General features: G+C 45.5%; 2 protein-coding genes across 2 annotated transcripts; both read right to left on the bottom strand.

The window, feature by feature from the left end:
- Positions 1-29,247: 29,247 nt before the first annotated feature.
- On the bottom strand, positions 29,248-36,421 carry LOC134488838 (vomeronasal type-2 receptor 26-like). The gene is made up of 5 exons (XM_063291172.1): positions 36,155-36,421; positions 34,865-35,182; positions 31,626-31,853; positions 31,207-31,363; positions 29,248-30,158 (listed from the first exon to the last, which is right to left on the bottom strand). The coding sequence occupies exons 1-5, from the start codon at positions 36,419-36,421 to the stop codon at positions 29,248-29,250; spliced, it is 1,881 nt and encodes a 626-aa protein (XP_063147242.1).
- A 2,990-nt stretch (positions 36,422-39,411) lies between these two features.
- LOC134488837 (vomeronasal type-2 receptor 26-like) lies at positions 39,412-51,629 on the bottom strand (the record flags this gene model as incomplete). Its single annotated transcript, XM_063291171.1, has 6 exons — positions 51,225-51,629; positions 47,586-47,787; positions 46,782-46,882; positions 45,613-45,840; positions 44,601-44,727; positions 39,412-40,289 (listed from the first exon to the last, which is right to left on the bottom strand). Coding segments are annotated over exons 1-6 (1,941 nt in total), but the record flags the coding sequence as incomplete, so codon positions are not given.
- Positions 51,630-71,411: the final 19,782 nt, after the last annotated feature.

Genomic DNA, 71,411 nt, shown 5'->3' with positions numbered 1-71,411 from the left:
ACACAGCAATCCATGATCTGTTCCACAGTCAGCACCCGGCCATGTCTTTGCTGCCATCATTGAGCTCTCTCATCTCATTTTAGCAGTAATACCGTCAATTTGACCCCAATGCACTCCATAAGGTGATGTCCATGTATAGAGTCCTTGTTTTGGTTGCTTCAAGACAGTGCTAGCTATGATGAAATCATTGGAGTGGCAGAAATTGACAAGTAGGTCTCCTGCTTCATTTTGGTCTCCTACGCCATACAATCTAACTATATTTTCCTCCTTAATATTTCCAATTTTGGCATTCCAGTCTCGAACCACAAGCAGCACATCTTGCTTGTATGTTTTGTTGATTTCAAATTGAACATGATCATAAAACTTGACCTCCTCCTCTTCTTCTGCATGAGTGGTTGGAGCATAAATTTGAAGGATCTTCTATTAAAATGTTGTCCATGAAGTCTAATCAATATTATTTGGTCATTGATTGTACTGTGGCCAAGTACCATAGTTGCTGTACCCTTTCTGACTGTAAACCCAACACCATTCCTTCTTTCTTTTTCATGTCCTGAGTAATAAACAGTGTGAACCAATGAATGAAAGTGTCCTATATCAGGCCATCTCAAGCCACTGATTCCTAAGTTGTCAATTTGTCATCATTTCATTTCACCTTTCACTGTGTTGAGCTTTCCCGTATTCTTACGTTCCATGTTCAAATTGTGATTCTATCTTTGCAGCTTCAGATTTTCTTTTCCTGTATGGCAAAATCAGCATTCTCTCTGAAAACCATTTTAAGAAGATAATAGGTTGCAACAGAAAGGAAAGGAGTCAAAGGAATGGAAAAGGGAGAGGACTGGAAAGTTGGAATTGAATTTATCTTTGGTTATTTGGAGCACCTAAAGGATATCTCTGTGAAGTTTTCCATGAAATCCTGAAAATTCACATCCACAGTAGATGTTGCCATCTGGTTTCCCTTCATATTAAAGGAAAAAAAAATGCTATGGAAGTTTTGCAAGGGAATGACATTATTTGCCATATAAATGCTGAAGTCCCAGCAGACTGTTATGAACAAGACTTTTCCTCTAACAGGCTCCTGAAAGGATTGAAACACCACATGTAAAAGGAATATTCCTGAAGGGAGCGACTCCCTCTCTGCCCCATACAGAAAGACATTCACTTGACTCCCATTGTGGTATGGACGCACCTCTATGGGCACTGCACAGGTTGTTGCAGGAAAGCTTTGTGATAGAGTGGGACAAATGCCATTCCTTATCAGCATGGAGGTCAAGGTCCTCATGAACCTCTGCCCCTGGTCAGTGTCTGGAGCCAGCAGACCAACCAAGGTCCACCTGAAATGGAGCAGCAGCTTGACCATCCCTGGGTACTGGACACCTTCCACAGGGAGCATCAGGTAGAAGAAAGGAGACTGAGTTTTATCAATCAGAGTCTGGGAAATAAAACTGTAACTAATCTGAAAAGGAATGAGAGAAGATGGTATATTTAAATCTAACGTAAAAAGTTTAATGTGTATCATTTCCGTAAGAAAACTGATTTATCGCTGAGGACCTGTGACTGAAAGTTGCATGGCTGAAAACTGTCTCTGCAGCAAAGACACACCTGAGGGATTTTGTAGGTGCCTGATATGGTTGAAATCTCGATGGAGATGCCAGTCTCAGCCCCTTCTAGGAATGGCCACTGTGTTTCGCTGCCTTCCACAGCTCTAGTTGGGAACATTGGCCTCCCCATCTGAAAGCAGGTCCAGCAGAGCATCTGAAGTCTTTCCTGCACTGAAATAATTTTCATAAATATTGTACCCAGGGTGATGTTGGGCCACAGATGGGCATTTCATTCAATATTTAGACGGATGGCTTCATCTCTCCTAAGAAGGGTAGAGGGTATCCCCAAAGACCTCACATATTTCAAAGGAATCTTTCTATGTTTATTGGATATTAAATATTGAATATGTTCCTGATGTTTCCAGGATGCTTGCAGTGGAAGTTAAATCTCAGGCTGACATTAAATATTCTGTCTGTCTTTCTTCCTAGTCTTTTTTTTTTAAATCATATGGCATAGCAGTTTGGTGTTCATGCTGCTTTTTCTTGCTGGGAAAACCTTGTGAGGTCCAGCAGCCAGACCTGTAGACTATTCAGCTGAGAAAAGCCACATTGCCCAGGGTGCACCATGCGGAGGCTGGTCTACATTGCACCGAGTTGGGCTGAGAGAGAGGGACTGGCCCAAGGGCACCCGGCCAGCTTTCAGGCCTAAGGCAGGACTGGAACTCACAGACTCCTGGTTTCTAGCCTGTTGCCTCAACCACTAGACCAAACTGGCTCTCCTTTGCTCCTAGTGAGCTTCTGCAACAGTTAATAATTGGAAGTTTGACCAGTCCTCTTTCCTCTCTCTCTCTCTTTTGCTATTTCTGTGGAAGCTATTACCTGCCATTCACATTTTTGGACCTAGAGTGTGCTCTTGAGTATGTCTACAAGGAGATCACAACATCTTGGGTCTGGAGAGTTGGATGCTTTCAGATCCATGTTTGTCGAATTTACAGTATAATAGCATGTTCTATTGACGTTAAGATAGAAAATTTTGGGGGGAAAGGGATAATAACTTGTACAAGAATATTAGTGATGTCAAACAAATGAGTGACAGGGTGGATTTTTTTTGGAAAATAGAATGGAGACCAGAGATGTAGATTTGAAAAGAGTGTTGGACAATTTTGCATTACTTGAGCTTAGAGACAAAGAATTCTGCTTAAGGCTAAGAAATATCCCAGAATCTTTTTCTGAAGATATAAGGAAAGTAGCGGTTCAGGCATTATCAAAACAATTAACCTGGGAGGAAGAGAAAATGGAGGAAGAACTGATAAGGTGTATCACTTGCTGAGATGGGTGGCTATAGAAATTGAATAAATGAATAAAAACTAAACAAATTCACATTATGCAACAAGGAGAAAGACCCCAAGAGCTGTTGTGAGGAAAAGAACGAAGGACCAAGTCCTGCAGAGCCATTTCAACTCAAGATTGAAAATTGACAGGTTAAACTGGAAAAAAGAAGAATTACGTTTTTTTTTAAATGAGAAAAGTGATTCTGAATTGGGGTTCGGTACTAATGACAAGCATGTCAGTGCCAAGTTGTATAAACTTTCATTGAAAATGAATATGGAAGGTGATTATGTTAAAGACTGGATTTTAAATGGGCAAAAACATTTGGATACAACATAATGCTTGATCAATGGGAGAATATGTGGAGTAAAGGACTGAGGTCTGAACGAGAATTCTTATAAGATGGCGTATCGTTGGTATTTAACACCTGAGAGGTTGTCAGAGATGTATAAGGGAGTGTCCAATAAATGTTGGAAATGTAATGAATGTGAAGCTGCTTTGTATCGTCTTTGATGGACACATAAGAGAGCTAAGAAGTATTGGGATCTGATAGGTACTTTCTTATTGGTTTGTTTGTTTGTTAACTTTTCTCCCACCTTTATTATTTTTTATAAATAACTCAAGGTGGCGAACACACCTAACACTCCTTCCTCCTCCTCTTTGACCCACAACAACAACCCTGTGAGGTGAGTTGGGCTGAGGGAGCACGACTGGGCCAAGGGCACCCAGCCGGCTTTCGTGCCTCAGGCGGGACTTGAACTCCCAGCCTCCTGGTTTCCAGCCCGTTGCCTTCCCCACCAGACCAACTTTCCTTCAGAGAGTTCCTGAAATCAATCTACCATTGAAACCAGAGGTTTTCCTTTCGGGTTGGATGGAGAAACAGATTGAAAGAAAACATGGGACTTGGTTCTTCTCTATGATAACAGCAGCAAGACTGTTCTCTGCCCCGAGGTGGAAGGACTGAAAACACGGACAGTGGGAGACTGGATGGTGAAGTCGGTGCAACTGGCCGAGAGGGCGAAACTGACTCCTTTGGCTGAAGAAAAGACCTTGTCGAGCTCCGTTTCTACTTGGAAAGCACTTTTGGACTTTCTGCTTGAAACCAAAAGAAATGAAACTTTAATTTTGGGATCTGTTGATTAGAATTACTTGTGAGTATAGAAATATTGTGTACTATCGTTAATTTTAGAGTGAGAGGTGAATGTATCTTATATTTATATCTGTGCCAAAGCAAGTGAGAAGCGATTCTTTTTCTTTTTCTTCTTGTCTGCACTCTGACTTCTGCTTTCTTTCTGATCTTTTCTTCTCAACTCTTTTTTTTTTTTTCTTTATATTTTATTTCTAAAAACATTTAATAATGTTTTATGAAAAAAGAAAAAAGAAAAGAAATGAGCCAGAACTTGAGTGGCTCCAGTGCAGTGTAGGAAAGTCGACTTACCGTAATGACTGAGACGAAGGGGTTGTGTGGAAGCTTAGTGGCTGAAAGAACATGGCGGTTGCAGAGACAAGGCCACCAATGAGAAGCTCTCCCGGCCTGCAGTGATTCTGGGGGTCCACCTCATCCCTCTCCAGAGTCGGGAGGCATTTGGCCTGGAGCCCCCCACAGACTCCCTGGGGCCACAGAAGCAGCCCGAGTAGCAACAGGAGTTGTGTTCCTGATGGAGCCTCCAGCCCTGTGTCTGCTCTGAACAAAGAGGAGGAAGAAGAGGTGGAAGAAACCAAAGCCCTCTTTGAAGACAGAGGCGTCAAGGGCCTTCCTAATCCAGACAGGGCCAGGAGGAGGCTTCACATCTGAAGGGAAGAGGAATCATCCCTCCCAGGGTCTCTCGTTCTCCACACCCATTTATGCACCCCAGACTTGCGGTGGCATCAGCCAACAAGGCCCTAGTGAGATACTGAGGTGGAGGCATGGAGTTGACCTGCTTGTGTCAAATCTTCTGAAGGTTTTCAGAAAAGTCTCTAGAGATTTAACACCAAGACAATATTTAAATCACTGTGAATTGATAATGGCAAGGAGGCAAGAGGTCAATGTGTGTGTGTTCTATTGAAGAAATTTTCAACACAGTAAAAACCATAAGAGAAAATAAAGACAATAAAGAAAAATAGTACATAGTGAAAATAGAAAATAGAAAAGGGCCAGGAAGGGAAGGGGAAAATTATAAAGAAGCAGCTTCCCATCTTCTTGAGAGCGATTATACATACTATACAAATATATTTTGCCTCCTCTCTCTAAGGTTACATCATAATTGCCTTCTTTCCATAAGCTGCCCTTTCTAATTTTCAAACCACAGGTAAAGGTAAAGGTAAAGGTTTCCCTCGACGTAAAGTCCAGTCGTGTCCGACTCTAGGGGGGGGTGCCCATCTCCATTTCTAAGCCTTTAAAGCCGGCGTTGTCCTCAGACACTTCCGGGTCATGTGGCCAGCATGATGACACAGAATGCCGTTACCTTCCCGCCGAAGCGGTACCTATTGATCTAATCACATTTGCATGTTTTCGAACTGCTAGGTGAGCAGGAGCTGGGACTAGCAACGAGAGCTCACCCTGTCGCACGGATTCGAACCGCCGACTTTCCAATCGGCAAGCTCAGCAGCGCAGCGGTTTAACCCGCAGCGCCACACGTCAAACCACAAGTTCATGTTAAATCACAAGTTCATTTTTCTCTTTTGTCAGCAAAAAGCCCATCAAGGGGTTTCCAGTCACTCTTCTGCCCATCGTCTAAGAATAATAGTTGCTTCACTGCCCCAGTCCTTTGGCTGCTTGTGGAAAAACTTCAAGCCCTTTGAAGGGGAAATCCTTCTGGCTAAATTAGCGTAACATTGACTATCTAACAACTGTAGCTAAGGAGACACTGCTGTAAAAGCAGTAAGCTTTGTTTGAGCAGCTGCTGCATAGAGAAAAAAAATATCAAAAGTTTTAGCTATTAAGCTGTATTTATTGACACATGACCTGTATCAAATCTGCTCTTTAAGCTTTAATTCATTATATGTATTTAATTATGATTGATCGTTAGCCTACCAAGAGATTGCATTAGCTTTTATGGCCTGTCATGGAAAGACTATATGGACTGATTGCTGGTGCCCTGCTAGATGGGCACAAAGGACAGCCAGATGCTGCTGTAGACCAGCATGGTGAAAGTGATCGGCTTGGCTACGTTGAAGGCCACGGGCAACTTTCCGGCCAGGAAACCCACCATGAAGCACATGGCAGACAGGACTGAGAACAGAGCATTCATTTCTGGACAATCTCTTCAGAATAGGAGTCCACCTTGGAGTCAGATACGATTGCAGAGGACTTTTGCAGAACACAGCTCAGAATCAAATGCAAACAGACTCTGAGACCCCAAAGGTTTTGGGAAACCACGTTCTGCATCACCTGTCTTTTTGCCAAAGCCTCCAGCTCAAAGCCACCCTTCTGCCAGGTTCCTTTTCAACCTTAGCCAAGGTGGCAGTGGTAGAGCGTTGGGCCAGGATCAGGGAGACAGTGGTTCAAGTCTCCCCTCAGCCGTGGTGAGTGTGGGCCATTTGCTTATTTTGAATCAGCCCATCCTTCCAGCAGGATTGTTGGGAAACTCTTGGAAGAGCCAACCCCAAGGATCGCATCTTGAGCTGGGAGAACTGATGAAGCAGTGTGGTCAAAACCAAAGAACCGGAAGAGAAAGGATGTTCTACACAACAGCACTGCAGCAATAAATAAAAGCCATCATTTTCTTTAGCTTTCCTTCACAATAATAGTTCTAATCCACCCAAAATGAAAAGTTCCTCTGCGTGGATTACCACCTTCCTAAAAGTATCAATGTAGAAAAAGAATAAACCACCTCAGATGAAGTACTGGCTCATATGCGAAAGGTGCCGTCTCAGTATTTTTACAGGAACAGAACTTCAATATTTTGAGTAGGTTTTCTTAATTTTCAGTGCACCTCTAGGATTCTTCCCACTGATGTTACATTTTAAAATTCTGAATGCAAGTTCTTATCATCCCCTGATTGTTCTTGAATGAGTATAAATGTCTTTGCAAATGGACCAGGAGTTGATTGATTTAAAATATTCTCCCTCTTGTTAAATCAAGTGCCCTTCAATACTGACTGGATGTTTGACCTATCATTCCATATTAATTATAACTTCACAGAATCACGAAGATACAAAGGGCCGTTTAAGCAACAGACACACACACGCTCGCATACACAATCAGCTGTCGACGTAAACTGAGCCACCAGATCATCTGTTTCTGGACACATCTAGATTTTTAAGTCCTCCGACAAACTTCTATAGCGGAGCCTAAATCGTCATTTCGATCAGTCTCTGGGATTTAGGATCTAATCCCTTTTTGGGGAGGGGGGTATTACTATATATTGTACAATATATTTTCATATATTGTATTTATATTTTATGCTTATTGTTTTAATTGACTACTTTTATTGTAGACTGCCCAGAGTCCCTCTGGTGGGAGGAGATGGGCAGTAACAAATCTGATAAATAAATACATTCAAGCACAGCATAAGATTATCATCATTTCTATGCAAGAAGTAGATTGGCAGTTTATCATATTAATCAAAGAACAAGATGGGAACAGGGGACCACAAAGGGCCTTCTGAGTCATTTCCCTTAAGCGTTCCTGACTTTTTCCCACGGATAAAAGTTGCTGGATACCTAGCAGAAGTTCATCTCAGGCTCTTTCCTAACATCAATGTGTTTTGGTATAGAAAAAGGTTGTGAGATGGATAATCTTAACTCAGACTTTCGCCTATGAACAGTGAACAGTGTTGCAGATTAGGATATGGAGATTATTTTATCTACAAGGAAGCATCATCCTTGCATTGACGCCACCAGTCAGGATCAGCTGGAGAGCTCTTTATGGGCAGAAGAGGGATGAGGTGCAGGGGAAGGACCATCCCATCTCCACATCTTCTCTCTCCTCAGTCTATCCTTGCTTGGAGGTTGACAAAAGTGGTGGATGTTTATTCTGCCCAGTGAAGGAAAAGGAAAGGTCCCTATTGGTCATTCTACCTGATGATTCCAAAGGAGCCACATCACCTGCAGGATCTACAAAGGGTCCCCAAAGATGAAAATGGGAAACACTACGCACAGACACTAGGCGATAAGGGATCAGGCAAATGCAAGAAGCACTTGGGCGCTTATACCTGGCACTCAGCAACCATAGTTTGGGGCATCTACCCCCATCCAACTCCAGATGAAACACCCCCACACAGATCATGCCCAGCCACCCCACCCTCATCCAGGCTACCAAGAAAGAAGACCAAACTCACTTGCCAAGATGGATGAAATACATACTCCCCCACCACCCACCAACTCCATCGTGGAAGGCAAGTGATTCCAGTCTTCCCCAGCCCCACTCCCACAAGCAACTCACCCAGAAGGTCATCCAGTTCCTTCTCTCTCAATCCTTTGAGGTCACTGATAAAAACAAACCAGGCTTGCTTCAAAATCTCACCAACAAGCAATCCTTGGCCACTCTGAGTCCACAGTCCAGAGAGTAAACCGAAAGAGAGAGCCAAGATGGCCACTGAGCCACATGACTGTTTGAATGGCTTCGTTAGCACTTGAGTTTTATTCTTTCAGGACCAGTAACCTATGCTGCTCCCCCTGCTGTTCAGGACCTGGAAGATCAAGCCTTTGGTTGCACCTCCATTCCACAGGTTCCACTCACTATGGCTTTCCAAAAGCATCCACAGAGTTAGATCATCTGCCACACCTGCCACACCATTGTTGCAGCCACCTGCGAGATGGAGGACACAGCTGGATCTGCAGCTCCCTGGCCACTTCTCCCACCACACTGTGGCTTCCGCTGACTGGAGCTGCACGCCTGAGGCAGGTGGTTGGTGAAAAGCTCATCGGCAGTGCTACTGATGCAACTGTGCTGCTAATGACTCTGCAATGAAGGAGAATCCCAGACAAGGACAATCCTGCAGCCAAACCCAACCACTGGCCTCTCACCATATCCAGCCACCCAGCAGATATCTCTTGGCACCAATTTTCAGACGCCTCCCACACTGTTGTTGGTCTCACACCACCCTGGACTTTGGACAAAGGCAGCACCAAGTCATCCATTTCCATCTGCTAAAGAACTAGTAGAGCTGAAAAAAGGGATGGTGCTTTTAATTTTCTTTAAAACTGAACATTAAAGTGTCAAATGCTGTTTTTTGGAATTAGTAACTAATATTTGGGGAACTCCCTCTCTTGGGGGAGAGGAGCAGTAATTAAATTTGAATAATAAATAGATAAAATAAAATAAAAATTAATAAGCTACCTATTCAACATCCATTTTACTTTTATTTTGATATCACATGTTCTTTTGTATTCAGATCTGGTCTTAGGAAAATAATGTAGCATTTGGGGGAAAAAATGAAGCCCAGCAGGCCAGCACCGGAGGCCAAGATGGAGAAGACCTGCACGGCCACAGTGGACTTCCCCTTGGTGCTCAGGTAGGTGGGCACAAAGGAGATCCAAACGCTGCAGAAGACCAACATGCTGAAGGTGATCAGCTTGGCTTCATTGAAGGCCCCAGGCAGGTTCCTGGCCAGGAAAGCCACTGTGAAGCAGAAGGCAGCCAGAAAGCCCATGTAGCCAAGGGCAGTGTAAAACATGACAATGGAGCCTTCATTGCACTTCAGGATGATCTCTCCAGACTGGGAATGCATATCAGAGTCAGGGAATGGGGGAAAAGTTCCCAACCAGATGCTACAAATGACAACTTGGACACCAGAGCAAGAAAGGATGATGGAGTTGGCCAAGCTCTTCCCCAGCCATCTCTGCACGTTATTCCCTGGTTTTGTGGCCAAGAAGGCTAACACCACGGTGACTGTTTTGGCCAAGACTGCAGAAATGGCAGCTGAGAAGATGATGCTGAAGGCTGTTTGTCGCAGAAGGCAGGTTGGTTTTGTTGGACTGCCAATGAACAGGAAGGAGGTTAAGAAGGCAAGCAGGAGGGAAGCAAGGAGGACATAGGAGATGTCCCGGTTGTTGGCTTTGATGATTGGTGTTTCCAGGAATTTAAGGAAGGTTCCCAAGACAAAGACTGTAGTTAAAGACAGGAAGAAGGCAATGGAAGCCAAGACGATCCCCACATTTTCCTTATAAGAAAGGTAATTAATGGTCTTTGGAATACAGTGAACACGATCGGTGTTTGGATGTTGATCTTCTGGACATTTGGTGCATTTTTCTGCATCTGAAAAGAGCAAGAGAAAAATCTCCCATTAAGCACGTCCTTTAGTCAAATGCATTGCTTGGGTGAACTTCATGAGGGTGTGAATGACTGTGGCTGGATCAAGTCAGCATGCTTCTTCATTTCCCTACAGCTCGGAGTTCTTAATTTTACACATTTTTTTTTCATGTTGCTATTTCATCAATGAACCTGGAGAGAAGGGAGGGAAGGAGGGAGGGAGGGAGGTCCACCATTCACCATTCCACTGTTGAAAATTAAGGTCCAGCCTTTTATCAGTGCTTCAGGGGACCAGTGAGACCCTGCCTACAATGGAATCAAATACAGGCATAGGACCACTTAGTACAGCTTGTGTCAGCAGAAGTGGAAAAGATATACATTTTCCATGGAATGTTAGCCGGAATTGACCTTCAGGTTGAGTTGAATATGGGTTGAGGACATCCTGTATTTTGTACAAACAGCAAGAGGGCCAACTTCCTTTGGGGACAAGAAGGAAGTTGGCTCACTCATGATTCCTCCTCCTCCTCCCCTCCTGCATTCGGTAGGTAATCCATCAGTTGAAAGGTCCCTTTACTTCATCTGGTCTAAACCCCTGTTCAGTAAGGGACTGAAAATCGGGAGTACTTTAAGCTGTCTAGTGAAAGTAGCAAGGAAGACTAGAACATGGAAGAGGCATAGCGAGATGTCTCTGGGCTCTGAAATGATCAAAGACAGTTCCCTGCTTCTTAGCTTCTCAGGAAATCTGAAGCCATGAATTTTGGCTGCCCATCGAAATGGTTCCATCCAGAGTTGGACAGTCGCAAGAAGACCTGATCCTCTTCTAAGATCCAATGAATGCCCTGGTACCCTGGAGATTATCACTGTTCAGAGAAAAGGGTTAAAAAGCAAAATGAAACATGAAGCAGGTTTGTGCAAGATCAAGAGCAATGCCCAGTCCTCACTAATCCAGTATCTTTTAAAATCCTATCCCAGTTTAAGCTCCAAGATTATTCCTTATATATTACTATGAAATAGATTATACAAATTATAATGATATGAATATTTAAAAAGCCAGGTTGAGAAATGCCTGTCATTGATAGCAAATGTTGTGGTATAGAGTCTTCCCCAAAGTCTGTCCCTTCCCTCTGCTGTCACCCACCTTCCTGGGTGGAGATGGTTCCTTCTGGACATGGAAGACAGTCATAGCAGCAGATGGGCCTCCCCTCCTGAGCCACCTTCCTGAATCCGGGAGGACAGATTTCCACACACCGGGAAGGAGGGAGGGTCTAAGGAGAGAGAGGAAAATATCCAGTAAATGAATCATGAATTTATGTCCAGGAATGGGTCAAAAGGGGAAGGGTTTTGGCATCACTTGTCATGAGTACTGATGGGAGCAGGAGGGGGCCCCTATCCAGGGAGAAAAATGCATGCATAGTTTAGAGGCTTTGAACTTTCCTTTGAAGGAACTCGGAGAAGACCCTCCCTGATTTTTCGGTTTGTCTGTGAGGGTGTCCCACGGCCTTTCAGTTTGGCACGATTTTCTGTCTAGTAGAGTAGGACAATAAACACTAGAGACTCAAGCTACCATCTCAGCATGGTTCTTCATTCTAAGATAGGACATCACTAGTTCAAGGCCCAACTTTTTTAAATTAAAAAAAAACTGGAGCTTATCAAATGATATGGCTGAATGTTACTTCCCTCTTGTTGTTGTTTATTCATTCAGTCGCTTCCGACTATTTGTGACTTCATGGACCAGCCCACGCCAGAGCTTCCTGTCGGTCGTCAACACCCCCAGCTCCCCCAGGGACGAGTCCATCACCTCTAGAATATCATCCATCCACCTTGCCCTTGGTCGGCCCCTCTTCCCTCTTAGCTCCTAATTTTCTATAGACCACAATTTTTAGTTTAGAATCTAAATTTTCATACTAAATTGCACAAGAGAAGGTTGGATAGATTCTTTGCTTTAGTGAAATGAATCACTTTGCCCCATGGCTTAAATCTACCTTCCTTTATAGTGGACTAATATATACTTTATTTGCTTATGAGATACATGGCCTCCCATCTTAATGTCCGTAACTCTGGACATCTTTGTACAGAAAGCCCTCAGTTAACAACAATAACTGTAACCAAATTGGTAAGTGATGTGGTTGTAAAGTGTGATGTCACAAGACCACAGTGTTTAGCGATGGCAGTTCTGACAGTCCACAGTTACCATCATTAACAAAGGGTCACAGGTCATTAAGTGAGGACCTCATGTCTGCCACGTCTGACTTCCTGTTGGGTTCTCTTTGACTTTGCTTCCGGGAAGCCAGCCGGAAAGGTCGTATATCAGGTTAATATGACTGCAACAATCAGATCCTCAAGGACCAGTCATAATTACCACACATTCGACACTGTTGCACATTTGAATGTCACTGAACTAGCAGTCATTAAATGAGGATCACCTGTAATGGTATGCGGGAATGACCTTGGAAGATGGGAGGAAGAGCTACAGATGGGAAAACCAGCATATAAAAGAGGTCTCAGCCTGCAGAAGAGGGAATGGCATGGGAAACATTTCAGAAGGGGCCCTCCCTAGTTTTCCGGAAAGTAAAAGGAAAGGAAGGGAGAAATACTTTCAGTCTTGCAAGACTCAGTTAATGGAACCTTACAATAAAGATGGAGCTAGTACTCCTGGGTGTGCTTTTTGCCTGGACTACCTCGCAGGGCTAACCATCTCACAGCAACAGGAAAAACAATTAAAACCAATATCTGGGCAGGGGGGAGGGAAGAACCACTCTGGTCACCTTGACTTGAGCAATTAAGGATATGCTCCATTTTAGATACCTGGAGATCTAACCAAAGAAATTCTTCCCTCTCTAAGTGAACCTTGGTGACCTACTCATTCCTTGGCCAAGGAGTGCAACCGTGTTGGCAAAAGGTTCAGGAAGAGTGAAATAAAGACTTTTTCCCACCTGGTTCAGCTTTTCCATTTCTGCAGTAGCATTCTGGTGGATCATAAATTTGAAATCCAGGGATTGTTCTCTTTTTAGACTCCCAAGTTTCACTCTACTAAGGGACTTATCAGTAGAAAACACCCAGCGTACAATGTCCAGGTCCGCTACCAGCTCTCCATGCTCATCCAAATACACCCCTTTGAGGGAATTATTGTGAAACTGAGGATTTTGAAAGAAGGAATGAAGCTGGAATGGAAGAGAATACAGGTATGCTTAGACAGGACTGGCAAAGTTCTATGGCAAGACTGCATCAGTTGTGCTCAGAGTGAACTGAAGGTTTCTCCCTGAACACCCAAAATAAAGGTTTCAGGAGAATTTCCCACGTTTTTCTGCAGAGAATCTATAAACATTTGAATTGTGACATCTATCAACTTACCATTATATTACCCAGAGCAACAACTAATACCCTAAAATGGGGCAGAGAGAAGCTTAGACAGGCTTTCAGGATCCTGTTCTTATACCCCTTTTCAATAAAGGAGCAGTCCTGGAACCCCTGCAGGGTCCAGGTCTTGCCTCTCCATCCTCGAGGGGCTGACACCAAGCGCTCCACGTTTCTCTCTCTCCCAACTCATGCTGAAAGAAAGTTCAAGCAGGGATATTTTTAACATGAAGAAATGAAAATATTTTATTTTAAAAACAAGTTAAAAGCAGAGTAAGTCATCAAAGTAGGAAAAGGTGTGAAGGGAATGCAAAACAGAGAGAGAGGGAAAGTTGGAATAAAATGCATATTTTTGGGCTAAGAATAAATTAATGTGTCGGAATAGCTGTTCAGCTCTTAGAACTGAAAAATTTACACCCAACGGCTGGAGAGATACCTGCCAGGCCTTCAAGTGTGGGGTTCCAGTGTTCTTGCCACCTTTGTTCCTTGTCCTCTTGGATCTGGATAAAGAGGCTGCATGTAAGGCTCGTGACACAGCCCAGACAGTGCTGTAAATGAAATAGTTCTCTAGAGCCAGGATCTGATCCGTCTCCTCCTGGGGAAGAGCCTCCCGTTCTTCCCTCTCTCTACACCGTCTCCAGCGTTTCACAGAAAAAGCGTCCTTGTTGTAGGAGCAGATAAAAGATTTCTGTGCAAATCTTTGCGTGGCAGAATAAGAATACCGAGAGAAATCAGGTTTTGCTGTTTGGTCTGTTTTTATCAGAAAGGAAAATATCTTATGGTAACCTATCACATGAAAGGCCATTTTCAGATAGAAGGTTAAGTCCCACAGGACTGCTGTTATCAGGACTTTTCCTCTAACGGGTTCCTTAATGTATAAAAGTACTACATGTATAATCTCTATCCCCGTAAAGAATGAATCACCCTCTGCACCAATAAGAAAGACATTCACTTGTCTCCAGTTTTGGTATGGGCCAGGATCTATCATCACTTTCTCTGTACGTGTGGAAAAAGTTTGTGATATAACTGGACAAATGCCATTCCTTATCAGCAGGGGAGGCAGCATCCTCATGAACCCTTGCCCGTGGTCAGTGACTCGAGCTACCAGACCAACCAAGGTCCACCTGAAATGGAGCAGCAGCTTGACTATTCCTGGGTACTGGACTCCTTCAGCAGGGAACATTGGGTAAAAGAACGGAAACTCAGATTTATCATTCAGAATCTGGGAAACAAAACCATAATTGATCTGAAAAGAAAGAAAGAAAGATGGCACTTTACTTGATACCGCTAGTGTTGCAATTTTAAGACAAGAATTCTGGCTCTAATGAAAGGATAGGGACACTCCTTGCAATGAAGTCTTCTCTACTCACTCAGTGTTCCACACATTGCTTCTCTCCCCATTTGCTTCTTGAGTAGAAAATATTCCTCTGCACAGCAAGGAGCAGGTCCCTGAATCTGGACTGAGGCCATGGTGGAGGGATTCCCTCCCAAAGGATACTCCGAATGATCATTCGTAAGGCCTATCATCTCCATCTTCAGCAAAGGATCGTTACCTTGTCATGGTGCTAGAGCTTGAGCACCTCAATGATGCCATGAGCTAAACCGTGAAGGGCCACCCAAGACAGGAAGGTCATGACAGAGAGGGCAGACTAAATGCGATCCCTGGGGAAGGTAATGGCAACCCACCCCAGTATTCTTGCTGTGAAAACTAAATGGATCAGTACAACCAGAGATATGTCGGTATACCATCGGAAGATGAGACCCCCAGGTCGGAAGATGGTCAAAATGCTACTGGGGAGGAAAAGAGGATGAGCTCAACTAGCCCCAGATGTGATGACGCAGCTAGCTCAAAGCCGAAAGGACGGCTAGCGGCCGACGGTGCTGGTGGTGAACAGCGAATCCGATGTTCTAAGGATCAACACACCATCGGAACCTGGAATGTAAGATCTATGAGCCAGGGCAAATTGGATGTGGTTATTGGTGAGATGTCAAGATTAAAGATAGACATTCTGGGCGTCAGTGAACTGAAATGGACTGGAATGGGCCACTTCACATCAAATGACCACCAGATCTACTACTGTGGACAAGAGGACCACAGAAGAAATGGAGTAGCCTTCATAATTAATAGTAAAGTGGCTAAAGCAGTGCTTGGATACAACCCAAAAAACGACAGAATGATCTCAATTTGAATTCAGGGCAAGCCATCTAACATCACAGTGATCCAAATAGACGCCCCAACCACAAATGCTGAAGAAGCTGAAGTAGAGCAGTTCTATGAGGATCTGCAGCACCTACTGGACAACACGCCTAAAAGAGATGTTATTTTCATCACGGGAGACTGGAATGCTAAGGTGGGCAGTCAAATGACACCTCGAATTACAGGTAAGTATGGCCTGGGAGAACAAAATGAAGCAGGACATAGGCTGATAGAATTTTGCCAAGACAATTCACTCTGCATAACAAACACTCCCTTCCAACAACCTAAGAGACGGCTTTATACATGGACTTCACCAGATGGACAACACCGAAATCAGATTGATTACATCCTTTGCAGCCAAAGGTGGCGGACATCTGTACAGTCGGTAAAAGCAAGGCCTGGAGCTGACTGTAGTTCAGATCACGAACTTCTTCTTGTACAATTTAGGATCAGACTAAAGAGATTAGGGAAGACCCACAGATCAGCTAGATATGAGCTCACTAATATTCCTAAGGAATATGCAGTGGAGGTGAAGAATTGATTTAAGGGACTGGACTTAGTAGATAGGGTCCCGGAAGAACTCTGGAGAGAAGTTGGCAGCATTGTTCAGGAGGCAGCAACAAAATACATCCCAAAGAAAGAGAAAACCAAGAAGGCAAAATGGCTGTCTGCTGAGACACTAGAAGTAGCCCAAGAAAGAAGGAAAGCAAAAGGCAACAGTGATAGGGGGAGATATGCCCAATTAAATGCAAAATTCCAGAGGTTAGCCAGAAGAGATAAGAAATTATTTTTAAACAAGCAATGCGCGGAAGTGGAAGAAGACAATAGAATAGGAAGGACCAGAGACCTCTTCCAGAAAATTAGAAACATCGGAGGTAAATTCCAGGCAAAAATGGGTATGATCAAAAACAAAGATGGCAAGGACCTAACAGAAGAAGAAGAGATCAAGAAAAGGTGGCAAGAATATACAGAAGACCTGTATAGGAAGGATAACAATATTGGGGATAGCTTTGATGGTGTGGTCAGTGAGCTAGAGCCAGACATCCTGAAGAGTGAGGTTGAGTGGGCCTTAAGAAGCATTGCTAATAACAAGGCAGCAGGAGACGACGGCATCCCAGCTGAACTGTTCAAAATCTTGCAAGATGATGCTATCAAGGTAATGCATGCTATATGCCAGCAAATTTGTACAAGCTGGGTTTAGAAAAGGCAGAGGAACTAGAGACCAAATTGCCAATATCCGCTGGATAACGGAAAAAGCCAGGGAGTTTCAGAAAAACATCTATTTCTGTTGTATTGACTATTCTAAAGCTTTTGACTGTGTGGACCATAACAAATTGTGGCAAGTTCTTAGCGGTATGGGGATACCAAATAATCTTGTCCGCCTCCTGAAGAATCTGTATAACGACCAAGTAGCAACAGTAAGAACAGATCACGGAACAACGGACAGGTTTAAGATTGGGAAAGGAGTATGGCAGGGCTGTATACTCTCATCCTACCTATTCAACTTGTATGCAGAACACATCGTGCGACAAGCTGGGCTTGAGGAATCCAAGGCTGGAGTTAAAATCTCTGGAAGAAACATTAACAGTCTCAGATATGCAGATGATACCACTTTGATGGCTGAAAGTGAAGAGGAACTGAGGAGCCTTATGATGAAGGTGAAAGAAGAAAATGCAAAAGCTGGCTTGCAACTAAACCTCAAAAAAACCAAGATTATGGCAACCAGCTTGATTGATAACTGGCAAATAGAGGGAGAAAACGTAGAGGCAGTGAAAGACTTTGTATTCCTAGGTGCAAAGATTACTGCAGATGCTGACTGCAGTCAGGAAATCAGAAGACACTTAATCCTTGGGAGAAGAGCAATGACAAATCTCGATAAAATAGTTAAGAGCAGAGACATCACACTGACAACAAAGGTCCGCATAGTTAAAGCAATGGTGTTCCCTGTAGTAACATATGGCTGCGAGAGCTGGACCATAAGGAAGGCTGAGCGAAGGAAGATCGATGCTTTTGAACATCGATGGAGGAAAATTCTGAAAGTGCCTTGGACTGCAAGAAGATCCAACCAGCCCATCCTCCAGGAAATAAAGCCAGACTGCTCACTTGAGGGAATGATATTAAAGGCAAAACTGAAATACTTTGGCCACATAATGAGAAGACAGGACACCCTGGAGAAGATGCTGATGCTAGGGAGAGTGGAGGGCAAAAGGAAGAGAGGCCGACCAAGGGCAAGATGGATGGATGATATTCTAGAGGTGACGGACTCGTCCCTGGGGGAGCTGGGGGTGTTGACGACCGACAGGAAGCTGTGGCGTGGGCTGGTCCATGAAGTCACGAAGAGTCGGAAGCGACTAAACGAATAAACAACAACAACAACATCATCTCCATGCTGCTTTTTATTTACAAGTGAAGAGCTTCAGTTGAAAGGTGCATGACTAAGAGCTGTCTTTGAGGCAAAGACACACCTGTGGGGTTTTGTAGGTGCCCAACATGTTTGAAATCTGGATGGAGATGCCAGTCTCAGCCCCTTCGAGAACGGCCACTGTGTTTCGCTGCCTTCCACAGCTGTAGTTGGGAACATTGGCCTCCCCGTCCGAAAGCAGGTCCAGCAGAGCATCTGAAGTCTTTCCTGCACTGAAATAGTTTTCATAGATATTGTAACCCAGCGTGATGTTGGGTAAGAGGTGGGAATCCTGGTTGATCTCCTGGATGGCTAAAAGGAAGGATAGGATTTTCCAGTATTCTGGTGTCATTTTCCTGCAAATGTAAATATATTTTCATTTAAATAAAACCAGTGAAATGATTGGTTCAATATAATCAATGGAAAACTATGTTATTAAACTTCTTTTACAAAATACTTCTAATCTACCCAAGCCAAAGTGGTGCTCTGAAAGTATTACAGCAATCCTAAAAATATTAAGTTAGTTTCTTTGTTCTTTTTATGCATTTTCTGGATTTGTATTTTTTTTCTTTACTTCTTTTACATTATTTTATGTTTGTTTGAAAATAGATTAATAAAAAAACAGGTAAAGAAAAGAAGGATTACATTTCAAAAGCATCTCCCTATTTGAGAAAAGAAGAGAACAGCTGAGCAGATTCTGAGCATTTCATCACTTCTTTGGGTGGAACCCTGGGATTCTTTCTATTTCCATTTCATTTTAAGCTACTAAGTGCATCATATGTCTATCGATTATTGGTGCTGGCTTTTTCTCAATGTTGTCAGTATGCTTGCAGTTGGACTAAGACTGCAGCGTGAGTTTAAATATTCTCTGTCTACTTATCTGCTCCAACATATTATGGTTGAAAGTTTCACCAGTTCTTCCACATTAAATATATAATCATTAAATCATAAAGTTATAAAGACCAATTTATGCCATCACACTTGCACACATAGACTCACAGACACTGAGCTGTTGTAAGTATTGAAAAACTGAGTAAGTTATCAATTTCTGGAAATGTTTAGATTTGAAGCCCATTGTCAAAAGTCTGGAATGGAAACTTAACCTGCATTTAAATCACATAAGATTGTCTTGAAGACCTGGCTATGTGCCCAGGCCTGGGTCCTGAGTGTGTGAGGGGCCCCGTTCCCCAGCTATATCGACACCAACAGATCATAGTATCTCCTGAATGCTATTTATATTTAATTTCTTTTTTGTATTAGTTTTTATGTAACAGTTGTTTTAACTGTTTTTGTGACTGTTTGCTGCCCAGAGTCTCTGGTTGGAGATGGGCAGCTATACAAATGGAATGAATGAATAGGGAAATAAATAACTGGCATTAATTCTGAATGGGAACCCTGGACATTTGGAATCTCAGTGACTAAAGATATTCTGATCTGAGATGCTTTCATATTGTCTGTGAATTTTGATCCAGTTGAAAAAAAAACAAAACATAGAGATTACCTCATCTTCAAAGTGGGGAAAAATACTGTCCAGCATTCTTACATTTCCCCCCCCCCTTGATGATGCCTTCTGGGTCAGGGAGGGGAGAAGGGAGGAACCATCCCCTATTTTCTATCCACCCTTTTGCTCTGCTAAGAGAATGTGCAGGAAACTGGATGTTTATTCTTCAAAGTCGGGAAAAACAGAGGATCCATAACTGATGGTTGTACGTGGGGATATTGAGGGAGGCTCATCAGCTACAGGGTGTGAAATGGATCCCAAGAGATGAAATGGGGCAGAAAGAGAGAAAAGTGGGGAGATCAAGGGGACAATGCCTGTAAGAACGGAGGACTGGACATTATGAAATCAGCCAGAAATAGTCTTTATCCACCCTCTAGCTCTGCTCAGAAAATGTCCAAGAAGGTGAAAGCTCATTCTTCAAAGTAAAAAGAAAAAAAAAGGAGATCCCTACTTGATGTAATTGTGAATCTGACAGGAGACTCATCAGCTGCCAGGTAGAAAATGGATCTCCAAGGTTGAGGTGAGAAAGAAAGAGAGAAAAACTAGCAGTTCCAGGGGACAATGCCTTCTAAGACCGTAGGGCTGGAAATTACGAAGTCAGTCAGAAATGGAGTGGTTGTAATGCAGTTCAGGAAGATGGACTTACCCATTTACTTGGGTTGCAGGAGTTGTGTTGAAGCTTAGTGGTTGAAAAAAAACCTTGGTTGCAGAGACGATGCCAGCAATGGAAAGCTCTCCTGGTCTGTAATGATTCTTTTGGTCTATCTCATCCCTCTTCAGAGTCAGGAGGCATTTGGCTTTGAGCCTCCCGCAGACTCCCTGGGGCAAGAAAAGCAGCAGAAGCAGCAACATGAATTATTTCCTGACAAAATGTCTCTTTTGAACAACAATCAAGAAGGAGAGGTGGGGAAAAAAGCAAATCCCTCTTCCAAGACAGAAGCTTTGGTGGTTTTCTTAATCCAGGCAAAGTCCACCCAAGGCTTCACTTTTGAAGGGGAGAGAAGTCAGCACAGCCCCTACGTGTCCTCAAAGCCTCCCCAGGCTCTCTCTTCCTCCAGATCCATTTATGCACCCGATACTCTCCAATGCCATGACATCAGCCAAGAGGGACTTAGTGTGATATTGTGATAAAAGCATGTTATTGACATGTTTTTGACAAATCTGAAAATTTACAAGAAGTCTCTAGTGATTTTGCAGCAATACGATAAATCACCGTGATTTTCCTAACTGTTGAGAGGAGAGACATTCCCTCTCTGAACTCTGAATAGATCAACCGAGAGGTTCACGAGGGGAGAAGTCACAGAAGGGAACCCAACTTTGAAGCTGAGCCTGTGAGTGAGACTGGAGAACTTGGCCCTAAACCTCCCTAAGGAAAAGGGTGTATGCAGTCCAGTCTCAAGACAGGCTTTTAGCAGGAGTGTGGACAGTTGCACATCAGTATGGATTTGGTGGGTCTTGATCTGTGATGGACTTCAGATATATTATTCAGATGTATTTATTTATTTGTATATGAATTTTTTATTCCTGCCCATCTCACTCAGGAGAGTGACTCTGGGTGGGTTACATAAAACAGAAGTAAAACATTAATTAAAATACAATACAACAGTAAAGCAGTAAAAAGACACAATAAAAAGAGTCTTCTTAATAAATAATGAATTCCCAAAAGATAGCTAATAAAAAGCTCTTGATTTAAATTCTGGGGAGTGAATTAAGGTGCCAGCCACCACCAAGTCTGGCTACCCCTCTTCATCCCCCCCCCCCCCATGTGAGATGGCAGAGCCAGTTATCTAGGATTGGATGCTATGACAGTGTTTGAGAGTTTGTTAATATTTCACTGAAGGAGGTTGTGGTGTGCCCCCTTCTGGATAAGCTATCCCTGGATCCTGCTGCCTTAGATAAACATCAGCTCATCTTCAAATGTCCATTTTGCGGGAAGACTGTTGATAGTGGTGGTGGATCAACTGTGCAGCATCCTGGAAGAAGCAGCTTACATGAATGGAGAGGGAGATGGAGTGCCTGTGGGTTAAGGGCCCTTCCGTATCTGGGACTTTGTCATCTTTGGTTCTGGATGGGGTTGCACTGCAGAGCTTTCCCAGATAGCTTTTGGGGCCTGATGCCAAGTATACTTTTGTGTTTTTTAAAAAAAATATATATTATGTTCTTATATTGTGATTGGGGATGGTTATTGTTGTGCGCTGCTGATAAATGCCATAAATAATTAAATAGTGCTGCATGTTTTTCTCCCATCACACACAGAGAGATATATAAATAGGAACTGTTCAGCTTTTGTGTAAGGAAATCCTCTATATATTAAAAAGCAGCCATAATATTTTCCCTGAAAAATAGTTACTTAATTACTTTATTAATAATTAATAACATAGAGGACAACATAGCATTCTGCAGAACTGTATAAGTCAATTGTCCAGAGATTGTGCTGACCTCTGAGACGAGTTCCTCAGGAGTGACTGAAGCCATCAACAACCTCTATTTCCAAGGACCATCCCTTGTTGTTTATTCCTTCAGTCGCTTACGACTCCTGGTGACTTCATGGACCAGCCCACGCCAGAGCTTCCTATCAGTCGTCAACACCCCCAGCTCCCCCTGGGACGAGTCTGTCACCTCTAGAATATCATCCATCCACCTTGCCCTTGGTCGGCCCCTCTTCCTTCTGCCTTCCACTCTCCCTAGCATCAACATCTTCTCCAGGCTGTCCTGTCTTCTCATTATGTGGCCAAAGTATTGCAGTTTTGCCTTTAATATCATTCTCTCAAGTGAGCAGTCAGGCTTTATTTCCCGGAGGATGGGCTGGTTTGATCTTCTTGCAGTCCAAGGCACTCAGAATTTTCCTCCAACACCACAGTTCAAAGCATCTATCTTCCTTCTCTCAGCCATATGATCCAGCCTTATGGTCAAGCTCTCACAGCCATATGTTACTACAGGGAACACCATTGCTTTAACTATGTGGACCTTTGTTGTCCGTGTGATGTCTCTGCTCTTAACTATTTCATTGAGATTTGTCATTGCTCTTCTACCAAGGATGAAACATCTTCTGATTTCCTGACTGCAGTTAGCATCTCCAGTAATCTTCACACCTAGAAACATAAATTCTTTCACAATACAAATTCTTTCACAAGTTCTTTCCATCCCTACAAGGGGTCTATTTAGAGGAACACCAAGATCAGTGGTAATGAAGGCAGGTGAGAAAAACAGCCGAATGAACAAGGGAATGCGTCTCCTGTCTAATTAATCACCAGGATGGTCAAGGCTGTCTCCCTTTGTTCCACCACTTCTAAACTATGGCTTATTCTTTAATGGAGCCTGACAAGCTGCAGTACAGTATGTGAACACCATAGCTTTGTGGAATGGAAAGTATTGAAAGAGGTGGTCAGCTGATGAGTCTTCAGTTGCAGGAGCTGTGGCTTAAAATGACACACCTCAGGGAAATAGTTTCAGTTTGCTGGGCCTCTTCAGTAAAAAAAAAACATACATAATGATAGGATAGAGAATTTCCTTTAAGCTCTTATTAAACGATCGTTTACATATTGCAGCATTGTTTTCTACAAGACATTGATTCAGAAAGAGTTGGAAATTAGGCTGTAGCACAATGAGATAATTTAGAGAAGAACCAAGAAATAGTCTATTCCCCTAAAAATAATAATGATCTAAAACACTGGGTGGGAATTATAACAAGAAAATGTCATGAGGATCAGTTTCCTATTTCACTTTTAAGTATCAGTTGGTCCTTAGTATTCAGTTCTGGTCTTAGAGATGAGGAAGGTATGGCGTAAAGATGACAACATGACTTTGAGAAAAAATTGTATCATGACTTATGTCTTCACAACAAGCTTCTCCTTTGTATTCAGGTCAGGGCATACCAACATAATGTAGCATTGGGGATGAAGATGCAGGCCAGCACGGGATGCCAAGATGGAGAAGATCTGCATGGCCACCACGTACTTCCGTTTGGTTCTCGGGTAAGGTAAATGTAAAGGTTTCCCTTGTCGTAAAGTCCAGTCATGTCTGACTCTAGGGGGCAGTGCTCATCTCCGTTTCTAAGCCTTTAGAGCCGGCGTTGTCTGCAGACACTTCCGGGTCATGTGGCCAGCATGACTCACGGAACGCCGTTACCTTCCCGCCGAAGCGGTACCAATTAATCTACTCACATTTGCATGTTTTCGAACTGCTTGGTTCTCGGGTAGGTGGGCACAAAGGACACCCAGATGCTGCAGAAGACCAGCATGCTGAAGGTGATCAGCTTGGCTTCGTTGAAGGCTCCAGGCAGGTTCCTAGCCAGGAAAGCCACCGTGAAGCAGATGGAAGCCAGGAAGCCCATGTAGGTGAGGGCAATATAAAACATGAGAGTGGAGCCTTGTAACGGTTGCCTCGTTTCCTAATAAGGCACAGACTCACTTAGATGGGGCTAAGGATTTCCGTTTATTGGGTACAGAGTGCATACATGCAAAAAGACCAGAATGCGGGCGTGGTTGCGGGGTACCCCATATATACCCACGTGGCGGACCTTGTCCCCCTCCACACCCCATTTTCCCACAAGCTGGATGTGGATCCTTGATGGGTGATCTGGAAGTGATACTTGTCTGTTGATGGGTGATTAGAGTGATCACCGCTGGTTTCCTCTGTCTCCTTTCCTTGTCCGGTTTTGTCGTCGTGTGAGCAGCTTAAAACCTCTGCTCGTAATTGCTCTGGCACCTACAAGTTATTCTGTTTCCAAGCCAGACCGTTTGTGAAAGATACATTGTGTTGGTTGGCTTGCAACCATGTATCCATTTTGAGGACTTGAGCGAACTGTTGTTGCAAGCTAGGTGAAATTGACATGCGTCTCCCTCCCTCTGCGGGTGGCTGCGCTGGGGTGTGCTGTGTCTCGGTTTGGCTGCACGTGACGGCTTGGCAACCCAGCTGTGTGTTGGTCCACACAGTACCTACAATGTTGGATGCCTGACTGGCATCCTGAGGTGGCCTGGAAAGAGCGTCGGCTAGGAAGTTCTTCCTCCCCGGTATGAATTTTAGCTTAAAGTCAAATCAGCTGAAAAACTGCACCCAGCGAACCTGTTTGGGGCTGAGGCATTTTGGAGTGCTGAGAGCCTCTAGATTTTTGTGGTCCATCCAGACCTCAAAGGGGCAGGTGGCCCCTTCTAGGAGGTGCCACCATGCCTCTAGGGCAGCTTTGACAGCAAACGCCTCCTTTTCCCACACGTGCCATCTCCGTTCCATTTCAGAGAACTTGCAGGAAAGGTATGCGCAGGGCTTCAGCTGATTTTCAGAATCCCGCTGAAGCAGGAGTGCCCCAATGGAAAAATCGGAAGCATCTACTTGCACCACAAAAGGCTTGGTGGGGTCGGGGTGTTGTAGTACTGGCTCTGCTGTAAAGAGGCTTTTGAGGTGCTCAAAAGCCTTTTGACAGTCAGCAGTCCAGTTCAGGAGCGCTCCCGGGTTCCGTGATTTTCGCGTGTCTCCCAAGCCCTTTGTTCGGAGTAGGTTGGTTAGAGGCAGCACAATTTCTGCCAGTCCCTGGATAAAACCCCTGTAAAAAATTGTAAATCCAAGGAAACTTTGTAGTTGCCTCCTCGTGCATGGGCGCTCCCATGCCAGGATGGCTTGGACCTTACTTGGCTCCATCTCGATGCCCCTCACCGAGATTCTGTAACCGAGATAGTCTATTTGCAATTTGTGAAACTCGCACTTAGAGAGCTTGGCAAATAGGTCTGCTTTGTGGAGTTTCTTGAGCACTTGCTTAAGCAAGAGTTCATGCTCCTCTTCCGTTTCTGAGTATATTAGCACATCGTCTAAGTAGACGAGGACCTCCTTGAACAAGTGGTCATGCAAGACCTCGTTAATCAGTTGCATAAATACCCCTGGTGCCCCAACCAGACCAAATGGTAACACCTTATATTGAGACGACCCCAGGGGGCAATTGAAAGCCGTTTTCCACTTGTCCCCCTCCCGTATTCGTATGCGGAAATGGGCCTCCCGCAAGTCCAGTTTGGAAAATATTTTGCCCTTAGAGAGGTGTGCTAGGATGTCCTTGATGAGGGGTAAGGGGTATTTGTTTGAAATGGACGTGGCATTCAAGCTGCGGTAGTCCATACAGAGCCTTAATGACCCATCCTTTTTCTCCCTGAAAAGGACTGAGGCTCCAACTGGTGAGTTAGCGGGCTCAATGAAGCCGTGTGCTATGTTCTTGTCCACAAATTCCCGCAATGCTGCCAGCTCCTTCTGGGTCATCACATAAACTTTGGGCTTTGGTAAGGGTGTATTGGGAACCAGTTCTATTGTGCAGTCCATCTTTCTGTGCGGGGGTAGTTTGTCTGCCTCTTTCTCCCCGAACACATCTGTGAACTCCGCGTACCTGTCTGGCAAGCCTGCAAGGGCCGCTGCTTCCAGATGCGTTGTTGTGGACGCTGCCCTCCCCACCGCAGCATGGGGGACCTGATCTCCTGTAGGCACTTGGTAGGAGCTGTCTGGGAAGGTGATTGTCCTGATCTCCCAATTGATGTGTGGGTTCCATCGCACCAACCACAGGATACCCAGGATTATTAAGGGTTGGCCCACCGGTGCCATGATAAATTGCAGACTTTCCCGGTGGCTGCCGAACTGCAGCACCACTTCGTCGGTGTATTGGGTGACTGGGCCCCCTCCCACCACTGATCCGTCCAATTGGGTAAATACTATATGGTGCTGAAGTGGATAGCAGTGGAGCTTTAAATCGGCCACCAGGTCTGGGTGCATTAGGCACCTGGAGCAGCCCGAGTCGATTAGGGCCCAAATTTTGATGGACTTCAGCTGTGACTTTAGTTCAACCTTGACATACAAGGTGGGGCAGTTTGCACGCACCCAGCTGTCGCTGCACCCTTCTTGCTCCTTCACCTGCCCTCTGGTGCTTTTTAGGGCAGGTGGTTGTCGTTTCCTGCCGGCTTGTCATCATCACTCTCTGACTCTTCAATGGGGTAGGGTAAAGCTTTCAGTCTGACTTCCCCAGTAGCCGCTGGCATATTTTTGGGCGGTGTTGGTGGTTTACCTGGTGGTTTCCTCAGTCTGCTGTCGTTTGTTTTGCTTTGTGCCCCTCCTTCCTGCAACGGAGGAACTGCCCCTTGGCGAACCACCACTCTCTCTCCTCCCTGTAGGATTGGGGTGCTTGTCTCACCGGTCCGGCCGTGGTTCGGGGTCCCCTTGTTGTCGTTGTTTGCAGGGCTGTCCGCTTCGCTTGCAGGAAAGTTTCTTGGGCATTTTCCGCCTGCCTGCTAGCTGTATCCACTCACTGAGAGTGTTTGGGTCATCCCTGCATAATGCCCACCTCAAGGCTTTCAAGTCCAGACCTTCCTTGAAATGCTCGATCAGGGTCGATTGTGACCAGTCCTCCACCTTTCCAGCCAGGGCATGGAATTCCATGGCATAGTCTGCCACAGAATGTTGCCCCTGGCTGATTCCCCTTAGGGCTCTTTTTGCTCTGTCCTTCTCAAGGGGATCTCTAAAATGTAGGTCGAGCGCCCATATGAACTCGTTGACGTGATCAAGTTCTGGAGCATCTGCTGGGCATAGCTCTACATACCAACAAGCTGCCCTTCCTCGTAGTTTGTTTGCTATGGCATTGATTTTGCCTTTTTCAGATTGGAAATATTGTCCATATTCCTCCATGTAATTTTTTGTGTTTGTGATGAAGAATGACAGCGTGGTTGGGTCTCCATCGAACTTGACCCCGAGGTCTTTGACTCCCGCTCCCGATGGGTTCCACCTCACCTCTGAGCATCTTGGCACCTCCCAGGCTGCTGGGGTTCTCCATTCTCTCCATAAGGATTCCCTCAGCCGGGTTCTGGGTGGCGTTGCTCCCGTCTCGTGCCTGCTCCAAACTCAACCCAGATGTTGCATTTCTGGGATGGGGGGGGAGACGACCTCCTGTTTGGCTTGGCATGAAGACCTCTGCCTGGTTCCTCATCCTCTTCTTGCCACCTCCGTCCCTGCCCCAGATGTCTCGTCTCGGAGGTAGGGGAGGGGGATCCGCCTCTGGAGCCTGGTTCCGGCTCACCTCTCCCTCGGGCTTCCCACCCAATCGCCAACCTCAGGAGCAGCTGCTCTATTGACTCCAGCCTTGATTCCACTGTGCTGAGCCACTCATCAGCTTGGGAGCCGTCTCCGGGCCGTCCGCTCCACTGCCTTCCCTCAGCTCCTGGGGTTCTCATGAACCTCTGTTCTCTCACCTCTTTCGACAGCTCGACCACTCTGGGCAAGCATCCCGCCATCTCGTCCAGGGTGACCCACTCGACTTGTGACTCTCTGGTGTCTTTGAGAGTCCCGCTCCTCCCAGTCTCCTCCTCCGAGCTCGATCCCGAACCTACCCGGACTTCGTGGTGTCAGGGTGTATGGGCCCTGCCGATTGCTTGTTCCATGGAGCCGGGTGACCTGTCACGGGTCCTTGGGTTGCCGCCGCTTTGTCGGTTGATTCTGTCCATCGCCAACTCGGGTCCCTCACAGATGAGATCTGGATTGGTGCTGACGGAATTTTTTTTTTTCAGATTCCCGTCTTTATGTAACGGTTGCCTCATTTCCCAATCAGGCACAGACTCACTTAGATGGGGCTAAGCATTTCCGTTTATTGGGTACAGAGTGCATACATGCAAAAAGATGGGAATGTGGGCGTGGTTGCGGGGTACCATAGAGAAGCAACATCTGGAAAAAGCATGCAAACTTCTCACAAGGGGTCCCCCATCCACCATAGCCCAAGGCCTGGGGAAAAGCCAGGTTTTAAGGGTTCATTAGAATAGGGTCAGAGTGGGAGCTCCAGGTGCTTAGCCCCCAAGCTCTGGAACACTCTTGCCCCAGATCTGGGGATTGTGCAGGTCTGGATGGGGAGGAACAGGCTCAAGCTCAGCTCCCACAGGATGAGCGGCCATGGGCCTTTGGACCCCAGAGCTCTGGAGACTCAATGTACAGGGACTCCATGCCTTTCTATTCCTATATCGGTTTCTATTTCCCAAGTTTGCTCTTAAGTTACAGCACAGTTTCTTCTTCATTTTGTTGCTGTCTTTTCCCCAAACCTTTCACTGCTCTGTTGCTTTTCTCCCAGCTCCTTTCTAGCTTTGGGTTTCTTTGCTCAACTGGCTTGGGAAAGTCTGTAACAGCTCAGTCTTCTTGATAGCTCAGCAATTTCTCAGTTATATTTCTTCCCCCACTTTTAACTAAGCCAATAAATGGACGAGAGAATTGCACAATGCACACCCTGTTTGCTCCATTAATGAGGACTGGGATGAACTACAAATACTGTTAAAGAAATTAATGATGCATTGCAGTATTGTGTTACCATCTGGAGATTCAAGTCTTATAGGGCACCTTAAGTTGCTGACTTCTGGCCCTAATCAAGAATGTAAGAAAGTTGTTCTGGCACATTCCACCAGAAGGCAGAGGGAGCATCATCACCCTTCGATATATGTGTTGGATCATGACTAAAACACCAACATGAAAAGAAAGTTCATGAAATGGTAAAGAGGATTTTAAGTCCTTGAGAAGTCCTTCTGTCTATCTACTGTACCTATTATCTGTTATTAAACCCAATATTTAATTACAAAAATGTTTAGTAATGGCTAGGATAACAAAGGCATTACAACAATTTTAGATGTCTTTCTGATGGGAAGAAAAGCAAACAAAGGTTGTTGTTTTTTTTAACTGAGGTATTTCTTGATAAGATCGAACCCATAGAAAGGGTTCTTCTGCTGCTTATGATACAAGAAGCACTCGGTAGGATCATTTTTCTCTTTTAGCCTTCATGATTAATTGCTCCTTAGTATTGAGGTCTGGCCTCAAAATAATAATGTAGCACTTGGGGAAAAAGATGCAGCCCAGCAGCCCAGCACTGGAGGCCAAGATGGAGGTGACCTGCACAGCTACCATGTACTTCCCCTTGGTGCTCAGATAGGTGGGCACAAAGGAGACCCAGACGCTGCAGAAAACTAGCATGCTGAAGGTGATCAGCTTGGCTTCATTGAAGGACCCAGGAAGGTTCCTGGCCAGGAAAGCCACTGTGAAGCAGACAGCAGCCAGGAAGCCCATGTAGCCAAGAGCACAGTAAAACATGGTGACGGATCCTTCGTTGCATTGCAGGATGATCTCTCCAGGCTGAGAGTGTAGGTCAGAGTCAGGAAATGGGGAAGAAGCACCAAGCCAGCTGCTGCAAATGACAACTTGGAGACCAGAGCAAGAAAGGACGATAGAGTTGGCCAAGCTTTTCCCCAGCCATCCCTGTACTTTATTCCCTGGTTTTGTGGCCAAGAAGACCAGCACCACCGTGATCGTTTTGGCCAAGACAGAAGAAATGGCAACTGAGAAGATGATGCTGAAGGTTGTCTGTCGGAGGAGGCAGGTGGCTCTTCTTGGCTGGCCAATGAAGAGGAAGGAGGTGAAGAAGGAAAGCAGGAGGGAGACGAGGAGGATGTAGGAGAGGTCCCGATTGTTGGCTTTGATGATTGGAGTGTCTTGGAATTTAATGAAGATTCCCAAGACAAAGGCTGTTGTTAAAGATAGGAACAAGGCAATGGAAATTAGGATGATCCCCAAATAGTCTTTATAATTTAGGAAGGTGTTAATTTTGGGAATACAACGATCTTGACTGATATTTGGATGCTGATCTTCTGGACAAGTGGTGCATTTTTCTGCATCTGAAAAAAAGGAAGAGTAATGTCTACTTTAATTCTAGCTCTTTCATCTTTTATTGAAACTATTATTTGCATAAAGTTAGTAAGGAATTAATGTAGGGAGATAAGCAGTAAGAAGGAAGATGCAGGATGTTCGGTGATAGAAAATGTGCAGCAAACTCTGGAGAGTTTTAAGTAGAATAATGACAAGTTGGAGACCAGAACAGAACACAATTTGTCCTCTGACAGACCAGAGCGGAGCACAATTTGCCAAAGACAAAGATGAATCACTGCAACCTCTTCTCAGAAAGAGCTGTGAGTATTCTAAGGTGTTGCCTACTTTTCTACTTTCAGATACCCCAAAGGACTTTTTGGAGATTGAATCCAAAACACTGCACCGCTAAAGTAAATCAAGACTTCTAGCATTCTCTCCCCTCCTTCCCAACTCAGAAGGCTTAAGCCACCATCTTAAAACCAAATAAACCTTAAGGTCCCTTCCGACCCTGTGACTCTATGAAATCTGAAAGCATGAACGTCAGCTGCCTCTTGGAATGGTCCCATCCAGATCTGGAGAACTGCGGGAAGACTCGATCCACTCTTTTCCAGAGACACACTCCATCTTGCAATGCCCTGGACTATGTAGTATGTAGAGAATGGATCAAGTAGATCCTTGCTCTTCAGAGAGAGTAGGTGAATGGGAGGTGCATGCAGAAGATGAAGAGCAAGGGATGCCCTCTGTGACTCTGCCAAAGACTTGCTAATCCAGTATCCCTTGATATCGTAACCCAGGGTTATTTCTTATTCACTCTGAACTAAAGAATAGGAACCAAAGTTTAATGGAATAATAATAATAATAATAATAATAATAATAATAATAATAATAATAATAATGTATAAAGAAATGAATACATTGTAGTAAAATGTATTGTACTGAAACTATAAAATCAGTCCCCACAAAGAAATTAGACTGAATAATTCAATAAAAATATGCATTTTACTTCAAACAGTACGAACCATAAAAGAGACACATCTAAAAATGATTTGACTGCCCCTTTCCTCTGGTGTCACCCACCTTCCTGGGTGGAGATGGTTCCTTCTGCACAAGGAAGACAGTCGTAGCAGCAGATGGGCCGCCCTTCCTGAGCCACCTTCCTGAATCCGGGAGGACAGCTTTCCACACACCGGGAAGGAGGCAGGGGCTGGGCAGAGAGAGGAAGAACATCCAGAAAATGAATTTATTTTGAGAACAATAGGAAAGGATCGACAGCCTCATCTAAATGGTTAAGCTGCAGGCTGCTTGCCAGTTTATCTTCTCCTCTGAAGTTTGACACCCAACTTTAGAGCTAGATTTTAAGTTGGGATACTGGCTTCCCCAAGGAAAGGTCAGGAGAAAGGCAAAAGTTCTGATGTGAAACTGACAGTCATTCAAAGCCACTATTACCCGTCATGAGAATTAGCGGAAGAGTGAAATAAATAAAGAGCTTTCCCCACCTTGTTCAGCTTCTCCATCCATGCAATATTGTCCTCGTGGATCACCAATTTGGAACCCTGGAACCCCTGTCTTTCTAGACGGCCAGATTTCATCCTGGTGACAGACTTGTTGGGGTAAACCAGCCAGGTCACAATGTCCAAGTCAGCAGCCGGCTCTCCATTCTCATCCAAATATACCCCATCAATGGAATTATTGCGGAACTGGGAGTTTTGAAGGAAGGTGTGAAACTGGAGAGGAAGAGAAAGGGGACTGTTTAGAAAGGAAAGCAGAAGTCCTATGATAGGAGCCCCTGGTTTGTGCCGGGGGTGAACTGAACATTTCTCTACGCAAAGCCCAGGTTCCAGATTGATTTCCCAACTTCTTCAGGGCAGAAGCTGGAAGTATTTGAACCACAACAGCTACTAACTTACTGTTTAATACATACAATCAGAGTGAACGGTGCAGGGAGGACTTTCAACAGCCATTTAGTATTCATATTTCCACTTCTTTACCATAGAAATGGATGTAGGCCTTTTTTCTGTTTTCCTGCCTTCCTGTGCCTTTCTCCCAGGATCTTAATGTGGTGACGAGAGGAACACTTGTGAGTTATCACAGCGAGTTCCATGCTCACCATTACAAAGGTCCAAATGTATGAGTCCACAACCTCTCTCTTCTGGCCAATAGACCATTCATTTCTGTGATTTGGCAGTCTTTTTTTTTTAGTCGTATGGCATAGCAGTTCGGTGTTCCTGCTGCTTTTCTTGCTGGGAAATCCTTGTGAGGTCCAGCAGCCAGATGTGTAGACTATTTAGCCGTGACAAGCCACATTGCCCGGGGTGCACCACGAGGAGGCTGGTCTCCATTGCACCGAGTTGGGCTGAAAGAGAGGGACTGGCCCAAGGTCTCCCAGCTGGCTTTCAGGCCTAAAGCAGGACTAGAACTCTCCTACTACGCCTGATTGGCTCTTGGGCTGAGAGAGAGGGACTGGCCCAAGGTCTCCCAGCCGGCTTACTTGCCTCAGGCAGGACTAGAACTCTCCTACTACGCCTGATTGGCTCTTGGGCTGAGAGAGAGGGACTGGCCCAAGGTCACCCAGCTGGCTTTCAGGCCTCAGGCGGGACTAGAACTGTCATACCACACCTGATTGGCTCTTGGGCTGAGAGAGGGACTGGCCCAAGGTCACCCAGCCGGCTTTCATGCCTAAGGCGGGACTAGAACTCTCATACCATGCCTGATTGGCTCTTGGGCTGAGAGAGAGGGACTGGCCCAAGGTCACCCAGCCGGCTTTCAGGCCTCAGGCGGGACTAGAACTGTCATACCACACCTGATTGGCTCTTGGGCTGAGAGAGGGACTGGCCCAAGGTCACCCAGCCGGCTTTCATGCCTAAGGCGGGACTAGAACTCTCATACCATGCCTGATTGGCTCTTGGGCTGAGAGAGAGGGACTGGCCCAAGGTCACCCAGCCAGCTTTCAGGCCTAAGGCGGGACTAGAACTCTCCTACTATGCCTGATTGGCTCTTGGGCTGAGAGAGAGTGACTGGCCCAAGGTCACCCAGCTGGCTTTCATGCCTGAGGTGGGACTAGAACTCACAGACTCCTGGTTTCTAGCCCAGAACCAAGTCTAACCCTCTCTATATTTGACTCAATCTCTCAACAATCTTAGTGCTAAAATGCTGATTATACAAAGCACTATTTCTCTTCTACGGTCAGACTGACACCCTGATCACTAGAGGTCGTTTGACAGCTATGTCTGGTTGGGGAAAGACCCCAGTCTGAAGAAAAGCTGGGTGAATTCAAAGGACCGCTCCATGACGGTGTACAGCGATTCTAGTAGCAACAGGGGATACAAAGCCGGTTGAAGGACCTTTCCATGCTCCGAAAGTGCAGGTATCTCCATCAGCGTTTCCCATTTGCATCCCTGGTTGTAGGCTCTTGACTTCCATCTGCCCTCCTGGGGTGGAAGGATTCCTCATGGATCATTGAACAAATCGACCCAGAGTCCTCACCTGAGGCACAAATGACCAGGCTCAAATAAACCCACTTCGGACACATTATGCAACGATGCTCTGGAAAAGGCTCTAGTGCTGGGAGAGGAGGGAGGAAAGATAGGAAGAGGATGAGCAGTAGCAAGGTGGATGGACTCGGTTTCAGTGGCAGTGGGGACACCGTCGGAGGAGCTGAAGGACCAGGTCGGAGACAGATCATCATGAGGGAGAAAATCCATCTGTGTGGTCGCTAGGAGTCAAAAACGACTGGATGGCCCATAGTCATCACGCATCATGTCCTACGTGGGGTTTTTACTTATATTCACCACCAGGATGCAGTACATGATCGCTGACATCCTTACTGGTAATCCTCAGATATATGTAGCCCGATACCTTACTCTGTGAGGTTATTCTGTGAGATGTTTCAGGAAGGATATGTAGAATCATATCAGAATAGTATAAACAATCCATTTTGCCTTAAGCTCTCACAGTGCATGGCATTACATAGCATCTCCCTCCCTCTCTCTCTCCCCCTCCCTCTCTCTCCCCCTCCCTCTCTCTCTCTCCCCCTCCCTCCCTCTCTCTCTCTCAGAACTTACATATAGTCATCTAAAATGCAACGGTCCAGGAGTTCAATTCCCACAAAGGGTTTGAACCCCATAGCATGAGAACTGGCTATGTACCTCTGATGATTCCCAATTAAAAAATAAATAAAATGGTTACATGTTCTCTCCTGGTGGTCAATATTCCAAATCCTTTCCTGTGGCTCCTTGGCTCTTCTTTGGAACCTCTTTTTTTATTCAAAAAAAATCTTGAAAACCTTTTCAGGGTCATCCATCTTTTGGCAACTCTTTTGTTTAGGCCAGGAGAAAAGCCAGTAGCTCAACCTGGTGACCCAGTGCAACCTTTCCCCTTCCTTCCTTCCTTCCTTCCTTCCTTCCTTCCTTCCTTCCTTCCTTCCTTCCTTCCTTCCTTCCTTCTCTTTGTTGTTAAACTTGACTACCTCTTTTCCCCCTATTTTTTCCAGGTTGGAATCTCTGGACTAGCAATTTTATGGCCTTAGGGCCGAAATATTGTATCAGCAGAGAAGGAAAAAAACAACCTCACTTTGATTTTTTTCCTCTCCCTCAGTAGCTGAAGCTACTCATGAGTTTTCTCCTTCACTTTCCAGCCTTTGGCTTACTCCAGAGAGAAAACTCTTTCGGCCACCTGCATGCAGACCCCTCCCCCCTTATGGTCTGGAACGGGGTTGTGCACCATGGAGACAAAATACCTGCCAAGCCTTCAGCCTTGGAACTTCCCGGTGCTCCCCACTGTTTCTCACTGGCCTGTTGGATCTGGAGAAATAGGCTGACTGCAAGGCCAGCCCGACAGCCCAGATGATGTTATAAGTGAAATAGCTGTCGAGAGAGAGGACCTGGTTGATCTCTTCCTGGGGCAGAGGCTCCAGTTCTTCTCTCTCCCTGCACCGTCTCCAGACTTTCACAGACAAGGCATCCTTGCTGTAGGAGCACATAAAGGATTTCTCTACAAAGTGTTTCATGGAGGAGTGAAATTGTTTAAAAGCTTCATAGGTCACCATTTTATTTGTCTGCACAAGAAAGGAAAAAAAGCCATACATGTTTTGGAAGGTAAAGATACTACTTTCCATGAAATCCCAAGTGAGATCCCAGCAGGCTGTTGTGATCCAGACTTTTCCTGCAACAGGTTCCTTAAAGTTTTTAAACACTAAGTATATAATGAATATTCCCATCTGGAATGAACTAGTCTCTACACCATAAAGGAAGACATTCACTTCTCTCCACTTGGAGTATGGCTCAAACTGTATATCCAAGTTCCTGAGAGTTGTGGAAAACACTTGGGATAAAACCGGACAAATGCCATTCTTTATCAGCATGGAAGTCAAGGTATTCATGAATCTCTCCCCCTGGTCAGTGTCTGGAGCCATCAGCCCAACCAAGGTCCACCTGAAATGGAGCAGCAGCTTGACCATCCCTGGGTACTGGACTCCTTCAGCAGGGAGCATCGGGTAGAAGAAAGGCGACTGAGTTTTATCGCTCCAAGTCTGGGAAACAAAACTGTAGCTGATCTGAAAAAGAAAGACAAATCTATTCTGTGAACCACAGAGCCCCCAAATAGCAATTCTCTCCTCTCTGAACACCATTGAACTGAAGATCCTTGGGTGAGGACTTTATTTCTCTGCTCATACATTGCTTCCCACTTGCTCTCTACGTGCAGCATTTTGCTGTTCCAAGAACCAGAAGGGTCCCCAAATCTGGATTGGGACCATCACAGGAGGGAAGATGTCTGTAACTCTTTTCTCCCTTTGGGAATCCTGATCCCTCATCCCCAATACCCATGATCCAATTCTGCTCTTGGATTTCTCTTTTTAATTTTTTTTTTTTTCATTAAGGACATTATTCAGTTTCAACATATATATAGCTACCATATATAAAATATTAAAAAAATATAGAAAGGCAAGAAACGATAGCCATAGAACAAAGAAGAGACTGTAAGAGTGAAGAAACTAAAGATGGTTTCTGACTTCTCAGTAAAGAAACACCTGTGGGAATTTGAAGGTGCCCAACATGGTTGAAATGAGGATGGAGATGTCAGCGTTGGCCCCTTCAAGGATGGCCACTGTGTTTTTCTGCCTTCCACAGCTGTAGTTGGGGACATTGGCCTCCCCGTCCGAAAGCAGGTCCAGCAGAGCATCCGAAGTCATTTGCCCACTGAAATAGTTGTCATAGATATTGTAACCCAGGGTGATGTTAGGTAAGAGACGGGAATCCTGGTTGAAGTTGTGGACAGCAGAAAGGAAGGATAGCATTTTCCAGTATTTTGTATATTGTCCCCTACGTGTATAAATATGTTAGAAAATAATCAAATCAAAAGAATATTTTACTGAAATATTATTCAGTATTATACTTCTACTCCACCCAGTAAGAAGAGTTGTTATGAGAGAATTAAAGCATTTCTAAATTATCAACATAGAAAAATAGTAAAAATACGAAATTGTGTCAATAAAAGTTTTAAACTCCTATTTCAAAGGTACTGTCCCAGTTTATTACAGGAATAGAAAGTTAACCTTATGAGCAGGTTAATGACATTTCCTAATAAGGGTGGCTGATATCCTGAGATATCTCACATATTTAAATGCAATTCTAAACATACTTAATTGATGATATATTTAAAAACAAATCTATTTATTATTAGCCTTCGCTTATTTCTCATGTTATAAATATTTTTGGACTGAATTCAAACTAGTTTAATATATATTTTCCCCTCTCTCTCTTAGTCAAATCATCGTCCCCAGTATTTAATATTTGGAAGTTTTACCTATTTTTCAATGTTAAATATAGAATCATAAAGCTGGAAAGGGCCATTTAGGAGATCAGCTCTACTATCTAACTTCCTTGATGTAAACATAAGCCCAGCATAGCACTGCAATCATCAGGATCCTTGCATCAGGTCAATACTTTAGAATATTCTCATTTTTGTTAAGCCTGAGGGCATTAAATACTTGGCATAAAAGGGAACCATAAACATTTGCAAAATCAGTGACTAAGTAAATTCTTAACTGTGGCTCCTTCATCCCATTAGTGGATCTTAGTGTAGAGAAGGGATTGTGAAGGTTATCCCATCACCAATCCAGGCAGGGTGGGGAGTACATCTGAGAGCTTGCAGCCATGTCACCTTCAGGAGTCAGGCTCAGTTTGAGGATGGTTTTCTCCTTTCCTTCATGGGGGAAAGATGGGGAAGGACGAAGCGAGGGACCACCCCACGCTCCATAGCCACAATCTAGCTCTGCTTAAAGGATGGGAAGAAAGGGGATGTCATTCTGCATGTTGAGATGACAGCAAAGATCTCTACCTGATCATCTTACTTGATAGGTGCTGAGGAGCCTCATCAGCTGCAGGCTGTGAAATGGATCTCCAAGATAAAATAGGGCAGAAAGAGAGTAAAAGCAGCAGATCAAGGGGACAATGGCTGGGAATTTCAGCAGGAGGGCTGGAAATGACTTACAAGTGTAACTGGATGGAGGGAGTTGTGGTGAAGCTTAAGGGTAGAAACCTGGCCTGGGTTGCAGAGACTATCCCACTAATGAAATAATCTCCCGGCTTGTAATAATTCCGTGAATCGACTTCTTCCTGCTCCGGGGTCAGGAGGCATTTGGCTTTGCGCATCTGAGAAGCTCCCTGGGGCCACAAAAGCAGCACAAGGAGAAGCAGCAACGTGACTTCCTGGCCTGATCCAGCCTTGTGCATTGCAACCGCTTTGATCAAGGAGCGAGAAGAACAGGTAGGAGAAACCAAAGGTCTCCTCCAAAGCAGGAGCTTCCCTGGCTGTCCTAATTCAGACAGAGACCAGCCGAGGTTTCACACCTGAAGGAGATGGGAGTGAACGCAGCCTCTGCCCACCTTAAAACTCTCCCAGGGCTCTCTCTTTCTGCAGAGCCATTTATCAACCAGCCTTTCTGATGCCATGATGTAATGCAGGATTACTCTGGTGGTTGGCGTTGACATGAAAACATGTTTTTGATGTGCTTGTTGACCAATCTTCTCAATAATCCCAGAAAGGTCTCTAGACACTTAATAGAAAGACAACAAATAATCTCTAAGGAAGTGAGGGAAAATCACCTCTAGAAACTTTGGATGATTCAACAAGCAAGTGCCGAAAGAAGGACTCACAGATGTGGCTTCAAACCTGGAAGATGGGCCAGTAAGTGAGACAGGAGAGTTTGGCCCCAAACTTTTAGCATGGCCATGAGCATGAACAGCCTCACATCAATGTAGGCTCATGTCCTGCCCATAACAGCAGAGTACAATTGAAAAAGAAAGATTCAAGTGTAGTCCCTTTAGTTGGTTTTACAGCACTGTCAAGAAATAAGGGGTTGTGAGAGAGAATCCTGGAAACCGAATAAGCGAAACTCCTGTCCTTTATGAGTTAATTCATTAAGGCAGAGTCTCTGGGAGCTGTTTGAACCTCTTTTTCCTGGACTGTGAGTCTGGAGGATGAACTGCCCGTTTCTCCGATAAGACAAAACTTGAACCATCCCTCTGCTTGTTGTTCTTAATCGTTTGAGATTTTCCTATGACCTTCCCTGCCCTCTAGTGAGCCTCAGAGCTCTCTCTTCCCATGTAGTGGATTATGGGTTGTAGGGGACTTGAGCTATGTTGGACTAGTTAGCAGAGGAGGATCCACAGCTGAGACAGGCAGTAGCTGCTGTTTTGAATGCTCACAAATACGGGGATCAGCAAACACATTTCCTGCTGATTTTATTACTTTTCCTCCTTCTTATAATCCAGCAAAACTCAAGAGGAAGAGAGGGCTTGCTTGGGACGAGATGTCTCAGCGTTGGCTTCAGGTGGTCCAAGTGCAATTTGGCTCTTTCCCTAAAAAAGCAACACTGAATAACCTGTTCTTGGTTTGAGAGAATGGCTGTTCTTTGTGAAGCTAGAAGTAACCTTGGTAGTGTACTTTTGGAATGAATAAGGCATTTATTTATTGAGGAGAGTGCCTATAGTGACAACTCTGAAAGATGAGTGACCCTCAAAGTGAAGAAATGTATCTATTGAGAGGTAGAGATTATTACCTTAATATACATTAAGGCTCAACATCCAGCTGGAAAAAGACATGGAGAAATCAGATGGACTCAAAAGTGGCACTCCATTTCTGGCATGTAAAAAACAGGAGCTCTTTGTTTTCCTTTATTTATTTATTTTTAATCAAATAAGATTATATTTCACCTGGATTTAGCAAATGACATTGTTCAGAAGTGACTTCATAACGATTGCAATTTTATTTTAACGTCAAATGTTCTTTTGTATTCAGATCTGGCTTCAGAATGATAATGTAGCACTTGGGGATGAAGATGCAGCCCAGCAGCCCAGCACTGGAGGCCAAGATGGAGAAGACCTGCACAGCCACCATGTACTTCCCTTTGGTGCTCAGGTAGGTGGGCACAAAGGAGACCCACACACTGCAGAAGACCAGCATGCTGAAGGTGATCAGCTTGGCTTCGTTGAAGACCCCAGGGAGGTTCCGGGCCAGGAAAGCCACCATGAAGCAGACGGCAGCCAGGAAGCCCATGTAGCCAAGAGCACTGTAAAACATGGGGACAGATCCTTCATTGCATTGCAGAACAATTTCTCCAGGCTGTGAGTGCATATTGGAGTCAGGAAATGGCGGAGAAGTGGCCAGCCAGATGGTGCAAATGAAAACTTGGACACTGGAACAACAGAGAATGATGGAGTTGGCCAAGCTCCTTCCCAGCCATCTCTTCAGTTTATTCCCTGGTTTTCTGGCCAAGAAGGCCACCACTACTGTGATTGTCTTTGCTAGGACAGAAGAGGTGGCAGTTGAGAAGATGATGCTGAAGACCATTTGTCGCAGGAGGCAGGTTGGTTTGGTTGGCTGACCGATGAACAGGAAGGGGGTCAAGAAGGAAAGCAGGAGGGAGACCAGGAGGATGTAGGAGAGGTCCCGGTTGTTGGCTTTGACGATTGGAGTTTCTTGGAATTTAAGGAAGATTCCCAAAACAAAGCCTGTAATTAATGACAAGAAGAGGGCAACGGTTGCTAGGACAATTCCCAAAGAATCCTTATAGGATAAGAAGATTATAGCCTTTGGGATGCAGCGATTTTGGTTTATGTTTGGATGCTGATCTTCTGGACATCTGGTGCACATTTCTGCATCTATAGAGAGCAAGATAAATAAATCATATGAAACACATCGTTTGGGTGAGAGGTGATGCTGAGAGGCTGGAAAGACAGAAGTGATAATGTGAATTAATATATGTGGAGGAAGGCCTCGAAAATATGTCAGTTAGGGAAGCAAAAGGAAAGTTTTGGTTGCTGATAGCTGAATCTGGAAAGTGAAGGGCACCGAGATGTGCTTCCTCTCTTCCCCATCCCCTTAGAAGGAGTCCTAGAATTGGATAGAGCTCTTTGGGGGGATCCCATTTAAGACAATAGTGACTACAGGCTACCACGTTCTTCTCTTGATGAATTCAGTTGTGGCCCTGCTGGGGCTGAGATGACTTTGCAAAAGTTATTCATATCCTCATGACCACACAGCTGGACTAGTGAAATGTGCCCTACTTGGGGCTGCCCTTGAAGACCACCAACAATTTCACATAGTCCAGAATGCAATGGGCATTTTTATCGGCCGGTGCTTATCACCAGGAACATATTACACCTGTGTTCTGAACCCTGAAGTGGCTTCTGATCAGCTTCCAAGTGCAATTTGAGCTCTGCTCATTACCTATAAACCCTGATGTGGCTTGGCACTGATTTATCTTCAGGACTCTGACCTGACTTGTTTGCCTCAAGAGAAGAGGTTGGTACACCCCTATTTGCACAAGGAACCTATCATGGCAGTTCCTAGTACATTGTTGTTGTTGTTGTTGTTGTTGTTAGCTACCCAACTGCAAAGTAAATTTGGGTTTACAAGTTTGAAGAACAAGAATGTATAAAGAACAGCCAAGATTCCAACATCTGATGGACAAGATAATCTCTAATTTCATCACCCCATGTCACGGGGGCTGTCCACACACTAACCCAAAGCGATCCTTCCGATAATTCGGCCCTATGTGATGTCGGGCTTTGTAAGTAATAACCAACAATTTGAAGTGCTCCCAGAAGCCAACTGGCAACCAGCATAGTGAGCCTCTCCCATCACTGTTAGTGCTGCTGTATTCCTGACCAGCTGTAGCTGCAGCGTGGTCTTCAGGGGTAGCTCCATGTAGAGCCCATTTCAGTAATCCACTTGTGAGGAGATGAAGGCATCATGACTGTAACAGGGCCCCCTTGATTGAGAAATGAGAGTCACTGGAACACAAGAAGGTCCTTTGGCAAGGACCTTCTTGGCCACAGCTGCCACCTGCTACTCAAGCAAGAGCCGAGAGTCCAGGAAGGTTCCCAGATTACTCAGTAGCCTGAGTGGGACAGTGCAAGATCCCCAGAACTAGGAGGGCCAAATATCCAGAGCTAGGGTTGATGAATTCTATCTTACAGAATGGAAGAATACCAGACAGCTGATAGAGGGCAAGATAGCATTAACTCCTAAAGAAGGTCAAATTTTGACTTTACCAGAAAACTGTTGACTGAACAATGACTATAAGCTATTTACGATGATTTTGGCAAAGAGGATGAAAACAGTTTTAAATAATTTTATTCATGAAGATCAGTGAGGGTTTTTACCTGAAAGACAGTTAAGAGATACTATTAGACATTCCATTGGACATTTTGGAATACCTAAAACAACATAATGAAAAACAAGCTGCGCTGATCTTCTGAGTTTCAGAAAAGACATTTGACAATCTGAACTGGACTTTCTGTTTATCATTCTGGAAGATACGGACTTTGGAGGGAATTTTATTAAATGGGTGAAATCAATTTATAGCTCACCAAAGGGACAAATAATTGTCAGTGGACAATTAACAAAACCGTGTGAGATACAAAAAGGGAGGAGACAAGGATGCCCCTTATTTCTACTTTTGTTCATTCTAGCTCTTGAAGAATTGAATGGCGTTATAAGACAGGAAGAGAGAATTGCTGGAGAGAAGATTAAAAGAGAAATGTATATAAATTTTATATAAACTGAGGGCATTTGCTGATGATTTGGTGGTGATTTTGGAAGACCCTTTAGAAGGAAGAGAAATATTAATGGAAACATTAATTGCCAGATGTACAAGTTGAGTTTAGAAAACGCAGAGGAACTACGGACCCAATTGTCAATATCCGATGGATAACAGAAAAAGCCAGGGAGTTTCAGAAAAAAAAACATCTATTTCTGTTTTATTGACTATTCTAAAGCCTTTGACTGTGTGGACCATAACAAATTGTGGCAAGTTCTTAGCGGTATGGGGATACCAAGTCATCTTGTCTGCCTCCTGAAGAATCTGTATAACGACCAAGTAGCAACAGTAAGAACAGACCACGGAACAACGGGCTGGTTTAAGATTGGGAAAGGAGTACGGCAGGGCTGTATACCTATTCAACTTGTATGCAGAACACATCATGTGACATGCTGGGCTTGAGGAATCCAAGGCTGGAGTTAAAATCGCTGGAAGAAACATTAACAATCTCAGATATGCAGATGATACCACTTTGATGGCTGAAAGTGAAGAGGAACTGAGGAGCCTTATGATGAAGGTGAAAGAAGAAAGTGCAAAAGCTGGCTTGCAGCTAAACCTGAATAAAACCAAGATTATGGCAACCAGTTTAATTGATAACTGGCAAATAGAGGGAGAAAACGCAGAGGCAGTGAAAGACTTTGTATTCCTAGGTGCAAAGATTACTGCAGATGCCGACTGCAGTCAGGAAATCAGAAGACATTTAATCCTTGGGAGAAGAGCAATGACAAATCTCGATAAAATAGTTAAGAGCAGAGACATCACACTGACAACAAAGGCCCGCATAGTTAAAGCAATGGTGTTCCCCGTAGTAACATATGGCTGCGAGAGCTGGACCATAAGGAAGGCTGAGAGAAGGAAGATCGATGCTTTTGAACTGTGGTGTTGAAGGAAAATTCTGAGAGTGCCTTGGACTGCCAGAAGATCAAACCAGTCCATCCTCCAGGAAATAAAGCCTGACTGCTCACTTGAGGGAACGATATTAAAGGCAAAACTGAAGTAATGAGAAGACAGGACACCCTGGAGAAAATGCTGATGCTGGGGAAAGTGGAAGGCCAAAGGAAGAGGGGCCAACCAAGGGCAAGATGGATAGATGATATTCTTGAGGTGATGGACTCATGCTTGGGGGAGCTGGAGGTGGTGATGACTGACAGGAAGCTCTGGCGTGGGTTGGTCCATGGAGTCGCAAAGAGTCAGAAGCAACTAAACGAATAAACAACAAAATATTTCTCTTGAAACTTAAAAAAAAATATTTAAAAAATGCAAATATATGCAGGCACAATAATCTTTGGAAGAAAATGTTCTATCTCAGGTAGAGGGTGGTTGGTCAGCTTGCTACCGACACTAGCAATGGGCAGAGCAAATCTGAACTCTAATAAACAGGGACCTCTATGTGAGGGTGTGTGTCAGAAAAAGGAAGGTGGTGGCTGTGATAATGTGATTGAACCTCTGTCCCTTTTCATGTACAGTTGTATCTTTCTCTGTGAAGCCACCATCTTCATTTCTTTACATAGACCCCCTGCCCCCAGCACGATGCCCCTGCTAATAGCTTTGCTGGTTTAAAACGTTTTAGATGTTTGTTTTGTTTTGTTTTGTGCTCAGTAGCTTGCTAAGGTTTTAATCACATTTTATTTTAAAATTTCATTTTATGCTCGGTAAAAAACAGTGATTCAGGAAAATATGTTTGCAGGAACCAGCAGGCAAAGCTCTTAGCCACTGCACTATTTCAATTCTGATGGGGAAACGAAGGGCTCAGAAGCTCTTAGAGAGGAAGGCAATTATTGCCTCAAGCTGAGGGGGTGTTCCTCCCTCTGCCAAGTAACCAATGACCCACTGGAGCCGGCCTGTCAGAAAATGTCTTTCAGCCAACCCAACAAGAGTACTCTGGGTGACATAGGAGGAAATGACTCCTTTCACACTGCAGGAGGAAAGTGTGGACACTGATGACAGCAAAAGCCAATGAAGGCTGGCAGAATGTGCTTTTGCCCTCAAACAATGGCTGTTGTCCCACTGAGATGATGGAGGAACTAGGCAGGGTGGAGAAGCCCTAAGACTTAGTCCTCCTCTTCCAAATCCTCACTACTCAGAGAAACTGGCTGAATGACATGAGGAGAAAGGAAGAAATCTCAGCTCTCTCATAACACCAGGCCCTCATTGGCCCACTGTACGGTTTATGTGCTGCCCAAGCTTAATTTCCAAGGTCATCTCTTACATTTTTGTCTCCAAGATTGTGAAATAAATTTTGCATATTGTTTTAAAAAAATGAACAAGAAAAGCACCAAGCTTAGAATTGTCTTTCTTTGCCCTTCCATAGAAAATGCTGCTGAATGGCTTTCCCCAAGATTTGCCTGTTTTCTGTGGTGTCACCCACCTTCCATGGTGGAGATGGTTCCTTCTGGACAAGGAAGACAGTCGTAGCAGCAGATGGGCCTCCCCTCCTGAGCCACCTTCCTGAATCCGGGAGGACAGCTTTCCACACACCGGGAAGGAGGCAGAGGCTAAGCAGAGAGAGGAAGAATATTCAAAAAATGAATTTATTTCCAGAAAAGGAGTAAAGTAGGAAACGGTTAGTAATAACCACCCTGTTTAAGGCTTAAGTAAAGGTAAAGGTTTCCCTTGACGTAAAGTCCAGTCGTGTCCGACTCTAGGGGGCGGTGCTCATCTCCGTTTCTAAGCCTTGGAGCCGGCGTTGTCCATAGACACTTCCGGGTCATGTGGCCGGCATGACTCACGGAACGCCGTTACCTTCCCGCCGAAGCGGTACCAATTAATCTACTCACATTTGCATGTTTTCGAACTGCTTGGTGTGCAGGAGCTGGGACTAGCAACGGGAGCTCACCCCGCCGCGCGGTTTCGAACCGCCGACCTTCCGATCGGCAGCTCAGCGGTTTAACCCGCAGCACCACCACGTCCCTGTTGTTTAAGGCTTAGCTTTGCTGAATTTTAAAGCCTCTCCAAAACAGGGTGGTTATCTCACTGATGCAGCTAAGTTGCTTACCAGGGTATTTTCCCCCCTGAAATTTCACACATTTTCTAGATTTAGGTTCTGTGTGAATTCTGCGTTCTTCAAGGGAAAGTTGGATGGAATCTTTGTTTCGAGAAAGTGAATCATGTTGCCTCCACAGTTCAAATCGACTTTGCTTGAGCACTTTCCTTGAACTAGCATTTATAGGGTATATTTCTCATAGAGACTTGGGTAAGAAACCAAGAAAATGTTATTTACCCTCAAGAACTGATGAGATAAAATTGACAAGTATTCAACCTCCCCTTCCCAAAGGAAGAACAACTATTTATTTATTTGGTTGTTTGTTTGTTTGTTTAGCAGATGTATATATTATTAAAAGCATCAGAAGGTGTGAAATGAAACCATTTTTTTTCCTTACCTTGCTCAGCATTTCCATCCATGCAATACTATTTGGGTTGATTGTGAGTTTGAAATCTTGGGATCTCTGTCTTTCTAGATGCCCCAGTTTCATTCGAGTTATGGTTTTGTTGGCAGAAATTACAGAGTTCATGATGTCCATGTTAGCCACCAGGTCTCCTTTCTCATCCAAGTATACACCTTCCATGGAATTATTATAAAACTGGGGGTTCTGAAGGAAGGGATGAAGCTGGGATGGAAAAGAAAAAACAGGGTTTAGAAAGGAAGTCAAAATTTCCTCCATCTATGCTGTAGCCATCTGCCTCACTGCCTCAATTTACACCTCTCTACTCCAAGGGCATTTGAAGGAAGTTGGAAAGACCTCTTAGTGTCATGGTGTCACCTGCTTTGATAACCCCCCCCCCCTCCAGTTTATTGTAGTTTGGCTTTTATGAAAGACATTTGGGGAAAAGAAAGAATGACTCCATATATAGAAGATGAATTGAGTACTGAGAGAAAGCAATGTATATCACAGAGAACAAACTAAGTGTCTAAATCTTGGGAAAAATCATGAAATTTCTTAGAAATGTCTGCCATTTTCTCTGCCACTTTCTGAACTCCTTGCCTTTCTTTCACTGAAATGAATAATCTACAGAACTGGACTGAACGCTTGGGGAGACCCTGTTTGGTCACCACCATAATCCTCTCTTTTGCAAAGAAGACTCCTCTCTCCATCTTCATTCAGGAGGAAGAGAGTAGAAGAACCTCCTAATCTCCAACTTTCTTGCCTTTTCTGTAGTGAGCAGAGTTGCTGGGGTTTGTGGCAGGTTAAATTTCTTCTGAGAATGCGACTATGGATTTCAGGAGGACACAAACAGTTTGCATATAGATGAAGCTGAATTGAAAGCAGAAGACTATAAACAAGGGAAAATGAAATCATGACTCCTTCAGGCTTTAACTCAGTTGGTCCCCCTTGGATGCAACGCATCCTGGTCTGCGTTGGCCCACTCTGAATCCGTGCTTTCTCACAGCCTCCTCACAGTGCAACAGAGAGAGCAAGCTGGTCTCATTCCCCTTTCTGAGAATCAAGTCTTGTGACCTCATCCTGTTTGAAATCTGTACAATTCTAAATGAAGCTGCTCTCAGGCTATCCTTCACCCCTGAGAGTCTCCCTTCCAGGAATGGACTAACCTGACCATTGGTCCTCTGCTGACACTTGTTCAGGCCCTTCCTCATGGGTTGTCTCCAATCAGGATAAGAGAACTGGTTGTAGCCAAGGATGGAGGCAGGTTCTGGGCAATGGAGACGAGCAGAAGGGCAGTTCAGCAGGTGGTGGAGCCAGAGTGTGCATGTCTGCTAGGGGGGTGGGGAGAGCCCTGAACTGGAGAGACATAGCTGTGCTACTGTGTGCAAAGTGAACAGTCAGGAAGGAGAGAGAGATGAAGATAATGAGGAGTATTTGTGAAGAAGTAGACAGTATTCTATGAAATGAGGAATAAAGATGGCCTGGTAGTGAAGACAACGTATTCTCAACATAGATTCATTTTTTCTTCAGAATAAATTAATTTTTCAAAATAGTTGCAGAAAGGAGGTGTGTATCACAGTGAAGAAATACCTGCCAAGGCTTCAGGCTTCGAACCTCCAACCACTTGCTGACTTTTCTCACTGCTCTCTTAGATTGGGATAAGTTGGCTGAATTCAAGGCCCGTGCCACAGCCCAGAGAGTGTTATAAATGCAGTAGCTGTCTAGAGCCAGGATCCGTTCTGTCTCCTCTTGGGACAGGGCCTGCCGTTCTTCTCTCTCTCTGCATCTTCTCCAGAATTTCACCGAAAAGACATCCCTGGTGTAGGGACATGTAATGGCTTCCTGTACAAAATCATGCATGGATTTGTAAAAGAGCGTAAAATCATCATAATTTGCCATTTTCTTTGTTTCCCTAAGAAAGGAAAAAATGGTATGGATGTTGTGGAAAAAAGAGAGAGCAAATTTCAAACCTAAAGTGAAGTCCCAGCGGGCTGTTGTGAGCCAGACCTTTCCTACAATGGGTGTCTCAAAGCCAGAAAGCACCTTTTCTATTACTGCTATGCCTTCGAGGAAAGAACTGGTCTCTGCATGGTAAACAAAGACATTGACTTGTCTCCACTTGTAGTATGGACCAAACTTTATAATCATTTCACTGGTAGTCACTGTGAAGCTCTGTGAGACAACAGCACAAATGCCATTTCTTGTCAGCATAGAAGTCAGTGTTGTCATGAACCTCTGGCCATTGCTAGTGTCTGGAGCAAGCAGACAGACCAGTGTCCACCTGAAATGGAGGAGAAGTTTGATAATCCCTGGATACTGGATTCCTTCAGTGGGGAACATTGGATAGAAAAAAGGAAATTGAGTCTTATCCTTCAGTATCTGTGGAGCAAATGTGTAACTGATCTGAAAAGGAGAGAAAATAAATACATTATAATTTGAGATCCATAAAGGCTCAATCTGAAGATCAAGATCCTTATCCATACGAAGAGAACCTCTTGCAGTGAAGACCCTTGGGTGGGGACTTCTCTGCTGCTTTGGTTTATGCCTTGCTTCCCTTCTCACTGCTCTTTGAATCCAGCATTTTGCTATTACAAAGAGCCACAAGGGCCAGTCAGTCTGGACTGGGACCATAGTGGGAGAAAATACATCTGCACTAGCAACCTGAGTCAGTATCCTTAATGCCTATCACTTCCATCATCAAACTCTGCTCTTCATTTAGAGCAGGGGAGCTCTGATTAAAAGTTGCATGACTGAAAATTGTCTTCCCAGCAAAGACACACCTGAGGGATTTTGTAGGTGCCCAGCATGGTGGAAATGTGGATGGAGATGTCAGTTTCAGCACCTTCAAGAACTACCAATGGAGTTTTCGGTCTTCCACAGCTGTAGTTGGGAACATTGGCCTCCCCATCTGAAAGCAGGTCCAGCAAAGCATCTGAAGTCATTCGTGCATTGAAATAGCCTTCATACGTATTATAACCCAGTGTGAAATTAGGTAGGAGGTGAGGATCCCGGTTGATCTCCTGAACAGCAAAGAGGTAGGACAGCATTTTCCAGTACTTCATGGATGCACTTCTACAAGTATAAATATATCACAAAATCAGAGAAAACAATGCTTTATTGAAAATGTATTCAGTATTATACTTCTAATTCAGTTAAGAACAAAGGTTTCTATTACAACATGCAGAGGGCCTTTGAAAAGTAAATGTCATCACTGTATTAACAGTTTCAGTTTATTATTTAATTGGGTTTCCATATGATTGTTTTGTGTAGCGGGGTGCATTTCTTTCCTCTTTATTGTGGATGGTTTAACATTTCTGCTGTTGTGGGGTCTTCTAATCTATCACATAGGGAGAAAATATGTCATTTTTGCATTCTTTTGTCCATGTTATCTTGAGTAATCAAAATTCAGCTTGAGGAAAGCTTTCCTTTGAATTTATGGGGTAGGGAAGGCCTCAAGTAGAAGGCAAGTCTTACCCTGTGCCTTTTTATGTGTGGTCTAGCTCTGCTCAGATTATCTACAGGAAAGTGAATGCTTATTCTGCACCTTCAATCTCTACTTGGTCACTGCACTTGACTGTTGCAAAGGAGCCTCATCAGCTGCAGTGTGCATCATGGTTCCCCAAAGGCAGGTTAAGACAGTGAAGCACCAGGTCAAGGTGTATATGCCTGGTAATTTCAGAAGGGTGGAACTCTAGGAAAAAGGCAGAAGTGGAATTGCTATGATTCAATGCAGAAAGATTGACTTACATGGAAATCTGGGTCAAAGGAGCTGTGTTGAAGCTTAATGGTAGAAACCGAGCTTTGGCTGCAGAGACTATGCCAGTAACAAACATCTCTCCTGGCCTGACGTGATTCTGTGGGTCTGTTTCATCTTGCCCCAGAGTCAGGAGGCATTTGGCTTTCAGCTTCCCATAGACTGGTGGGGGCAGCAAAAGCAGCAGCAGAAGGAGCAGCATCCTGCCCTATTGGCCCAGTTCAGCCTCCTGCATTGCAACAGCTTCTTTCAAGGAATGACAAGAAAGGTGGAAGAACCAAAGCCCTCTTCCAAGACAGATGCTTCGGTGGCTTTCCTAATTCAGACAGAGTCCAGCCAAGTCTTCACATCTGAAGGGTACAGGAGTAAACACAGTCCCTGCCCTAAGATCCTCCCCAGCCTCTCTCTCTTTCTCTTCAGAGGCATTTATGCACACAGCATTTCTGATGTAGACATCTCCCAACTTTGCTTTGGAGTCTGACATTGACATCAAAATGTGTTTTTGACATCTTTGCATTAAACTTTCTGAAAGTTTGCAGAAATGCCTCTTGGGATTAAACGACAGCAAATAAATCACTATGTTTTGGATAATTGCAGGGAAGACAACCATCACTTCTCTGAACTCTGAATTACTCCACAGGCAGGTGCACAAAGTGAGAACTCACAGATGTGGCTCCAAACTTTGAAGATGGGCCAATGAGAGAGGCAGGAGAATTTGGGCCCAGATGTGTCTAGTAAAATGCCTTTATACCATCCAGTAGAAAGAGAGGTTTTTAACATGGGTGTGAATGGTCACACATCAATATGGATTTAGTCGGTCTTGATTTGTGGTCGACCATGAGAGTAAGTGTCCAATTAGGTAAGGGCAATCCTCAGTTGAGGTGAGCCACTCCTTCTCTTCTGGATGCCAAGAAAGGTGGGAAACAGCCACCAACATTAAATGGTCAAATACTGGCAGTTGGACTTACTAAATGTCATTCTGAGAAACAGCTACATAAAAATCATGTTTCTACTTTAATTTGACATCAAATGGCAGCCCAACTTGCATCATGAGCAGGGTCAGAATGTATAAATCCCCCAGTCAGTGAATTGCTTTTATTTGGCAGGTGAATGTGGTATTTTGTGAGGCTGCTAAAGAAAAAAGATACACCATGGGAGAGATCAAATAAAGACAAATTTATCTTCTGTATGGACACATCAAGTGTATTGCAGAAAACTGGGCAGGGAGACAGGACTTTCCCTTAAGAAATGATCATAGTCAAAATTTTGGCTCCCAGACCACGGTATGGTCTATAATTTTGGCTCCTATTTTCCTGGGTGAAAATTGAGCTCATGAGAAACAATGTTGTGCCAATGATGTTTCTACTTTGTTTTTCATTGTCAGCTCCTCCTTCGTATTGAGATCAGGCCTGAGGACAATAATGTAACACTTAGGAATGAAGATGCAGTCCAGCAGGCCATCACTGGAGGCCAAGATGGAGAAGATCTGCACAGCCACCATGTGCTTCCCTTTGGTGCTCAGGTAGGTGGGCACAAAGGAGACCCAGACGCTGCAGAAGACCAGCATGCTGAAGGTGATCAGCTTGGCTTCATTGAAGGCCCCAGTCAGGGTCCTGGCCAGGAAAGCCACTGTGAAGCAGATGGCAGCCAGGAAGCCCAGGTAGCCAAGGGCAGTGTAAAATACAATTATCTTTCCATCATTGCATTGTAGAATGATCTCTCCTGGCTGGGACTGCATGTCAGAATCAGGGAAGTGGGGAGAGATTCCCAACCAAACAGTACAGATGATCACTTGCACACCAGAACAAGCAAAGACAATGGAGTTGGTTAACATCTTCCCCAACCATCTCCTCACTCCGTTCCCTGGTTTTGTGGCCAAGACAGCCAAGACCACCGTGACTGTTTTGGCCAAGAGAGATGAAAGAGCCACTGAGAAGATGAGGCTGAAGTTTGTCTGTCGAAGAAGGCAGGTGGCATTCCTTGGACGGCCAATGAAGAGGAAGGAGGTCAAGAAGGAACCCAGGAGGGAAATGAGGAGGATGTAGGAGAGGTCCCGGTTGTTGGCCCTGACTATGGGGGTTTCTAAGAATTCAGTGAAGATTCCTAAGATGGAGAGTGTGGTGAAGGAGAAGAAAAGGGCCAAGGAAGCCAAGAGGATCCCCAAAGGTTCATTATAGGAGAGGAAGATTATTACCTTTGGAATGCACTCATCTTGGTCCTGGATACTGGTTGTCTGGACATCTGGTGCAATGCTCCGCATCTGCAAAGAATCAAAGAAATCTTTTGTTGTATTTCCATCCCATTCCCAATATTTTTACATTGGCTTGACTAGAACTTATGGTCTCTAGCCCAGTGACTTTTATCACTACACCAAAGCAGCTCTCATGTGTGTATTTTATCCCCCCTGTGATGGTCCTGATTTATTTTATTTATTAAATTAATTGTTTATTAATTCAGTGCCTCTCAAATCACAAGCCATCAAAGGATGTGGAAGAGTTCTTTATTAATACAGCTGATCACTCCAAGGCAAAGATCAGACTAAGGAAAGCCTGCACAATTGCTGTTACAAAAATTCCAGTACCAGCCCCCTCCCTAACCACTGATTTCCCTCTAACAACTTTTCTAACTCCCAGCTGCAAATACCTTAGCTGCCAAGCACTGATAGCAGCAGCCAAGCTGACCTTGGAGGTATTCAGGCTGGCTTGACATTTCTAATCAACATTCCTAACTACTACTACAAGCATGCTAAGCTATTGCTACAAAACCCAACATATATACTGGAAGGATACAAAATCCTGACACCTCCTTTTATCAGCAAGTACTTTAAGATGGATTCTCCTTGATGCCTTTGCACTTCTTTCTGCCTGTCTTGATTTAAGTGGTACTACCTCTCCATTTAGGAGATAAGAAAGGAAATTGTCTCAGTTTTGTTCTGCAATGTTTTACAAATGCCTTATTTCCAGAGAATTCCATTACACCTATAGTACTTTCATAATGCATTGTATCACATATTTCAAAGCTCCAGTAAGCCTCCTTCTAAACAATCTCCAATACTAATTATGTGCTGTGCCTGTAGGATGTTTCATCCATTCCCCCCCCCCCCAAGATTTGGCGGAATCTTAACTGCAGAGGGTGTGTGTCAGGGCCAGCCTCTCTTCGCAATAAGACACAGACTCACTTAATGGGTATTAAGGATTTCTGGTTTATTGGAATGATAGCTGACAGATCGAAAAACGGGAACGGGGTAGGTAGTGTTGGGGGTGCCCCTTTTATACCCTCCTGTATTGCCCCGGGCTTCCCCACCCCTCAATGCCCCGATCCCTCTTGATGGGATCCTTGATGGCTGCGTGGGCGTTTTCCCCGGTGTCCTCTTTGTCTTCCTGCAACGGTTGAGTTCTCCGGGGCACCATGTGCTCCTTATCTTCACCCCTCTGACGTCCCTCTTTTCAGGTGTTGATGGGATCATGGGTGTGGGTGTCTTTGGGTGCTTGTTTTAATCCCTGATTGGATTATCTTCTTCCCCCTTTTCCTTAATGATCATGATCCACGTTGTGAGGCTCTTTGTGCCTTGCAACGAGGTCATGACATGCTGCCCCCCCAAAGATGTTCTATGGTGCTGGTTTCTCTGGGTATGCCTCATGGAACTGTCTTGTTAGTTGTCTAGCCATGACGTGTCGTGCCTGGACCCACTCTGGGTGTGAGAAATGTTTCCATCTCACGAGGTATTGGAGTGTTCCTCTTTGCTTTCTTGAGTCCAGTATTTCTTTTACTTCAAAATGTTGTTGGTTGTCTATCATTATGGGTGGGGGTGGAGGTTCTTCCGTATGCCATTTGGATGTGCTCGTTGGTTTCAGTAGTGCACAGTGAAACACTGGGTGGACCCGTCTCAAATTGTAAGGCAGTTCCAATTTGAACGTAACTGGGTTGATTACCTGTATGATTTTAAAAGGTCCGATGAATTTCGGTGCCAATTTCTTCGAGGGTTGCGAGGTCTTTATGAACTTAGTGGAGAGGTAGACCCTATCTCCCACTTTGTAGTTCGGTGCCTCCGCCCTGTGGTTGTCCGCATATTTTTTGTACGTTGTTTGTGCGTCTGCTAGGGCCGTTTGAATGATAGGCCAGGTTGTTGCCAGCTGTGCCGCCCAATCGTCTGGTGAGCAGGGCAGGGTTTCAGGTTGCGGCAATTCTGGTATCGGTACAAAGTCCCTTCCATAGACCACCTTAAAAGGGGTGTGGCCAGTGCTCTGGTGTACCGCGTTATTATAGGCCACCTCTGCAAAAGGTAGTAGGTCTACCCAGTTGTCCTGTTGATAATTTATGAATGCCCTCAGGAACTGTTCAAGTGTTGAGTTTAGGATCTCTGTTGATCCGTCTGTGTTTGGATGCCACGCAGTGGACAGTGCTTGCTTGGTTCCGATTAGTTTTAAAAATTCCCGCCAAAACTTTGACGTGAATTGTGTTCCTCTGTCGGTCACCAACCTGTAGGGGGCGCCGTGGATCCTGTATATGTGTGTTAGGAATAAACGTGCCAGCTGCTGTGCGGAGGGGATGGTTGCGCACGGGATGAAGTGTGCTTGTTTCGAGAAATAGTCTTTTACCACCCATATCACAGTTTTTCTTTGGCTGGGTGGGAGGTCCACAATGAAATCCATGGAAATTTCTTCCCATGGCCGGGAGGGGCTGGCTACCGCCTGTAGCAGCCCGTGGGGTTTCCCTCCTTTACGTTTGGTGGTGGCACATATGGGGCAGTTGCCTACGTAGTCTTTTACGTCCTTTCTGAGGTTTGGCCACCAAAATTGCCTCCTCGTTAGGTGGAGGGTTTTTACAAACCCAAAATGCCCTGCAGATTTGTCATCGTGCGCTCTGTGTAAGATTTCCCCCCGCAGTGATTCGGGCACGTACAAGGCTTTCTCTTTCCAGGCGATGTTGTCTTTGAAAGATACATGTTGTTGGTTATTCTGCAACCATGTATCTTGCTGTAGTGCTTGTGTGAGTCTTTGTTGCCAGTTCGGTGAAATTGAGCGTCGGCTCCGATCGCTCCCCGCCGTTCGTGCTGGCGTGCGCTGATTCCTTGTCTGGCTCCGCGTGACAGCTGGGCAGCCGAGCTGTTTCTCGGTCCATACTGTTCCTACGATGTCGGAGGCTTGCGTGTCGTCCTGTGGCCGTCGGGAAAGGGCGTCTGCCAAGAAGTTTTTCTTGCCCGGTATGAATTTCAGCGTGAAATTGAACCGGCTGAAAAACTGAGCCCATCGCACCTGCTTCGGGCTGAGTCGTTTTGGTGTGCTGAGTGCCTCCAGGTTCTTGTGGTCCGTCCAGACCTCGAAGGGGCAGGAGGCCCCCTCCAGCAGGTGTCGCCACGTTTCCAAGGCTGTCTTCACTGCAAACGCCTCCTTTTCCCATACGTGCCATCTCCGCTCCGTTTCGGAGAATTTGCGGGAAAGGTAGGCGCAGGGCTTTAGGTGGTTGTCGGAGTCCTTTTGGAGCAGGATGGCTCCGATGGAAAAGTCGGAGGCATCTGCCTGCACCACAAAAGGCTTGGTGGGGTCGGGGTGTTGTAACACTGGCTCAGCTGTGAAGAGGGTTTTCAGTCTCTCGAAAGCCGTTTGACAGTCAGCTGTCCAATTCAGTAGCGCCCCCGGGTTCCTCGATTTGCGCGTGTCCCCCAAGCCCTTAGTCTTTAGCAGGTTAGTTAGGGGCAATATAGTCTCTGCCAGCCTGGGCGTGAACCCCCTGTAGAAATTAGTGAATCCCAGGAGGCTTTGCAGCTGTCTCCTCGTGCGTGGGCGTTCCCACGCCAGGATGGCTTGGACCTTGCTGGGGTCCATTTCTATCCCTTTAGCAGAAATCCTATACCCTAGGTAGTCAATTTGTTTTTTGTGAAACTCGCACTTGGAGAGCTTTACAAACAGCTCTGCCTTGCGAAGTTTCTTGAGCACGTCTTTTACCAAGCGTTCGTGCTCACGTTCTGTTTCTGTGTAGATCAATACATCATCCAGGTAAACCAAAACCCCCTTAAAAAGGTGGTCACGCAGGACCTCATTAATTAACTGCATGAATACCCCCGGTGCTCCTGCCAATCCGAATGGGAGTACTTTATATTGAAACGCCCCCAATGGGCAATTGAAAGCAGTCTTCCACTCATCCCCCTCCCGTATCCGTATGCGGTAATAGGCTTCCCTTATGTCCAGTTTGGAGAATACCTTACCCTTTACCAAGTGGGACAAAATGTCCTTTATTAAGGGTAAGGGGTATTTATTTGAAATGCTTGCTGCGTTTAATCCGCGGTAGTCTGTACAGAGCCGCAATGCCCCGTCCTTTTTCTCGCGAAAGAGGACTGGCGCTCCCACTGGAGAGTTTGCTGGCTCGATAAAACCTCTCGCCAGGTTTTTGTCTATGAAGTCCCTTAATGCAGCTAGCTCTCGCTGGGTCATAGCATATATTTTTGGTTTGGGTAGGGGTACCCCCGGGACCAGTTCAATGGTGCAGTCCGTCTTTCTGTGGGGGGGGAGTTTGTCCGCCTCTTTCTCACCGAAAACGTCGGCGAAATCCCCGTATTTGGTCGGCAGTCCCTCTGGCAGTGCTGTCTCTCTGTGTTCCACAGTCGTCGTCGCCCCCCCCATGGCTGCTCGGGGAACCCTGTTCCCTGAAGGTGCTTGGTAACGCCCGTCAGCAAACTTAATCTCTCTGGTTCTCCAGTTGATGACTGGGTTTTGCTGCACGAGCCATGGGATCCCCAGTATGAGTCGGGGTTGCCCCACCGGTGCCACGATGAAAGCCAATTTTTCCTCGTGGCTGCCGAGCCGTAGCGCGGTTTCTCCGGTGTATTGGGTGACCGGGCCCCCTCCCGCTGCAGATCCATCGAGCTGCGAGAACACCAGGTGGTGCTGAAGTGGATAGCAGCGGAGGTCGAGTGCGGCTGCCAGGTCAGGGTGCATGAGGCTTTTGGAGCAACCCGAATCAATGAGTGCCCAGACCTTTTCGGTTTTATTTCTATGGGTGAGGGTGACACGGACGTAGAGGGTGGGGCATTCCTCACTCACCCCTTTGTCGAAGCGCCTGTCAGTGTCCTCCACCTGTCCTTCGGCGCCCCTTAGGCCAGGTGGTTGTCGTTTCCCGCCGCCTCATCGGGGTTGCTTTCCTCCTCCTCTGAACTGTAGGGGCCGTGTCTGCGTCGGTACTCCCCCTTTGCTGCTGGTCGCTTTCTTGGCGCTGGGGTTGGTGCTGTTTGTGCCCTCCTTGGGCTCTCTCTGGGCGTCGTTTTGGGGCATGCGGCTGCTTTGTGATCTTCCCTGCCGCACGTGAAGCATTGCCCTTTTGCGAAGCGTCTGTCCCGTTCCTCCTTCCAAGGTTGGGGTCTCGCCCTCACCTGCCTTGCGTTGGTGCGTGGGGGTCTCACTGTCTCCATCTGTTGCGTTTCCCTCCTTGCGTGGAGGAACGTGTCGTGGGCGTTCTCCGCTTCCGCTGCCAGCTGGATCCACCCCGTGAGGGAGCTGGGGTTGTCGCGGCCGAGTGCCCACCGGAGGACATTTAAGTTGAGTCCATGTTTGAACTTCTCAATCAGTGTCGATTGAGACCAAGTGTCCACTTTTCCGGCTAGGGCTTGGAACTCCATGGCATACTCAGCCACGGAGCGCGGGCTTTGTTTAAGTGTCTCTAGCGCCCTTTTTGCCTTTTCTTGCTCCAGGGGGTCCCTGAAGTGCCTTTCTAGTGCCTGCAGGAATTCAGTGCTGTCCTGCAGCGCCCGGGCGCCTGATTGGCACAATTGGACGTACCAATCGGCGGCCCGTCCTTTTAATTTTATGGCCAGGGCATTGATTTTGCCCCGCTCAGTTCTGAAGCAGGGACCCCATTCTTCGAGGTAGTACCTCGCGTTAGTCAAAAAGAAGGAGAGTTTCGAGGGGTCCCCATCGAATTTTATGCCAAAGTCTTTGGCGGGTGTCCTGGTCTGGCTCCTGGCCCCCTCTGCGTCGTGCCTCGGGCTCTGCAGGAGCTGCTGCGGGTCGGGGTGTCTCCGGTTCTCTTGCGGCATTGGTGCCTCTCTCTGGGGCTCCTCGCAAGGTCGTCGTCCCATCGCTCGGGGGGGAGGGCGGGGTGTTCTCCCTCGGTCGGGCTCCTGGATCCAGGCTCCGCCGTCGCCGTCGCCGCCCGCCGGGTCGTCCCTCCGCCTCTCAGCCTGGCGCATCTCCCGTCGTGGGGTGGGCTCCTGGGGCCGGACGCCGCCGCCGCCGAGGTTGTCCCGCCGTCTCACGTCCGGGCGCGCCTCCGCTCGTTGGGTGGCCTCCTGGGGTCGGGTCCCGCCGTGGTCGCCGCCGTCCGCTGGGTCTCCGCCCCGTCTCGCCTCCCGGTGCGCCTCAGGTCGTCGGTTGGGCTCCTTGGGTCGGGTTCCGCCGTCACCGCCGCCCCGCTCGCCCTGCCTCCTTTCGACCGGGGGTGCCTCTGCGCCGCCTCCGTCGCAGAGTCCCTGTGCCGCCGTCAGCTGTTGGAGCATCTGCCGCACCGCCTGCATCCCTTCCTCCAACGCGTCGAGCCTCTCCGCCGTCCCCGGCTTCCCGCCGAGGTTTTCGCCGCTCCGCTCGCCCTCGCCGTTGGCCGTGGTAGAGGACGGATCGTCCCTCGATCCCGCCGCGGTGCCAGGCGCGCCCTCGCCTTCGAGCGCCCAGGGTGGCGGTTCGTCTCGCGCTTCCTCCGGGGTTGCCTGTAGGCTTGGAGAGGGTCCCCTCGTCTCGCCCCCGGTGCCTCGCGGGCTCCGGGGCGCCGGGGTGGGTCCCTCCCCCGCTGCTTCCCCCCAGCTGGGTCCCATACTTACCGGGGCGTTGCATCGCCCGGACCTCAGCTGCATCCCGCCCTGCGAGAGCGGGGCTTCGTCGCCGGGCGCCGAAGGGTTGCGCGTCCTCGGTTCCTGGTTCTCCATGCCTGGCTGGGTCCCTCACAAACGTGTTGGATAGGTACCAGGTGGAAAAAAAATTTTTTGCGGTTCCCGTTTTTATGTCAGGGCCAGCCTCTCTTCGCAATAAGACACAGACTCACTTAATGGGTATTAAGGATTTCTGGTTTATTGGAATGATAGCTGACAGATCGAAAAACGGGAACGGGGTAGGTAGTGTTGGGGGTGCCCCTTTTATACCCTCCTGTATTGCCCCGGGCTTCCCCACCCCTCAATGCCCCGATCCCTCTTGATGGGATCCTTGATGGCTGTGTGGGCGTTTTCCCCGGTGTCCTCTTTGTCTTCCTGCAACGGTTGAGTTCTCCGGGGCACCATGTGCTCCTTATCTTCACCCCTCTGACGTCCCTCTTTTCAGGTGTTGATGGGATCATGGGTGTGGGTGTCTTTGGGTGCTTGTTTTAATCCCTGATTGGATTATCTTCTTCCCCCTTTTCCTTAATGATCATGATCCACGTTGTGAGGCTCTTTGTGCCTTGCAACGAGGTCATGACAGTGTGTGAGCTATTTAAAATGTGTTCAGGTGATGCTGAATTGTGCTCCATCCACTGTCCCCTAAACTTCCTACCCCATTCATCCTCCAAGGCCCTTTCTTGATGGTTAGAATCATAGCACTGTCAGCCCTATGAGGTAGATCAGGCCAGGAAACTCAGTCCAGAAGAAGGCTAGAACGATACGTAATTGAGATAGCTTATAGTAACAGAATCTTGCAAGTCTGCCTGTGTTTTCACTTCCCTCCCTCTAATGCCCGAGAGAGCGTGGGGGAGCTGCCCAACTCTTTTTCTAATACTCTTCTGCCTCTCCGAACAACACACGCTCCTTCTGTACCTCTTGTGGTCCTAATGCCTTTCAGGTGCCTTCTCCAAGGTCAACTCCATGCCTCCCTACAAATCACACTGGGAAGGAGACAGACTCTAAAAAAAACAAATGTTTATTTTTAAAAAAGTGACAATAGGAAAATATGTGGATGAGATATCTGAATTCACATTGTCTCAAAGAGAAGTTTTATAAAATGATGTACTGTTTGTATTTGATACCTGAAAAATTGTCTCAAATGTATAAAGGTATTTCAAATGCATGTTGGAAATGTGAACAAGAAGGAACTTTTTGTCATGCTTTGTGGACATGTAAAAAAGCTAAAACAAATTGGATTCAAATACATTAATTCAGAAGATCTTAAGACTAATTTCCATTTAAAACCAGAGATATTTCTTTTGGGACTGAAATGAATGAAAAGAAAAAAAAAGAAAAGAAAAGAAAAGAAAGGATAGAAAGAATATATCTTATCTCTATTAGCCCTAGGATTTAAGTCTTAAGGCTTTTTTCTGCCACCTTTTCTGTTCAACAGACTCTTGCCTGTTTTTTCCCAGCTTTAAAGACAGCCAGAAAATGACATTTGTAATTTGGGATATTTGCCTGTCCAGCTGAGAGGAGGCTGAACAAAGCATCCGTGGTTATTCTTGTATCAAAATAATTCTCATGAAGGTTGTAGCCCAGGGTGATGTCAGGCAAGATCTGGGGATCCTGGTTGACCTCTCTCAGGGCAAACAAGAAGGATAGGAAGTCCTCGTGAAACATGGCTTGTGTCCTGCAAAATAATGTTCACCTCATGGTCCTCCAGTACAATGAAAATAACATATTAAATTCTTATTTATTTCATACATACTGTTCCCTCCTCCAATTCATCCTGGCCACAACTAAACAAGGTAGATGGGGCTAAGAGAGAAGGACTGGCCCAAAATAGTTCAGTCCATAGCTTAGGGGAGACTAGAATCCGGGCCTTCCATCCCTGTTGCCAGTCCAACACCTTAACTACTACACCACCAGAAACCCAGGGTGGCATATATACAGCAGCATTATCTCCCAACAACAGCCTTGCTAAGTAGGTTGGGCAAAGAGTTAGTGATTGGCCCAAGTCATCCATTGAGGTTCCAGGGTGATGGGTGGACCTGATCCTGGGTCTCCCTGCTCCTAATCCATCTGAGAGATTATGTGGAGATGATAGTCATCAACAATCAAGCAATAGGAAGAAGGTTGTCAGAAACTTATTTCCTAAATGGCATCTCAATTCAGGCTGCCAAAGGTGTCATGAGTAAGGATGGCGAGCAGGGGGCTCCCACCCAGACTGTCAAGCGCATGCGTAGCACTGAGGAACTGTTCAGCCATTCAAAGAGACACAGATCGGGACCGCCTTAACCTTTGGGGTTTATATGGCTGGGTTTTCCCACGCTTCCTCAGTTTGTTAGGATTCTTGTTAAGTACTACTATTAGATATTAGAGACCAAGTCATTGTCTCAGTGTGTTTCCTGGTAATCAGGACAAAAGGCCTGGGAAGGAGAGATTCACAATGTCCAAGAAGACTCTGCCTTAAAGAACTCAGTAATAAAAGAAAGCTGAACGTTCCCACCCCAGTTTCTAGATTCTGTACTTTACCCCCAATTCTTGCAATAAAACCATCAGGCCAGTCGTCCTACAACTACTGAGAGGGAGAGCCCACCTTCACCACCCCCTCTTCCTCCTCCTGAGGGTCTGTTCCAGTGCCCCGATTCTCTTACTTAGTGGAAAGCCACCTGATGGTCACTATACATGTCAGCTGGCCATAGCCCAAGACAGATTCACCCGTGGGAGGAAATGGTGGGCAATATCACCTTAAGCCTCTGCTAGGCTTATCTGAGCTCCTAGCATGATGAAGGCATTCTGAATGTTTTGCAGAAATCTGCTTCTTTATATTTCTCCCTGTTGAATCCAGTTCTGCGTTTTGGAGCAACAGAGCAAAAATTAGCTCCATCTCCTGGATGACCATTGGAGACTGGACAGGTCCTTCTCATTTCAAAGAACAATCAGTATGGTTTGGATAATTACCAGCAGAGGCTTCTCCGTGGTGACATTTTAAACTCTCTCTGTCATTCCATGATCACAGGTAGAGCTGGAGAAAAACGTGTTTGCAAGAGCTCACTGATGCAAGCCTGTTGCATGGATGACCAAGAGGCAAAGGTCAGGACCTTTGTCCATGAAACAGGTTCCCCCAAACTAGGATCCAGGGAGTCAGAATTTGCCAAGACAAAATTAAAACCAGTCTTGTTCAGGCAAAGGAGATGTAATGTGAAGAACATTTTGCCTCTATCCACTGTTGGGAGGCTGAAAACAAAAAGACCAACCTATTCAGAGTTCTGGAGTTCCAAGTGAGGTTGCATCCAACTGTCTAGGGGCAATTTGGACCGAGTTATAGACCCCTAGGATAGGATGGGACCTTGCAGGCCTTTGAGTCTAATCTCCTGCCTAGGGCAGGAATATCAGACAAATGACTCTCTAATCTTTGCTTGAAAATCTCCAGTGAGGGAGTCCTTATGACTCCAGGAGGCAGGCTGTTCCACTGCTTATTAGCTCCTTATAGAAATTATAGACGTTCCTCCTTATTTCAAGGTTGGATCTCTCTTTGTAAGTTTTCACGTGTTGATTTTTGTCCTACCTCTGGGTGGAGAACAATTCCATAACCTCTTCCCTGTGACTTGCCCTTTAAGTTTGAGAAGGTTGCTATCATGTGTTCCTTTACCCTTCTCTTCCTTAGGTTAAACACACCCATTTCATTTAATCATTATTCATAAGATTTAGGTTCCAAGCAAAGACCCTCCACATTATTTTTTTCTCTGAACTTTTCCAGTTCCTCAGTGTCCTTCTTATATTGTGGTGACCAAACCTGGACACAGTAGTCCCGGCACAGTGTGACCACTGCAGGGTAGAGCTAGGCTCTTTCTGGGATCTCAACATTAGGCCTCTGTTGATGCAACCCAAGATGGCAAGGGTTCTACAGAACCCTGCTGGCTCTTACTTCATCTGTGGGCTACCAGGGTGCCCAGATCCTCTTCACAAGTATTACCATCAAGCCAGGTACCGCCTGTCTTGTGCTTGGGCATCTGGCTTTCCAGCCTGAGTGTAGAACTTTACAATTCTCTCTACTGAACTGCATGTTCTTGGGTAAGGCCCAGTGTTCAAATCTATGAAGATCTTTGGATAGAGTGGTTCATCTTGTCTCCAGGACTGGAGTTTATGATCTCCAGTTATGGTTACGGTCAAGAAAATGAGTGACGACAGATAAGAAGATAACACAGAGGAAGGAGTGGATTTGTCCTCTGTTGCCCCAGAAGGCAGGACTAGAACCAGTGGGGTAACACTGCGAAGAAGCAAATAGGTTCAAGAGAGAGTTCAGGAGAAATGTCCTAACTCTATGGCCTGCTCTAGAAGATTCTGCACTGAGCAGAGGGCTGGATTAGATGACCTCTAAAACACCTTCCAGTTCTACAGTTCGATGAATTAAGCAAGACGCAGCACTTTAATCAAGACAGTGTCAGTGATTTATCTATTGATCCTGGATGGTGTAAAGGCAACTCTTTGGGAAGCTTGGAGCCATCCTCCCTGCTCAGCTCCTCAGCTCACAGTTAAGAGTTGCATCAGACGTTCTCCAGGTCTTTACCTGCACTTGGATTTACCCCAAATTTCAGGTGGCCACAAAGTGAGGCTTCCCTTTATAATTAACAAAATGATAGTGATTTTCTCTTTTCTCTTCTATTGATCATGATTTTTTTTTCCCATCAAAACTCTAGGGACTTTTTCAACTTTTAACCTAAGATCAAATTAAGGTGCAAAATGAAGAACTTGCTTGCACAGAGAGGCCAGCCAGAAGCTGAAATCCCTCCTATGTGCCCCAGAGACTCTGGGAGGAGTTTTAAGGGGCTGCCTCAGTGATCTCACCCTCACCCAAGTCTTGAGTGGGACTCATCCCTCTGAGCCAAGTGACAAAAAAACCTCAGTCCTGCTGGAACTGGTCTCTGGCTTCTAACATCGTTGACTAATTGACATGATTAGAGTTTTTGACACAGCAGGAGCAGGGAGCCTTCCAGGTCTGGCAAGGATGGTGTTCCTGCTTCTCTTCTTGAGGCAGCCACCCCTAGCAGCCTACAAAATGCTGAAATGCCCCCTGACGTTGGAGAGGGATGGAGTGAATCCGTGGAACCATTTCAGGCCAGGAAACCATCTCATTGGTGGGGTCATTTCTGCAAGATATGCTGCATTTCAATCATATGCTTTCAGCAGGACTCCTACTACTGAGGTTACCTCGTAAGTCACTCTGGGCATGATAGATTTATAACCACAGCACTTCTGAAGTGGTGGTTCTTGAAGGGCTTATTCCTTTTCTCTGGGACTGTTCGTAGATTTCTTTCCTAGTTTGACTCCAAAGAATTCAGAGATATGGGAGTTGAAAGAATAGCGACAGTGATTTCACACATCTGGAAAACATAACATGGTTTTGTGTTGGATAATTCCATTGACCTCCAGCCTTGGGCAGCAATGAGCTCACTGTCTCTGCAAGCCCTCTGGTAGAGAGCAGATGCCCATCTACCAGAGAAGCTGTTACTGTCCTCCTGCTCTTTGATTCTGCCTTGAGAATGGGATCAGTTTGAATGGGATGGGATCAGCATTTTACCTTCCAGGTCTCACATTTCATGGTAGTAGAGAAATGTGTGAAGTGCAGCTTTTCTTCAGAGAAGGAGGAGCAGATCTCCTCAAAAATTCTGCAATTTATTCAGTGCTCCTAAGATTTAGAATAGGGGTCCTTGATTTTTCATGTTTTAGTTACAGTGATCTCTCTGCCAGAGTACCTTGGTCTAATCAAGCTAGAAACAAAGAACTCCAAGAACTTGGGTCCCACCAAGACAGAAGCCAGGAAGGACGTACATACATAATACGTGTTTTGTTACTTTTGGTTAGACTCTTGAAGACATGGAAGTTGGCTGCTATCCCTGTAAAATAGTGACAGCGAATGAGGGCTGAAACAGTGTTGGCCAATGTCTTTGCCTAAGTCTAACCCAACCAAAGAATGAAAGAGAATGGTGTAGTATCAATTGTGTTTCTATTTTACTTTGGTTCCTAAGCCTAACCAGGTTAGAGGATGCTGGGGTGTCGAACTGAGAAAGAAGGTGGGGGTGTGAACGCTGCAAAGTCTTCCCATTGGCTGCGTATAAGCCTAACGGCGAACTTCACTGCATTGTGTTTGTGCTGCTCTCTCAGCTTCGGGCATCCTACCTACTTTCTGGACAGGATGTACCTATCTACATTATTCTGTACTGTAAGGAATTTAGGACCCATAACCATGAAAAGGTTTTTAGATTTTTTGCAAAGCTCTTCCACGTATTCATGCTGTCTCTTCTTATACCTTCTTCCTCCTTACCTTCTTTGCCTTTCCTCCTGCCCATCTTTGAAGAAAAGGTGTCAGCTGGTTTTGAAATTGCTTTGAGCAGGTCTTGCGTTCCTTCCCTTCCAAACACTGTTCTTCTTTTCTTCGATCTCACTCTGCGTCTCGTCTTGCTCTTCTCTGCAACTCAGTGTTTCGATGGGCAAACTTCCCCCCCTCTCTTTTGCTTTCTGCCTTTCTTCAGCTCTTGTCAACCAGGTAGGAGAAGCCGTTCCACCTTCCCTGGCTGTTTGCGTTTGGGGACGTTTGCTTCATTTTTAAGGACGTCACAACTTTCGGGCCAGTGATCTTTTTTCTCAGATAGGGTACCATAAATCTGTTCTTCACCATCACCACAGAATCATATAGAATATTGTTGAGTTTGTAACCTGTTAGTTTGACATTTTTATTTGTTTTCTCTAGTTGAAAGTGCAATTTTTCATGAAGTTGTTCGTGATCTGAGTCCCATTCAGCTCCAGGTCTTCTTTTTTTCTGACTGAATAGAGCTTCTCCAACTTTGCCTGCAGAGTATAGGTTTAATTTGATTTTGATGTTATCTATTCAGTGATGTCCATGTTGACTTTTAGTGTTTGCTATTAACTTTGAAACCACTCCGTAGATGTGAATCAAAGCCACCTCTCCCAGGTGGATTAAACACGTACTATTACTGAATGCAGGATAACAGTGTGCTATATTTCCAGAGAAGGATCCATATTGTATTGGAAGCTGCTGTCCTTCCAGATCTCTATCCAAGAGATCAACCAGGATCCCCTGCTCTTACCAAACATCACCCTGGGCTACACCATCCATGACAATTATTTCGACCCAAGAATGACTTCAGATGTTCTGTTGGACCTGCTTTCCGCTGGGGAGGCCAATGTTCCAAATTACAGCTGCAGAAATATGAAAAGCACATTGGCTGTTCTTGAAGGGACCGACTCTGACTACTCGATCCAGATTTCAACCATGTTGGGCACCTACAAAATCCCACAGGTATGTGTGTCTATGGTTAGTTGCTGATCGAGTGCTATTCAGACGTTGTTTGCGTAATTTTCAAAGGGGCATTTTTTTCCTGTAGAAATAATTGGGATCGGGGGGATTCTGGGAGTATTGGGATTGGCAGAGTGGTCCAGGTTAATGCAGCCATCTCACCCACAGCAGAGAGCCAATCCAGATTGGAGGTTGGGTTTAGGCTGGAGGGAAAACCCTTCCCTGATGGGACCATTCAGAGGAGATGAGCAGATCCCACCACAGGATCTTCTTAGTAATAAGAATCAAAGAGTCACAGAACTGCAGGGTTGGAAAGGTCCTTGGGGATCATCTAGTCCAGTGCAGGAATCCACTACGATCCCACCCCCAAATGGTCATCCAGGCTCTCTTGAAATAGCTCCAGCAAAGGGGAGTCCAGCACCTTCGGAGGAAGCCTGTTCCATTGCTGAACCTCTCTTACCATTAGGATATTTTATTTATATACCCAACTGAAATATGCTGTCTTGTAAGCCCACTGATTCTGGGTCTGCCTTCTCCACCAAATCTGAGCAATTCTTCCCACTCTTTTACATGCAGCCACTCCTGTACTTGACGGCAGCTCTCAGGTCTCCTTGTAGCCTTTTCACATCCAGGTTAAACATACCCAACGCCTTCAGCTGCTCCTCAGGATGTTCCTTCCCAGCCTCTTATCGCCTAGATTTGCTCTCCTCCAGGTGCACACACGTTTCTCAGCCTCCTTCCAAAACTTAAGTGGCCAGAACTGGATGGAACACGGTAGGCACAGAGTCTGAACCAGTACAGAAGAGAGGGGAAACATTCCTTCTCTTGATCTTGGCACTATTCTTCTGTCGATGCAGCTCAGGATTGCTTTGGCTATTTTTGCAGTGGAAGAACACACTGTGATCCACCAAGACACTCCGGTCTTTTTCATATGCAGTATTGCCCACTAGCATTGGGTGGAAACTACATGGATGCCTTTGATTTTTTTTCTGCCCAAATAGAGAACATTCATCCACCATTAGAACCTCTACCCTAATGTTTGGGTGGCAAATCTTTTCACAATGGATTCACTCAAAATAAAACTACCGTCTTTCTTTTTTCAGGTCAGCTATGCTTTTGCTTCGCCATCTCTGAGTGAGAAGACCAAATTCCCTTTTTTCTACCAGACAGTCCCCAAAGAAGGGGCCCAGTACCCGGGGATTATCAACCTGCTCCAGCACTTCGAGTGGACACTGATTGGTCTTGTTGTTGCTGACACTGAGAATGGAGAGCGGTTCATCAGAACTTTCACACCAGCACTCATCCAAAACAATATTTGTGTGGTATTCTCCCAAACAGTCTCACTAGATACTGAAAATCTGGATCTTCATGCCAGAAGCTTCTTGAAGTGGAACCAAGTCAATGTATATCTTTACTATGCTGAATCTCATTCCTTCTTAGAGGGAATATTCATTATAGAACACATCCTTGGATCCTTGAGAAAGCCCATTGTCAGGAAAGTCTGGATCACAACTGCTTTGTGGGATCTCACTTTTGAACTCACATATTCTCCCCTACCATTCCAATACACCCACAGTGTTCTTTCCTTTCTTATTCAAACTGAGAAAAGAACAAAATATAATGATTTCGAACGTTTTTATAATTTAATCAAGGGATTTGCAGACGACACTTTTCAATGTTCATACACAAAGCATCCCTTGGCTGTGAAAGGCTGGACCAGATGCCGAGAGAAGGAGAAAGTGGAAATCCTGCCCCAAGGAGTGGTGGAAAGGATCTTGACTGTAGACACTTACAACATCTACAATGCTGTCCAGGATGTTGTGACCTCCATAAATGCTGCACATTCATCCAGCTATCAGAGAACAGTGATGAAGCACAAGAAGGGTCTGGAAGCTGAAAAACTGCAGCCATGGCAGGTATTTATTTTTTCCAAACATAGGCAATTCTGATGAATATGATTATACTTTCATTGTATTCCTTTTCAATCCTACAGAACACTGAAAAGAAAATAATTTAAGGTGGTCAGAATATTTGGACTGTGTGGCCGTAAGGGATTACTGGGAAAATGGGTAAGCGGCAGAACTTCACTTATTTAAAAAAAATTAAGCACAGGAGATAAGTAGGAAATTCAGAAAGAGCAATGTTCAAAAGAAAAAGGTTTCTGCAGGGTTTTCAACCAGGCACCTTTGACTTTGAAGACCAGAGTTATAATGGTTGCAGTTTTGCAGCACTCAAAGCAAGGGGGAAGTCTAAAAGGTAGTAAAACTAATGCTCAGCATTGGCTCAGTTGAAGGAGTGTCGCTACCTCTGTGAAAGCACCAATGAACTGCTGGAGCCAACCTATAAGGAAGAGGAAGAAGTCGAGCCTCTAATGCAGAAGAGCACTTGAAATGGAAGACTACATTCAGATCATAGCTGGAACACCTGCAGAAAGGTTGAATTGTGAAGGGAAGGAGGAAGAGGAAGAGGCCGAGCCTCTAGTGCAGAAGAGCACTTGAAATGGAAGACTACGTTCAGATCATAGCTGGAACACCTGCATAAAGGTTGAATTGTGAAGGGAAGGAGGAAGAGGAAGAGGCCGAGCCTCTAATGCAGAAGAGCACTTGAAATGGAAGACTACGTTCAGATCATAGCTGGAACACCTGCATAAAGGTTGAATTGTGAAGGGAAGGAGGAAGAGGAAGAGGCCGAGCCTCTAATGCAGAAGAGCACTTGAAATGGAAGACTACATTCAGATCATAGCTGGAAGGCTGAGGTCCTCTGCTTCTCCCCTCAGAAAACGATTGTTGTCCCATTCTGGGAACAGGACGACCAGGCAGTGTGGAGAAGCCCCAAGTTTCATTAGCAAGGTTGCTTGAGAAGAAACGGATGGGGTTACAAAAGCAGAAGGCAAGTGGCAGGAGGCTGGATCAGGACAGGAGTAAATGATTCCTTCATCCTCAACAAATTTGGAAAACTTTCATTCAGTCTCCAACCTTTCCTTTATGGGGAAGGATGTTAAAAATATGGTCTATCTAAGCCATTTTCAGTCTGGGTTCAGCCTTGCTCATGGCTCTGGAATCCCGTTTTTCATGCTTTTAGTTGGCCACTGATGCAACAACCAGGAAGGGGGACCAGAGCCCGCATGGCCTTCTTGATTTCTCAGTGGATTTCAGCAGCATCAGCCACAGCACTATAGATCCTGAAGGAGCACTGAGAAGCTGCAGTTGGTCCAGAGTGCAGCAGCCCGAGTAGTGAAGGGTGTGTCCCAGTTCCCGCAGGTAACACTGCGATCCAGAGAGCAGCACAGGTGAAAAGGTGGCTGCAGTTCAAGGTGGCTGATTGTCCTGAGAATGAACCATGACGTTCCCCTTTCTATTTCTTCCTCATTCAAGCTTCACACTTTTCTTCAAACTACCCAGCTGCACAACTCTTCCACGAAGGGAGTATATTTGGATGACAATGGAGAACTGGCAGCTGTTTTGGACATTGTTGCCTGGGTGAAGTTTCCTAATAATTCAGTCATCAATGTAAAATTTGGAAGTCTCTCCAGACAGGAGTCCCTGGAGCCCAAACTCAGCATCAGCCAGGATGCCCTCCTCTTGCCCAAATGGCTCAATCAGGTAGAGCAGATCATTGACTTTATTTCTCCATTTCCTAAATTTCTCTTAATGCTCAGATCCTTTCCTTCCCCAAAATCCAAATTTAAATGGGGTACACCGCCTTCAGTCACAGGCTTGAGGTCAGTTGAATTATTCTTGTTGTTCAGATGACCCAAAGGACATCCTTTTGCTGAGAATGTTTGTCAGGAACTGGTTCTTTGAGTCTTGTAGGCTCATCCTTTGGTCATCAATCATAGTCTCTAGCCAGCATGTCTTCTCTTAGCCATTTCCCCAATTGCCTGTATTATTATTTTTTTCCAAGCATCAGGATCAGAATGATGCTTCCCTTTACAATATGTGTCCAAAATATTTAAGCTTTAGCTTCATGATTAGTGTTTTCTGAGTAGCCTTGTTTTACTTCATCGCCTATTGAATGATTTGTTGTCTTGAGGTCCCAGCTGTTCTTCACCTTTTTCTCTAGCGCCACAAGCCAAAGGCATCCGTTTTTCTTTTTTCAGCCTTTCTGAAGGGTTTCCTTTCACATGTTACAGTTGGAAAACTATGGCTCTGACAATACATACCTTGGTTGGCAGTGTTATGGCTCTGCATTTTAAGATTTCATCTAGAGTTCTAACAAACTTTCTCCCAAATAGCAGACATCTCTGCCTTTCAAGGCTACAGTCACCATCCCTGCGAATTTTGGGACTAAGGAAGATCAAGTCTGCTACAATATCAGCTTCTTCTCCCCCTATTTGCTTTAGGCTGGCAATGAGATAATCTTAGGATTTTTTAAATATGAAGTAGCAGACCAGCTTTTGATTGCTTTTCACCTTCATCCAAATATTTCTTAAATCTTCTTTCTTCTAGCTATCTAACTAGTATAAAAGCAGATTGGAGGTGGTTATTTCTAGGTGATTTTAATTCCAGCTGATCTTTCTTCTAGTCAAGTATTTCTCATGATATTGGTTTAAATATGAAATTACGAATACATGTGGTAGTTTGCAGAGTAGAAAAACAAATGTACCAGCACCCAAGGTGTTTATATTCTAATATTAGATGGAAGGAAATGATGGAGGATGGAAAGGGAAGAGATATTTCTGCATGTTAATATTTCTACCAGTTGTGCTCTTGATTTTTTATGACTTTATTTATTTATTCATTCATTCAATTTCTATAGCCGCCCATCTCAACAAGTGACTCTGGGTGGCTTACAACAATAAAAAACATAAAACAATAAAACACTTACAATTAAAACAATCACAACACAAAATAAATATACATGACTGCCTAAGAGTGCAATCAATGCTGTCTCAGTCTCGTAACTCAGCCTGAACCCTGACTGAAAAGTGTCCAGATAATCCGCTTAATCCAGGGTCCTCTGCAGCTGCCATGTGACCACTCTCTCCACAACCTTCCCTAGAAAGGGGAGGTTGGAGACTGGATGAAAATTATCCAGGTTGGTGAGGTTGAGCGATGGCCTCTTGAGGAGAGGACGCAGCACCACCTCCTTAAGAGCCAGCAGGAGCGCCCCCTCTCTCAAAGAGGAATTAGCCACCACCCAGACCCAATCACGTGCCTCCTCCCGGGCAGCCTTGACCAACCAGGAGGGGCACAGATCCAATACAGAAGTGGCCAAACTAGCAGCTGCAAGGGCCCTGTCCACTTCCTCAGGTACAACCAGATCAAACTCCCCCCAGATAACCTTGCCAGACTTAGACCCTGCAGCCTCCACTGGCCCTGCCTTTAGGCTGGAGTCCAATGAGGAGCGGATGCAAGCGACTTTACCTGCCAGATGCTCAGCATATTCCTCACAATGGCCCTAAAGGTAGACCCCCAAATCACTCCTTCCAAGGAGAGTCCGGGTCACCCAAAACAGGGCCGCTGGTAAGCTATCTGCAGATGCAATAAGGGCAGAGAAATAACCATGTTTCGCCACCCTTACCGCCACGGGGTAGGCTCTAACAGTGGCTCTAGCTCATGTTCGATTGTCTTAACTTCCCGTTTTCTGCCAGTGCACTCTAGGTATCTCTTAGACCTCTTAAGCTTCCTCAGCTCCTCCGTAAACCACAGGGAGCACGGGGGCCATAAGCACAGAGAGGCTGCTCAGGCACAATCCAATCCAAAGTCATGGCTGCTCTCTCATTCCACGCAGCCATCAGAGCTTCAGCTGGACCATGCAGCAGACTTCCTGGAACAACCCCAAGCTCCCTTTGAAACCGTATTAGGTCCATCAGTCTCCTGGGGCGGGCCGATCTAACAGGCCCAGCCTCCTTGCAGAGGGGGGTGGTGCCAGAGAACTGG

The sequence above is a fragment of the Candoia aspera genome, chromosome 2 (assembly GCF_035149785.1).
Source record: "Candoia aspera isolate rCanAsp1 chromosome 2, rCanAsp1.hap2, whole genome shotgun sequence".
Classification (NCBI taxonomy): domain Eukaryota; kingdom Metazoa; phylum Chordata; class Lepidosauria; order Squamata; family Boidae; genus Candoia; species Candoia aspera.
Note: the sequence above shows the minus strand (reverse complement) of the source record. Positions and strands in the feature narration are given on the sequence as shown.

What these genes read in the sequence shown, in the direction of transcription:
- LOC134488838 (XM_063291172.1), bottom strand. Translation starts at nt 36,421, where the DNA reads ATGCTATCCTTCCTTTCTGCTGTCCACAACTTCAACCAGGATTCCCGT. An exon ending in GCACCTTCAAATTCCCACAG is followed by an intron (nt 35,183 to 36,154) that starts GTGTTTCTTTAC and finishes TTTCTTGTGCAG; the next exon opens with ACAAATAAAATGGTGACCTA. An exon ending in CAAGGCTGAAGGCTTGGCAG is followed by an intron (nt 31,854 to 34,864) that starts GTATTTTGTCTC and finishes CTTCCTCTCCAG; the next exon opens with TTTCACACCTTCCTTCAAAA.